This window comes from Eumetopias jubatus, unplaced genomic scaffold, assembly GCF_037043125.1.
Source record: "Eumetopias jubatus isolate StellerSeaLion01/CBP00866 unplaced genomic scaffold, mEumJub1_p1.0 scaffold_12, whole genome shotgun sequence".
Lineage (NCBI taxonomy): Eukaryota > Metazoa > Chordata > Mammalia > Carnivora > Otariidae > Eumetopias > Eumetopias jubatus.
The window spans coordinates 90551554-90623128 of record NW_028274818.1 but is presented as its reverse complement, the minus strand read 5'-3'; the positions used below and the strand labels follow the sequence as shown (position 1 = coordinate 90623128).

Sequence of the window (71575 nt, the reverse complement as noted above, 5' to 3'; positions counted from 1 at the left end):
GGCATGCACTTGACATGCACCAGTCCCCAGGCTTGATAAACTCTGTGCTGTTCTTTATGAATGTTGCCCTCACCCCCACCCCCACTCCTGCTGTGGGAGCTGCAACCAGCCTGCCTTGTGAATGAGAGCAGTGATTTGGCTTCACTGAATGGGGCTTTTGGGAAGGAGTTTCTATCCAAGAATCCCTGAAATGGCAATTGCCAAAGCAGCAGCCAGGTAGAAGGATGTAGAGTCCCAAGGGCTGGAAAAAGAGCATTACATACAACAAATCTAAAGGAGCCAGTGGTGAGAACTGAGGTCAGGGTTGCAGAACAGGTTAAGAGTTGAAACCAGGGACAAGGAAGGGAGAAGAAAGCAAAGCCTGGGTAAAGAAATCAGAAAAGAAGCAGAAGGAGAAGTGGAGGAGGGAAAGGGGAAGGACGCAGGGAGGAGGAGGAAAAGAACAAGAAAAACAAGAATAGGAGGGAGGGAAGAAAATCAGCAAGGGTGGGATCATTTTTTTTCAAGTAGGGTCCATGCCCAATGTGGGGCCCAATGCAGGGCCTGAACCCACAACCCCGAAATCAAGACCTGAGCTGAGATCAAGAGTCGGACACTCAACCAACTGAGCCACCCAGGCACCCCAAGGGTATGACCATACACATATGCAGTGTAGAGTGTACAGCATTCATAGCCGGCTCATATTACCCATGGGGGCCACTGCACACAACTCCCCCCCCCCACCAAGAGCCACCTTCAGTGGCATCATTGTGGTGGCTTGAACTCAGCCACGGAGAGAGTATTTACACCAGGGAAATCGGCAAACAGAGCTTTTTAATTTTTTTAGCAAGCTGACTGTCAAACATTTCCCAGCACACCACTGGTTTTATCCCAGGTGATCAGCTGGTCTTAACCATCAAAATTTTGAGTTGTCTTTTTTGGTAGGCAGGTTCATTGTGCTTTGGTAGAACAGGTTTGCTCACATGGCCATGAGGAGAGAGCACTGAATGAATACACGCATGAATGAATTTTCCTGAAGGGATTCCCGATAGGAACTCCTAAAGGAGAGGCATTATAAGCAATTTTGGTAATTGCAGCTTTTCAGGTGGCAAATGAGAGAGGCATCTCCTACAGACTGCAGTCAAGAACTCAAGCATCATTATTCAATCATAGACATCTCTCTGTGAAGCACTGTAAATAGACATTTCCAGGGGATTTGGCAATAAGCCAAGTTTTTGCAACATCCTTCCCCTTCCAGCAAGGAGAGTGGGCAAATTCATGATGTGCATATCTCTACCAAAAGAAACTCATGAACAAACATGGATGGAACTGCCCCAGCAGATGAAGGCTGTCCTGTTGCTCCAGGATCCAATATACAAGCAGGACACCGGCACATCTCAGACCTTGGCTGTCTCTCCACCAAAACCATCTCGGCTGGCTCAGTCAAGGCATGTGTTACTAATCTTTAACATCTTTAACAGGAAGTGTTAGTTTGGTACGTGCCTACACCAAGGTGGGATTACAAGTCAGCTATGAGAGCTAACAACATACTTTCTGACTCTTAACCTGCTGTATAACCATGTTGTCAGTCCAGGAGTGTTGAAATCAATGTAAACTGAAAAAATTCTAGGATATGCTTTAAAAAAAAGCCAACCAACCTGCATTGATTCTTCAACTCATTTTGAACTTTCCAGATCCATACTTGGAGAAGTCAATATATAACCTAGCTAAATATTTTTAACAGGTACTTTAGAAAGCTTGAGAAAATGTGACTGTGTCCTTTAAGAAGATCTATTATCAGAGTAGCAAGGTAATAAAACAGCTGCAGCTAGAACCTGCTTCTGTTGCAAGACCTGGCAACTAACAGGTGCTTGGTAAACACTTGGTGTTGAGTAGAGGCAGTGGAGTTAAAAGAAGAAAAGCATGGAGCTTACAGAAACATGCCTCTTTTCTTTTTCTAGCTTATGCCAAGCTGCTAAAAAAGAAAACTTCATTAGTAAGGAATCAGATGTCCTCCTTCTTGGAAAGAAGTCTCAGAGAAGGTAAAGCAAGCAGGATGCCAGAGGCACTAATAGTAATTTAAAAATTAGGAAGCAAAAGAATCCCTTCTCACCAATGAATGAAAGCAGGGCATCAGAGGCTTCTCGGGAAAGAGGAAGACAGTCTTCTGTAAGGACTGTTGACTTTATAGATGCTCTGAAGTTCAAACCACAGGAGCTGAGCTCGATCTTTCAGGATTTCAGGTTTTGAAACTTATCCTTCTTTTGAGTCCTAGCAGTACAATGAGGATTCGATGAAATTTGATGATGAGCAGCTGAACTGTATAAAGAAAAATGCTAAATCATATAAAGGTGTTCCTATTACTTAAAACTTTGCTTTAAAAAATATTTTAAGTGTTCATATTTATGTTTAGGTCATTATTATTCATTTTACTTAGAATTTTTTTAAGATTTTTTTAATTTACTTTTTGACAGAAAAGTGACAGCAAGAGAGGGAACACAAGTAGGGGGAGTGGGAGAGGGAGAAGCAGGCTTCCCGTGGAGCAGGGAGCCTGACGCAGGGCTCAATCCCAGGACCCTGGGATCATGACCTGAGCCAAAGGCAGATGCTTAACAACTGAGCCACCCAGGCACCCCTCATTTTACTTAGCATTTTTCTAGCAAATTGACCAGGTAGGGTTTGAGGTAGAGACCTAAGAGCTCCTGACCCACCTTCTTCTCTGAGAACAGCTTCTTCCCTTCTGGACCTCAGCCTGAGTGACTTTCCTAAGTGGCCCTGGTTCGCAGCATAGCTGACTGTGTCAGTGGAGATGTGGGCTCAGGCTGGGAAAAATCTCTCACTCTCTGGGGAATTTGGAGCTGGGATGCTAGGGATAGAGGTTAGGGAATATGGGAAGCTGTTTGCTGGACATGTAACTTGGGAGTAAGGGGTCAGCCAAGGATTGTAAAAGCAGACACAGCCAGTCTCTTGAAAAAAGTATGAAGCACATATACTGACCAAAAAAGAGGTGGGAATATGTGACCTGAGAACAAGACAAGAACTAGCTTTGTGGGTTCTAAGTGACTTGACAGATTCTGCTTGCAGCCTTCCTGGGTTCTAACTGATCACTTCTTTCTTATGTAAAATAGCCCAGTGTCCCTTCTAGTAAATTTTTTTTCAAAGATTTTTTTTTATTAGAGAGAGAGAGAGCACAAGCAGGGGGAGCAGCAGACAGAGGGAAAGGGAGAAGCAGCTCCCTGTTCAGCAGGGAGATGGATGCAGGGCTCGATCCCAGGACCCTGGGATCATGACCTGAGCCAAAGGCAGCCACTTAACCATCTGAGCCACCCAGGCACCCCTCTAGTAAATTTTTTTTTAACTTAAGCCCGTTGAAAGTGGATTTCTGTCACATGCCACCTAGAGAAGCTGAAGTGAAGTATTCTTTGACAAAGTATTGGCTCCTGGGGTAAGCCTCACTCATTGGTCTAGCAGGAGCCACTGGGTAGGTACAAAACAGTTTTGTCCCAGGGCCAGACAACTCTGGGATCCCAGTCTCAGATCTGCCGCAATCTGGCATGTGAGTTGGAGCACATTATAAAATGTCGCTGTGCCTCAGTTTCCTTCTACAGTAGTGCTTATCCCAAGGCCACCTCTCTATGTTTTTGTGATGTGCTATGTGAACCCTCTGTAGATACTGGTTTCTTTCCATTAAAGTGATAGTTCCTTCCACCTAGAAAATGTGGATGTCTGGTTCCTGGATTGACCCGATTCTTACTTAAGACCTCCAAGCCCTAAAAATAAAGATCTTTAAAAAAAAATACCTGGAGAATTCCATGCTCATCCAGTGTCCATTTCAAAAGATGGAGCAAGACTGGCTGGTAGCACTGGGTCTGCTAGCTGTCTTGGGGCGAGACAGGAGAACTGAGCAAATAACAAGATGGGACATGAGCTGGGGAATGGAGGATCTTTACAAGCTTATCAAATGTAATCCTTACAAATAATCATATTCCCATTCTACAGATGAGAAAGCTGAGTCCAGGGTATCTTAGTCACTTCCCCAGGTCCCACAGGTGACAACTGGGAGGGCTGGAACCATACCAAGGTCTGCCTGACACAAAGCTCTTCTCTTAACGGCTACACCAGCCTACAGTGAGAACACTCCTTCCTACCTTGACTTGTGTAGATTGTCTCAGAGAAGTAACAAGGTGCCACCCAGAATAAGCCGAATATACTGCCCATCCTTGACCTTTGTGGAAGTTCAGTCGCCCAGACCTAGTTTCTGTGTTTTTATGTGACTGGGAAATGAATTACTTTCTCTTATCCAGGCATGAAGTCCTGCTGGACCCTGACTGCCTGGTTCAATCCCATCTCCATCCCTTGCTGGGTGTGGGACCTTGGACAAGTCACTTCACCTCTCCATGATCAGACTCCTCCTCTGTAAAAGAGGTTTTGAAACAGCATCAATAGCAGAGGTGCACCAAACGACACGATCCATGAGATGCACTTAGTTTAATGTGTGGCAGATAGTGAGCACTCGAAAAATGTTCGTTATTAGAGTAGCATCTGCTTATTGGCCTCCCCCTGGCATACATGGCATTCTTCACTTCCAATTAGATTCACACCTTTATTCATTTATTTCCTCACCCCATAAACACTTATAATGACAGTATATGAGGGCCTGAGATGCACCTAAATCAACCTTTGTGTAAGGGAAAGTCCTGATGAAGAGGTGACTCAGAGAAATGAAGAAGTGAGGAGTGGTGCTGTTAGAGAACAATGTAGATTATAGCCAGGATGGAGGAGGAGTTACGACACATTCTAGGGAAGAAGTAGTTCATTTTTAAGACATAAATTCCGGGCACATTGCCCTTAGGATCAGAACAATCCAATGATTTTTCCATCTCCCTCAGGATAACAAAGTAGCTACAATGAATAGTCTACAAGACCCTACATGATCTGCCTCAACTCACTCCCCCTCTTTTTCCCCTCTCTCTTCCAGCCATACTAACCTTCTTACTGATCCTTGATATCACCTCAGGGCCCTTGTACCCACTGTCTCCTCCTCTAGATGTCCACATGGCTTGCTCCCTCAACTCCTTCAAGTCTAGGTTCAAATATCACCTCCTCAATGAAGTATTCCTTTGAAGGCCCCTCCCCTTTACTCTACTCCTGTCTTGCTTTCTCTCATTGTAGTTACCACCTCTGATACACACCATCCCCAATTAGAATGAAGCTCCATGAGGTCAAGGATTTTGTTTCTGTTCACTGTTATATTCTCAGTGCCAAGAAAGGATAGGGCTGGGCACTTGATAAATGTTCACTGAATGAAAGAATGTGGTGACTCCCAAAATAGCTAAAATAAAAGGGAAGTTGTCAAGAACCAGATCACATGGAGTCCTGTGTGCTAAGATAAGGATACTGAACCTAGGCCTAAATCTCTGGGGAGCCATGAAGGATGTCAGCAAGGAATGGTCTGACCAGATTCATAAAGAACAATCTCTCTGACTGAAATATGGAACCGAGACTAAGGGAGCCCAGAAAGAGTAGGAAGACCACTTCAGAGACTAAAGCTGTGACCCCCATCAGAATTTATGAAGGCCTACTGAAGACTGAGACTGGGGGGATGGAACAAAAGGAACAGAGTAACAAGCATCCAAAGTAAGAACCCGTAGGACACAGTGACTGGTTGACAAAGCAAATAACTAATAGGGGATATATGTCTTAAATGACTCCTTGGTTTCTGTCCTAAACAACTGGGCCAATAGCTGTACCATCAAGTTAAGGAATATGAGTGACAGTTTGCAGAGGAAGGAGTGAGTTCAGTTTTGTATATATTGAATACTACAAGCCAATGAAGATGCCCATGAGTATCAAGACAAAGATTTGATGTTCAATGAAGATCTGGGCTAGAACAAAGAGTCTTGTCACATAAATGGTAGTTGCAGGGAACACAGCTGAAATTGTAGGTCACAGACTTTTAATGGAAGTCTTGCTGTGGCATCCTGTAGTTGGGGATGTGAGAGATAGAAGGGAGTATTCCCACTGATAGGAATGTAGGTCAGAAACAGATTTTACTTTCTCACCAGGTAGAATTTGAATGAGCTATCCCAAGATAATCCCATAGGGTGATTGATCCTGTAAAATAATTAGGGATAGCACTATTGTTCACCTACATTATGGGTGAATTTGGTCTTGCGGGCTAGCCTAGGAACCTAACCACCTCCTGTTGTTTCCCTGGGAAAACGTATACCCTATTCACAAGTCAAGGGCTGCTGGTATTATAAGGTGTGACACCTTATCATTCCAGTTGTACCTCATGAATTCTTCTACCTAAAAGACAACTGTTTCTGAAAATGTGAGTCAAGCGCGTTTCTGACTCCCAAATAGGTTGTTGGTGCTGAGGAGCATCGGTCACCATAGTTCAAGCTCTGAGATAGAATGGATCCTTGAGGGGAAGAGTATGGAGAAAAGAGGAGAAATCCAAACACATCATAACAAGAACTTGGGGGGAACAAACATCTGAGAACGCACTATAAAACTTGGCAAATATGTTACACACTGTCCATGGAATTCAGAGTGCAGGATTTTGGTAAAATGACCAGCTGTACTAGTCAGGATTCTTTGAGCTGCAGCTAATAGACACTCAAACTGACTTAAGTAAAAATAATAATAATAAAATTCATTAATCAAGTCTTAAAAATTTTGAGGGAGTGCTACTGGCTCAAATGTCTGTAAGGTCAAGGGGTAGAGACTATAGCCTCAGGCACAACTGGATCCAGGGGCTCAGGTGATGGCTACCCAATTCAGTTTCATTTCCTCTCATCCTGTGACTCTGCTTTCTTGTATGCTGGCCACTTTATCAAGCAAGTTGACCCTTCATCAAAGCAAGATGGCTGACATCAGTTTTGGGTTTGGATTTTATCCTCCCAAACAACTGTGACGGAAAGAGGATGCTCTTTTTCAATTACTCCAACAAATGGAGTGATCAAAACTGATTGGATGAGCTTGGGTCATGTGTCACCACTAAACTAACATGACAGCCAGAATGAATGGAACTCCGATTAGCCACAGCTGGGTCACAGGCTACCTGGAGCACAATCAGGCTTTTAGTGTAAGAGAACGGAGCAATGCCCCAGGGAAAATAATGCATTCTGTCACCAGAAGGAGGAATAAATGCTGGCAGTGAGAACAGCAGATGTCTCAGGGGAACCTGGTTGGGAAAAACCTTCCTTAGGGGTTTCTTTTCCTCAGAAGACTCCTTTCAGAGCTGATACAAGCACGTTTACAGCCCTAGTGAGTTGGGGGAGGTGAAAAAGATCGTGCATAAAGTGTAGAGAGGATGAATGTTGACTGAGGTCATATCTCACACCTGTGAATGCATCAGCTGAGACCTCTCTGTTCCACCTACTTTCTGCTACAGCACCCAACCAGCTGATTTTAATACCCAGCCTTCCCCAATGTCCAGGGTCATTTGATCTCTGCTACTATTTGGCAGAATGATTGAGAAGGAGAAAAAGGAAATTAACCTCAGCAATTCTTGAGACTGAGGTGAGGACAGAAGCAAAGCGTACTTCTGAATATTTGGGGAGTGCTTCTACATAGACTTTGCCCCTCCCCTGCCCCTCATTGCAGAGTTTCATAATGGGTGTGGCCTTAGAGTATGACCCTTGGGTCACATTTGCTCTGGGGTGGACACAGCTCAGACACCAGTCAGGGAACCAGTACCAGCAGTTGGTTGAATAAAGCAGGTGCTGGAGCAGCAGTCCCCAATGGAGCTGTATAGGTCACAGGACAGGTGGAAGAGGAGAGAGGTAAAGTCCTAACTAATGACTAAGATACCAAGAGAAGGTAAACTGGAAGCATAAATCCACTGCATACAGCCACAGGGGCCCCAGGGTCCACAATCCACAAGTCCACTGTTTTAACAGCAGTGTTAAGGCTGGTGGGGAAAGTGTGAGAGCCATTTTCTAGAGGTAATTCAAGCTCAAAGACAACAGGAATTAAAGAGAGAGAATGCACAATGAAAGCCAAGTAGGTACACAGTTGGTCCGAATGGATTCATTTAGATAAAACATGGGACTCTGGAGTAGCTCCAAGGTCATGATGCTCGGACATTGCTCTATAAATCTTAAAGAGGTAGCCTTCTAAGTTCAACATCTGATATCAACCAATAATATGTTCAAAAGCCTTAAGTCCTACTCTTCTGGGGCCACATTTAGCCTGGTATTGAAATAGTGTTTTTCAATGAATTGTTTATTAAACTTCTTTCTTGACTTACGACCAGTCAACAAAGTGGGTTGTTGCTCCTAAAATACGGATCCAGCTTTTCTAAGGCCCACACCTTGGCTGGGCACTCCTTTAGGAAAGGTTTCTCTTTTAATGGATATTTTTCTGCTGAAATAGATCTTCGGGTCTTTCAGTCTATGTTCTTGTCATGCCTGAAGTATTTATGCCTTACTTCAGCCTTTCATTATAATCAGCTGCCCTTAGTTTGCTATTCCCTGCATGGGCTCTGCCTCAATCACATATGCATTAGAACAATTGCCCTTTTAGCTGTGAATTAAGTTATCTTTGGGGTGCCCTGTGTAAATGAGAACACTTCAAAATGCTAATTTATAATGAGCCAAAAGCTGACTGACAGAGTAATACTACTACTACTATGAGTGGACTGTTGAGAAGGCCAAATGGATGACCAAGAAAGAACATAGCTGGGAAAAAGAAGTGAGCCGACCAGAAGCTTGGAGAGAAAAGAAAAGGAACAAAGAGAAACACAGGCAGGTAATGGCTGCCAATGGGGGCTGGAGGTGATATTAGGCTGGAAGTGAAAGGGAGAAAGGTTAATTATTTTGTTACTGTCATGACAGCTGCATAACAAAAAAAGAATGTAAGACTTGGAAGTCTCTAGGAGAAAAATAGTGAATTGGATAGAGTAACTGACAGGATTAAGCACTTGAAAAAATGGTGTATATGAGAAAGGCAAGTAGTACAAATACAAAGGGAAAAAAGTGGGGGGCGCCTGGGTGGCTCAGTTGGTTAAGCATCTGACTCTTGGTTTCAGCTCAGGTCATGATCTCAGGGTTGTGAGATTGAGCTCCAGGTCAGGCTCCCCGGAGTGAGGCTTCCCCATTGGGCTCCTTGCTCAGCGGGAGTCTGCTTTAGATTCCTTCCCTCCCCTTTGGCCCCTCCCCCTGCTCACACTCACTCTCTCTCTCTAAAATAAACAAATGTTTAAAAAAAAAAGGGCAATAAGAAAATTAAAAGAAATAAAATCAGAGCCTACCTTTTGGCTCTTTGGTGAACAATATTTGTTAGTGATAGAATTATAAACAGTGCTATCATTATACCAGAAGGATGAGAGATAGGGAGTATAAGAGAGCTAAATCCTCAACCATTATTTCAGGATGTCAATAGGTAATATCTAACGTTGATACATCAAGGAATAGGTAAAGGAGCTCATTACTTAGAAAATAGCTGAAAAAGTTAAAAATGGAACAGGAAAGGAGGGTGGAGCTGGAGACTGTTGCTTCTCATTACAAGCCCTTCAGTGCTATTTAATTATTTTTAGTTAGCACAAGACTTAGTGTCAGAAGTTTTCCTGAGCATGTGCTCCGTGTTAAGTATTTTACACACATTCAAACCTCATGCAAACCTCACAAGAACAAATACTTCTCTGGTGCTTACTCTATGCCAGGTATTAAGCACTTTACATTTATTAACGAATTCAGTCTTTGCAACAACTTTATGAAGTGGTTAATCTTATTTTCCTCCTTTAACAGAGGAGGAAACTGATGCACAGAGGGCAAGAAACTTGCCTGAGATCACACAGCTGAGAGTGGCGGTGCTGGGATCTGGGCCCAGGGAACCTAGCCCCTAACCTCTGCATCCTGCGTGCCTTCTCACAAAGCCAAGGCACAGATATCTCAACTTTGGAGATGAGGGAATGTGGGGAAGACAAAGCCACTTTTCTAAGATCACACAGACAGTATGATGTGGGACCTGGTTTGACCATGAGTTAGATTAACCTTAACACCTATGCTTGGTCTCTCTGTGGCATTGTGCAAACCTGTGTTTAAACAAATGCTATTGTTCACCACTGCTATTCGACATGGTGCTGGAAGTTGTAGCCAGTACGAGAAGGTAAGAAAAGAAAATTAAAAATATACTAATCAAACAAGAAATAAAATGGTCTATATTTGCAGATGACATGATGCTCTACACAGAAAATCCCAAGGAGTACACACACACACACACATACACACACACACACACACAAACCCAACAACTAGAACTAATAAATAAGTTCAGTAAGGTCAGAGGATACAAGACAAACATACAAAAATCAATTGTATTTCTAGGTACTCACAATGAACACACGGAAACCAAAATTTTTAAAAAATAGTATCATTTACAATTGCTCAAAAAATGAAATAGGTATAAATCTAAATCTAAAAATAGTATGTACAGAAATTATATGCTGAAAACCATGAAATCAAAGACCTAAGTAAACAGAGGGACACACCATGTACATGAATTAGAAGACTCAGTATAAAATAAAGATGTCAGTTCTTCCCAAAGTAATACACAAGTTTGACATAATTCCTGTTTGGTCTTTTGTGTTGTCTGTTTTGCTAAATCTGGCAACACTACCATGGTGCCTGCCCTCATGGAGTTTATAATCTAGTTGAAGGAGTAGACAAAAAGTCTTCAAGCAACAAAATAATAAATAAAGGAACAACGGTTCTATGATACAGAATATAGGAGACTGTAGACAAGGATAGTCAGAGAATGACTTTCTGCCACAGTGACATGCGGAGTCATGAAGCGTATGGAGTCTATAAAGTAAGGATGATCAAAGGAAAAGAACATACAGAGCAAGAGCTCTAATGTGGGGGATGAGTTTGGAGTGTTCCAAGAATTAAAAGAAGGGCAGTGCAGCCAGAAAAAGTGAGCAAGACAGAAGAATGACTGAAGGAAGAAGTCTGGAGGGAAAAGTAGGAGTCAAATCCCACAGGACCCTGAAGAGACACAATAAGGTACTTCACACTTGGAAAACAATTGAGGAGGAATAAAGTGATCTGATTCACATTTTTGAAAGATCACTCTGTGGAGAATGCTTTGGAGAGGAGCAAGGATGAAGGCAAACAAACAAACAACACAAAAAAACTGGGTTGAACACCACTGTAAGAAATAATACAGGGAAGAGAAAATGGTGGTGGCTTTGGCTAGGGTGGTGGTAATTAAAGAGAAAGGTATGGGTGGATTTTGGAAGTAGAGTCAACAGGGCCTACTAATGGACTGGGGAAAAAAAGAGGACAAGGGAAAGCGGGGGAATCAATCACTTGACCAGTTGGGAGAACAATGCTGCTGTTTGCTAAGATGTTAAGATCACAGGAGACATGGGTAAGCAGAGGAGAGAACGTGGGAAATCAAGCTTTCAGTGTTGGATATATTAAGACTGAAACTGCTGATGGACAACCAAGTAAAAATGCCAAGGAAGCTCTCTGTCCAAAGGAGAGGTGTGGGATAGAGGTTGAAAAAGTCATCTTTAGTATATACATCAGTGGCTCTTGACACTGGGTACTCAATAATTTGCCCATAGAGCTTTTTAAATGTACTGGGGCCCACACCCTACCACCAAATATATACATATAACTTTACACCCATCTGATTAGTTTTATACGTAAAAGTCAGAAAATTACAAGCACTGAAAAGACATAGGGAACACAACCCTCAGAAATCACTGGTGGGAGGTGAAGTTTCCTCAATGAATCCAGAAAGCAAGGCAATGGCATCTAGAAATCTTTAAAAAATGTTCATGTCCAGGAATTTCACTGCTAGGTATAGTCTGTAGAGAAACGTCTCTTGCTTGTGTACAAGGAGACATATACAAGGATTTCCCTTTGGTAATAGGAAAAAAAAGGGAGGGACTACTTAAATGTCTATTATCAGGGAATAGATAAATAAAAATGGTATAGTCATACTACAGAATACTGTCCAGCAGTTAAAATCAATAAACTAGATCAATGTATACTATCGTAAATAGATCTCAAATATACAGAGTCAACTGAAAAAAGTCAAATTTGCACAATGATACATAAAGTATGACGTCACTGACTGAGAGACATGATTTTTAGAAGTATGGGTTCTGGAACTAGCGCAGAAAGGAGAGGGGATATATTTGGGACCAGAGCAATCTTCCATCTTTTGTTCAAACTCAACATTTTGTTTAAACTCTCCCCACTTCTTTCTGATACCATTCTTACCACTGCCTTCCTATTTTCTCTCCCAATACCTTCTCTCTCTCTCTCTCTTCCTCCCTTTCTGTCCCTCCCTCCCTCTCTCCTAGAATCCTCTAATCTAGGGTCAATGAGTAGGTTTCAGAGAAACTATAAACCCCCTGACAGTCTAAGTAAAATTTTGCATTTATGAGTATTTTTCCTGGGGAATGGGTCCATAGCTTTCAACAGATTCTCAGAGAGGTCAGCATCTCATAAGAAGATGAAAATTCAAGAGAGAAAAATTTTCGTAGAATACATGTAGCTCCAATACAGTTTCCTTGGTCTATCTTGCTCTGCGAGTAAGAATTATTTCTCATCAGAAGAAAAAAAATAAAAGAGAGAAAATGTAAAGTGATTTGTTCTGACCCTTTTTCCACTAGCCCTGTGCCCTGGGAGAAAGTGCCCTGCCTTCGGAAACATAAACATCTCTATCCTTCCTGCATGCCAGGCCTCCCATCCATCATTCCAGTCAGTCTCTGGGCAGCAGAGGCCAGCTTCCTTTGCTGCCATTCATGACCCTCTCCATCAGATGTCAGGGTCTGGCTCTGGCCAGCTTGTTGACAACTGCAAAGATTTTTCTAACCCAAACAGCCACTGCACCATCGGAGCTTTCCGGAGCTGGAGAAACTACAAGAGACCAGGAAGGGACAACCATTTTTGTAGAGGATGCTCCCACATAGTGCCCAAACCCACAGGTCAAGGCACAGCTACAGGGGCTCCGCAAGGTCTGGAGACCCTGGGATGTAAGTGGGCTCCTCTGTAACCCAGCATTGTGGAGTCCCATAGTTCTATGCTCTAAACTCATAAAGCAACAGGGAAAACAAGTGAGATGGGAACAATTAACACACACACCTGGGGTCAGCAGAGGGGCAGCCAGGCAGTTCTGTGGATCTTGGCTTGGCTTGTTCACATGTCCGGGTGTCAGCTGGCTGTCAGCTGATCTGGACTGCCTCTGCCGGGTGAATGGGCTGATTCAGGTCTGCACCAAGTGTCTCTCACTCTGAAGCACACTAGCCTAGGCATGGCAATCAGAAAGGTATGAGAGACAGCAAGCGCTGAGCCGATTTGAAGCCTTTGCTTACATCACATCTGCAAATACCCCATTGACTAAAGCAAGTCACAGGGCTGAGCCCAGAGTCAAGGGCAGCGCTGATCACCCTCCTCACAGTAGGGAGGCATTGCAAGCCAGGGAAGAGCCTGTATCTAGAGGTCAGGCTCTGCCTCTTACCAGGGATGTCTTTTAAATTCTCTGAGCAAATAATACACTACTTTCTCACCTATCTGGTTAATGAAATCTTTTTTCTTTTAATGTAATAATACAGTCCACAACAAGTTGGAGAAATAGGTACCTTAACATACTATTGGTGGGATGCTACCTTTTTAAAGGACAATTGTACCATATTTTTCATGGTAGATTGCAAAAAGGGCCTGAAATTCTTCTCCTCCCCTTTTTGATGTGATTTTGCAACTCCTCCCACCAAGAATGTGGGTTAGTCATATGACTTGCTTAGGCCAAAGGAATGATAGCAAATGTGACACACAGCAGTTTTAATAGCACTTGTACATTGGGAATTGCCAATTCCACTGTGCTTGGAAGCCACTATGCGATGAGCCCGAGCCAGCCTGCCTGCTATGGGATGAGAGGCCATGTGGAGGAAAATCAAGGTGCCTCAGTGGACTCATGTGGACAGATACAAGTCCAGCCAAGATCAGCCATACCTGGCCTAGAACAGAAAAACCACCCAGCAGAGCCTAGCCCAAATGACCAAATCCCAGAATTCCAGAATGGGCAGATAAAAGATGCTAATTCATTTCATCACATTCTCCTAAGGGTGCCTTCTGGAAGTAGAGTCACCATGAAGCTTCATTCAACTTTCATTTCATTCAAGTGTAGGATTGTTCTAAGCACTGACGACATATCAATGAAAAGAAGATAAAAAATGTTCCTGTCCTCATGAAGCTTGCATTCCAGGGTTAATAATAATGAAGTACAATATGTTGTCTGAGCAAGAGTAATAAGCACTCTGGGGAGCAATAATAATAACATATGTCACCATGTTCCAGGCACCATTTAAATGAGGGGGGGGGGGACTGAGAGGGGATGGGCTATTACACGAGAAAGCCAGAGAAGGTGACGTTTGAATAACGATCTGAAGGAGGTGAGGGAATGAGCCTCCTTGATATCTACAGGAAAAGTCTTCTGGGGAGAGGGAACGGCAAGGGCAAATGTGGGCTTGCAAAAGTAGGCTAGAGTCAGGGCAGAGGGCAAGATTCGAGGTCAGAGATGTGAAAGGTGTGAGGCGGTGGCGGACTGTGTGGGCTTGATAGGTGCTATCAGGCGTCTTTTGTTAACTCCTGTACACTTATCAAGTTTTTAACCAAGTGTGTGTGTCTTCCTTTCAAAACAATAATTTTAAAGAAGTATATAGAGCAAAAACAAATAGTGATCCTGAGCTGCACTCCCAGATTCCAATATTAATGGACCCTACATGCATTTTATCATAATCCTTGGCCATGCATTCTTAGAACTCCAAGAAGTCTGCAGGAGTTCTGTCATTTTTGGGCACAGGCTGCCCTCTGCTGTTAGCTTTTGGACTGGCACCCACAAGAATCACCTCAAGGAGCAGGATCACTGTCCCAGTGGAAAAAAAACAACCCATTCACAGAAGCCCCCCAGCTTCCTTGCCAGTAAGCTTGATTATGTCAGGAAGCCTTTGAAAGACAGGCTAGGACTAAACAAGAAAAAAATGCAGCCAAGAATACTATATCCAGCGAGGCTCTCATTGAAAATTGAAGGAGAGATAAAAAGCTTCCAGGACAAACAAAAACTAAAGGAATTTTCAAACACGAAACCAGCCCTCCAAGAAATATTGAAAGGGGTCCTCTAAGCAAAGAGAGAGCCTAAAAACAGCACAGATCAGAAAGGAACAGAGAAAATATACAGTAAAAGTCACCTTACAGGCAATACAATGGCACTATATTCATATCTTTCAATAGTTACCCTGAATGTAAATGGGCTAAATGCCCCAATCAAAAGACACAGGCTATCAGATTGGATTAAAAAACAAGACCCATTGATATGCTGTTTGCAAGAGACTCATTTTAGACCCAAAGACACCCCCAGATTGAAAGTGAGGGGGTGGAAAACCACTTACCATGCTCATGGACACCAAAAGAAGGCTGGGCTGGCAATCCTTATATCAGACAAATTAGATTTTAAAACAAAGACTGTAATAAGAGATGAAGAAGGTCACTATATCCTACTTAAAGGGTCTATCCAACAAGAAGATCTAACAATTGTAAATATCTATGCCCCTAACATGGGAGCAGCCAATTATATAAGACAATAAATAACAAAAGCAAAGAAACACATTGACAACAATACAATAATAGTGGGGGACTTTAACACCCCCCTCACTGAAATGGACAGATCATCTAAGCAAAAGATCAACAAGGAAATAAAGACTTTAAATGACACACTGGACCAAATGGACTTCACAGATATATTCAAATATTCCATCCCAAAGCAACGGAATACACATTCTTCTCTAGTGCCCATGGAACAGTCTCCAGAATTGATCACATCCTAGGTCACAAATCAGGTCTCAACTGGTACCAAAATACTGGGATCATTCCCTGCTTTGTTCAGACCACAATGCTTTGAAACTTGAACTCAAACACAAGAGGAAAGTTGGAAAGAACTCAAATACATGGAGGCTAAAGAGCATCCTACTAAAGAATGAATGGGTCAACCAGGCAATTAAAGAAGAATTAAAAAAATTCATGGAAACCAATGAAAATGAAAACACAACTGTTTAAAATCTTTGGGATACAGCAAAGGCAGTCCTGAGAGGAAAGTATATAGCCAATAAAAGCCTTTCTCAAGAAACAAGAAAGGTCTCAAATACACAACCTAACCCTACACTTAAAGGAGCTGGAGAAAGAACAGCAAATAAAGCCTAAACCCAGCAGGAGAAGAGAAATAATAAAGATTAGAGCAGAAATCAATGAAATAGAAACCAAAAGAATAGTAGAACAGATCAATGAAACTAGGAGCTGGTTCTTTGAAAGAATTAACAAGATTGATAAACCCCTGGCCAGACTTATCAAAAAGAAAAGAGAAATGACCCAAATCAACAAAATCATGAATGAAAGAGGAGAGATCACAACCAACACCAAAGAAATACAAACATTATAAGAACATATTATGAGCAACTCTATGCCAGCGAATTAGATAACCTGGGGAAATGGGTGCATTCCTAGAGATGTGTCAACTACCAAAATTGAACCAGGAAGAAATAGAAAACCTGAACAGACCTATAACCACTAAGGAAATTGAAGCAGTCATCAAAAATCTCGCAACAAACGCCCAGGGCCAGATGGCTTCCCAGGGGAATTCTATCAGACATTTAAAGAAGAATTAATACCTATTCTCCTGAAACTGTTCCAAAAAACAGAAATGGAAGGAAAACTTCCAAACTCATTTTATGAGGCCAGCATTACCTTGATCCCAAAACCAGACAAAGACCCCATCAAAAAGGAGAATTACAGACCAATATCCTTGATGAACATGGATGCAAAAATTCTGAGCAAAATACTAGCCAATAGGATCCAACAGTACATTAAAAGGATTATTCACCATGACCAAGTGGGATTTATCCCTGGGCTGCAAGGCTGGTTCAACATCCGCAAATCAATCAACGTGATACAATACATTAACAAAAGAAAGAACAAGAATCATATGATCCTCTCAATAGGTGCAGAAAAAGCATCTGACAAAGTACAGCATCCTTTCTTGAACAAAACTCTTCAGAGTATAGGGGTAGAGGGTACATACCTCAACATCATAAAAGCCATCTATGAAAAACCTACAGCGAATATCATTCTCCATGGGGAAAAGCTGAGCACTTTCCCCTTAAGGTCAGGAACGCGGCAGGGATGTCCTGCTATTCAACATAGTATTAGAAGTCCTAGCCACAACAATCATTTTTAGTATATGTGCTGCCGAAGCGAGCACTAGCCACAACAATCAGACAACAAAAGAAATCAAAGGCATCCAAATCGGCAAAGAAGAAGTCAAACTCTCACTCTTTGCAGATGATAGGATACTGTATGTGGAAAACCCAAAAGACTCCACCCCAAAACTGCTAGAACTCATACAGGAATTCACTAAAGTGGCAGGATATAAAATCAATGCACAGAAATCAGGGCATTCCTATACACCAACAACAAGACAGAAGAGAGACAAATCAAGGAGTCGATCCCATTTACAATTGCACCCAAAGCCATAAGATACCTAGGAATAAATTTAACCAGAGAGCCAAAGGATCTGTACTCAGAAAATTATAAAATACTCATGAAAGAAATTGAAGAAGACACAAAGAAATGGAAAAACGTTCCATGCTCATGGATTGGAAGAATAAACATTGTGAAGATGTCAATGCTACCTAGAGCAATCTACACATTCAATGCAATCCCCATCAAAATACCATCCACTTTTTTCAAAGAAATGGAACAAATAATCCTAAAATTTGTATGGAACCAGAAGAGACCCCGAATAGCCAGAGGAATGTTGAAAAAGAAAAGCAAAGCTGGCGGCATCACAATTCCAGACTTCCAGCTCTATTACCAAGCTGTCATCATCAAGACAGTATGGTACTGGCACAAAAACAGACACATACATCACTGGAACAGAATCGAGAGCCCAGAAATGGACCCTCAACTCTATGGTCAACTCATCTTTGACAAAGCAGGAAAGAATGTCCAATGGCAAAAAGACAGTCTCTTCAACAAATGGTGCTGGGAAAATTGGACAGCCACATGCAGAAGAATGAAACTGGACCATTTCCTTACACCACACACAAAAATAGACTCCAAATGGTTGAAAGACCTAAATGGGATACAGGGGTCCATCAAAATCCTAAAGGAGAACACAGGTAGCAACCTCTTCGACCTCAGCTGCAGCAACTTCTTCCTAGAAGCATCACCAAAGGCAAAGGAAGCAAGGGCAAATATGAACTATTGGTATTTCATCAAGATAAAAAGCTTTTGCATAGCAAAAGAAACAGTCCACAAAACCAAAAGACAACTGACAGAATGGGAGACAATATTTGCAAATGACATATCAGTTAAAGGGCTAGTATCCAAAATCTATAAAGAACTTACCAAACTCAACACCCAAAGAACAAATAATCCAATCAAGAAATGGGCAGAAGACATGAACAGACATTTTTCCAAAGACATCCAAATGGCCAACAGACACATGAAAAAGTGCTCCACAACGCTCAGCATCAGGGAAATCCAAATCAAAACCTCAATGAGATACCACCTCACACCAGTCAGAATGGCTAAAATTAACAAGTCAGGAAACGACAGATGTTGGTGGGGATGCGGAGAAAGGGGAACCCTCGTACACTCTTGATGGGAATGCAAGCTGGTGCAACCACTCTGGCAAACAGTATGGAGGTTCCTCAAACAGTTGAAATTAGAGCTACCATACGATCCAGCAATTGCACTACTGGGTATTTACCCCAAAGATACAAATGTAGTGATCCGAAGGGGTATGTGCACCCCAATGTTTATAGCAGCAATGTCCACAATAGCCAAACTGTGGAAAGAGCCAAGATGTCCATCGACAGATAAATGGATAGAGAAGATGTGGTATATATACACAATGGAATATTATGCAGCCTTCAAAAGGAATGAGATCTTGCCATTTGCAACAACGTGGATGGAACTGGAGGGTGTTATGCTGAGTGAAATAAGTCAATCAGAGAAAGACGTATCATATGACCTCACTAATATGAGGAATTCTTAATCTCGGGCAACAAACTGAGTGTTGTTGGAGTGGTGGGGGCTGGGAGGGATGGGGTGGCTGGGTGATAGACATTGGGGAGGGTATGTGCTATGATGAGCTCTGTGAATTGTGCAAGACTGTTGAATCACAGATCTGTACTTCTGAATCAAATAATGCAACATATGTTAAGAAAAAAGAAAAAGAAGAAGATAGCAGGAGGGGAAGAATGAAGGGGAGTAAATCAGAGGGGGAGACAAACCATGAGAGATGATGGACTCTGAAAAAGAAACTGAGGGTTCTAGAGGGGAGGGGGTGGGGGGATGGGTTAGCCTGGTGACGGGTATTAAAGAGGGCACATTCTGTGTGGAGCACTGGGTGTTATGCACAAACAATGAATCATGGAACACTACATCAAAAACAAATGATGTAATGTATGGTGATTAACATAACAATAAAAAATTTTTAAAAAAAGAAAGGCTAGGAGAAGACATCTCCCAATCTTTACACATTCATTTTCCATCCATATATTTCACTTATTAAAGGATTCAAAATGTACCCACTTGTTCATTGAATCCTCTGTAAACCCCCATGGGGCAAGCTATGTTTTTGCAGGTGAGAGAATGGAGACTGGGGGGCTGTGACACATGCACTCCGACTCATTAGCCCATGCATGGTTAAAACCAGGTTGAAAGTCAGGGCCTCCCAAATGCTCTTCCAGTCTGGCTGAAATCCAACACAAGGTAGGTGGCTTGCTCAAAGTCACAAAGGTGAATCAGAGGGACACCTGGGTGGCTCTGTTGGTTTAGCGTCTGGCTCTTGATTTCAGCTCAGGTCATGAGGTCAGGGTCGTGAGATGGTGCCCCACATAGGGCTCCATGCTCAGCGGGGAAGTGTGCTTAAGATTCTCTCTCGCTCTCCCTCTGCCCCGCCCCCTCACTCATGCACGCGTTCTCTCTCAAATAAGTAAATAAATCTTTGAAAGAAAAACAAACAAATGTGAAGCAGCAAATCCAGGATAAAAAGCTGTGAGTTGTTATCACCACAACCAAGACTCCCCCTTATGGTCCCTCCTGCCCTGCTCTACGTCCCCATCTAATTCTCTCCCCTCCCAACCTCCACTCAGGAAGGATCTATGGATAGCTGAGGGATGGATGGTGGACTCGAGGCCAAGGATGACACAAAGGAAACGGGGAATAGATAAACATGAGCCATTCTCATGGATACCAGATGGGACAGATGAGAGTGGGTGGGTTCATCAATGCTGAGGAACTGTGTTAAGCCCCCATCAAACACAGACACCAGTGGGAGAAAGAAAATGAGGAACTGACTGAGAGTAATTGGAACTGACTGAGAAAAGCTAGAATTAAAAGAATTTAGTTCAAATTGACTAAGATTACTTTCTCACCTTCCACACAGTGGGACTCAGAATAGAAACCAAGCTGGGGTATCAAAATCAAAGGAGGTGACGTGTTTGCACACTGGAGGGTTGTAGCCTGAGAAATGTGTGCCCACTAAAGATAAGAGAAACAGCACTGAAGTTGAACTCAGAAGACCTACATTCCAGTCCTGCCACTGAGATGGGGGTGGTTTAAGACAAATCCCTTAACCTTGTAGTTTTGGCTTCTTTGACATTCAAGATAGCTCTCGAGGGGCTCTACTGAGGATCCAGGAAGGGCTCTGCTGAGGATCCATGAAGCAGGGAATGTAACCCTGCCTGGAAACACGATACATTGTGACAAGCCACCAAATGGCAAATACAACCCCTCTCAAAAAAGAAAAAAAAAATCACATGACACCACTCTAAAGTAGGTGGTAACCAAAGGACTTTTTTGTTTACTAAAAGCAAGCTATTTGTATCCTTCTAAACTGGTCTCTGGCAAATGTGAAAGCAGTAGTGATAAATGGCTGTGGTTTACAAGTTTGGATACAAAAGCTAGGAGGGATCTAACTTGTCAGATCTGAGATAGAGGAAGAGGACAATTCTCAAGGAAGGTGAAGGAGGGGGTGGCTGGAGCCTGATGCTCTTGCAGCTGAGGCCAAAGAAAAATAACTTGGAGACACGCTGCGGAAAGCATCTTTTGAAGTTGTGTGTGTATGAAGTATCATGCAAAACTCTCTGTTGCTTCCCTACGAAATCTTCAGTAAGATCTGCATTGCTTACTAATGCTTAGGGAAGTGCAATTTCTCTTTCAGGGGATGTAAAGAAACCTCAAGTCCTGCTTTAACTGTATCACAAGGTGAAAACTGAAGTGATCCATAAGAAGAAGCCAATATATAGACTGTGGGGACATCCTTGGCCTCAGGAAGTTCCAAAACTACAGAAAAAGGTACATCTTTATTGCAGAAATCATTAAAATTTAATCTAATAAATATGCTAAAGGCTATTCTAGAAATACACACAAAGTATTATATTACACACTGGAGGGATTAACTAGCTCTACCTGAGAAATCGAGGAACATTTCACAAGGTAAAATGTTAGTTGGACAGATGGAGAAGCAAAGAGGAAACCATCCTGTTAGAGCTAAGAGAATCTGCCTCGAAATGGTCATGTCTCTCTTGACTGCTCTGGATAACACAGAAAAAGAGGGCAGAATCTTAGGAAAGTGTATTGACTGAAATGAATGAATAGGCAATAAATTAGAGCACTAAAAAAGAAAATACAGATGAAAAAAGAAATCATGATCCGCATCATAACTGTAAGACTAGATTAACAACATGAAGAAAATTTTAACACGAAAAGGTTTATGTTGATAATAACAAAGTTACAACCCACATGAAGATTTAAACATCATAAATGTTTATTTACCAGGGGCACCTGGGTGGCACAGTTGGTTGAGCGTCCGAATCTTGATTTCGGCTCAGGTCATAATCTCAGGGTCGTGAGATTAAGCCCTGTCAGGCTCTGCACTCAGCGGGGCGTCTGCCTGAGATTCTCTCTCTCCCTCTCTCTGCCCTTCTCCCCCCAAATAAATTAATTTTTAAAAAACAAGCTTTGATTCTTTTGATTGGGAGAATGGTATTTAGACACCATGATATAGGCACTAGGTATGTTCATTGTTAGTTACTGGGGTGTCATTACTTCAGAGATAGAGACAAACAGACATATACACAATACATCTATTTCTAGCATTTATCTACCAATATTTAAAACCATGACTTCACACTGATAGATCCAATCCCAATCCAACACCACTGGGTTTATTCTAGCCTTTCCTTCTTCCACATTTTCCCCCTTTTCTAGCAGTGAGAAACTTCTCTCTCATTATCTCTGGATCCATTTCTTTATTAAGATACACATAAAATAGTTTCAGAACTGTTAATATTTTAAAAACCAGAGATTTTGGGGTACGTGGGTGGCTCAGTCGGTTAAGTATCTGACTCTTGATTTCGGCTCAGGTCATGATCTCAGGGTCATGGGATAGAGCCCCACATGGGGCTACGTGCTGGGTGTGGAGCCTGCTTAAGATTCTTTCTCTCCCTCTTCTTCTGCCCCTCCCCCCCAGCTCATGTGCTCGTTCATGCTCTCTCTCTCAAAAATAAGTAAATAAATAATTTTTTAAAAACATATTTTGAGGAGTTCTGTTTCTGAAACATAAAAAGATTGTTTTTTTTTATTTAATAAAAAGAGAGGAAAAGGAGAGCCCAAAATACACACTGAAGAAAGGTCCCACAGGTATAAAAACAGATTTTTCCAGCAGACTGACAAGAAACCCCAAGTTCACAGATGAGAACTCTCATCCCTGTTCAAGCCGAAAGAGAATCTCACATTCAAATGCTGGTTTAGCAGATCCTAAAATTTTCAGTTCAAAATTATTTTGCCTCACGAATTTGAAACTACTGATCACATTGGGTCTTCCAGGGGTTTCCAGATTTATCTTTCCTACCTCCTAACTTTTCTCTCATAATATCTTTTCTTTCCTTTTTGTTGTCTTTTTATGCAGCATGCTGGGACAAACCATCACAAATGTTATGTTCAATGGTGTCTTTTCAATGATTTAATGTATCTTGAATTTTTTATAGCAGTGTGCTCTTTTTAAGATCTTTAATGGTTGCTTCTCATGTCAGCCTGTAAAATGTTTTTTGAATGTTATTTCTTGTCTAATGACTATTAAAATATAAGTTTTGCTTATCTTAAGGTCTTTCTTTTCCATATTTCTTATTTTCCCATTTCCTTGTGTCTTGATTTTTCAGTTTACTCAAATTGCTCCCAACCTCTTAATAATGTTATTTCCCAAATATCTGGTGATTCCGAAGGTGTGTTTATCTTTCAGCTGACACAAAGAATAACCTAAAGCTCCAAGAAATTCTAAGAAATAAAGAATGTAAAACCAGTTACCCATAGAAGAAAAAAATATTCCTATCATCAGACTTTTTAACATTGAATATCAGAAGGCAGAAAAGCAATGTCTGTGAACTTCCAAAAGAAAATTATTTGGAATCTAGACTTCAAGCTCTAGTCCAGCCTAAGAAGAAAACCAGTGCCATGAAAGAAATAGCACCAATTTCATGAAAGACGAAAAAAAAAACCTAAAAAAAATTAGTTGAAGAAGCAAAAGAAAACATTAAAATCATTTAATTGATAGTTTCAGAAATATTCTATAAGAGTGGTGCCTGGGTGGCTCAGTCGGTTAAGTGACCGACTCTTGATTTTGGCTCAGGGGGTAATCTCAGCATAGTGAGAGGGAGCCCAGAGTCCAAGTCCAGCTCTATGCTCAACAGGGAGTCTGCAGTGCCCCTCTGCCATTCCCCCACACTCTCTCTCTCTCTCAAATAATAAATAAATCTTTAAAAAATATATACTCAACAAGAAATCACTTACGTTAAAAAGTCACGTTAAAAAAAATTAGTAATTTAGGGGCGCCTGGGTGGCTCAGTCGTTAAGCATCTCCCTTCGGCTCAGGTCGTGGTCCCAGGGTCCTGGGATCGAGCCCTGCATCGGGCTCCCTGCTCAGCAGGAAGCCTGCTTCTCCCTCTCCCTCTCCCCCTGCTTGTGTTCCCTCTCTTGCTGTGTCTCTCTCTGTCAAATAAATAAAATCTTTTTAAAAAATTAGTAATTTAATTACTTAGAAATTTTAAAAGACAGGACGCCTGGGTGTCTCAGTCAGTTAAGCATCTGCCTTCGGCTCAGGTCATGATCCCAGGGCCCTGGGATCAAGTCCGATGTTGGGCTCCCTGCTCAGCAGGGAGCCTGCTTATCCCTCTGCCTGCAGCTTCCCCTGTTTATGCTCTTTCTCTCTCTCTCTCTGACAAATAAATAAACTTAAAAAAAAAAAGAAATTTTAAAAACGGGGGCACCTGGCTGGCTCATTCAGAAGAGCATGGAGCTCTTGATGTCAGGGCCATGAGTTCAAAGCCCCACACATAGAGAGGACTTAAAAATAAATTAATTAACTTTAAAAAAAAAGATTTTAAAAACCATGCTTGCTATCATTTAGGATATCTCAATATAAGGACAGCATAACATCACGGAGTGAAGTCTGAATTTATGATCTCAGAGATCAAGCTGAGAGACTCCCAGAATGAATCACAAAAGGACCAAACAATTGAAAGTCTGAGGTAAACCCAGTTCAGAGAAATAGAGAATAAATATAGAGATTCCACCATTGGTCTATCAGTAGCTCGAGAAGGAAGGAACAGAGAGAACAGAGGGGATAAAATAAGAAAGGAAATAATGTGAGAAAATGTTCTGCCAGGTGGAAAAATATAAATCTATGAATAGCCAAACTATGCACAAAATGTGACAAAGTTATTTTTTCAGACATTTAAGAATTCAGAAAACTGACCTCTTATAAAGCGGGGTGGGGGGGAGGGTAGCAGTGGGGAGGGGCAGAAGGAGAGAAAGAATCTGAAACCGACTCCATGCTGAGCATGGAGGCCAATGTGGGGCTCAATCTCACAACCCTGAGATCACAACCTGAGCCAAAATCAAGAGTCAGACGCTTAACCGACTGAGCACCCAGGTGCCCCTCTCATACCCTCATTCTTAAAAAACAATAAATGGGCTCTAAGATAGAATGGATCTAACCTAAGAGTACAAGAAGGAGAAACTCCTGGCCATCTGTGCAGCACCTAGTTTATACCCAAGCTGGGCGTCCTAAGGGTTCTGGGGCAGATGTCTTTACATATAAAGAAAGCGGAGTTAGGAATCTGTCAGAAATACGATCAATCTTAGAGAAGTCACAAAGACATGCTTCTTGGGCTGTGGGCAGGGGAGGAGGTGGGGAAGGAAATTAGAAATTCCAGGACCAAAAAAAAAGCCATATAAGCAAGTCAGGATCAAATTTGAAGCCAACTAAAGTGTGAAGCAATTCTGAGCAACTGATTCTATGGATTCGAAGCGTCGGTTGCACCCTGATACCCTGGAACACTAAGCTGCGGGCCTGCGGTTTCACAACATAAGATCGTGTTTTCTCTTCTATTTGTCCTATCATACTACTTGGCTCTGCAATGAAAGATATTTATATTATAATATTATAAGTGGTGTTTAGTCATTTTCAATTTCTGTGCTAAACCTATTGGCAAAATGTAAATGTTATCAACATTGTGATGCACAGAATTTGGGAGGCAGACGAAGTAAAAAAATGTAAGAGCACTACATTTGCACAGCTTTGATCGTACCAAGAGATACTGTCTAAAGATAACAGAAGAAGAAATTAAATTTTAAAGATCATATTTATAGGAATGATCGCTACAAGAACTACAAATAAAAAGGTAGCTAGTTAGATTTGGGGGTGGGATTTTAAATAAGATCATTCCTTAACTTTCAAAATCGAGTATCAATAAATACTGCCTGTGTATGATAAATAAAAAAGTAAAAGTATAAAATTATTAAGTTAAGAAAGCAACAACCAGAATACTTAAAAAGGGAAATGGTTAAAAAATAGATTATTCTGGGAAGTGGAATGAGAGGTGGAAGTTATGCCTTTCTGTATTGCTCAGCTTTTTTTCTCATATTTGTGTTCTAATTTAGTAATGATTTTTTAATGTGTTAAAATATTAGGGCAACCACTGAAAAACAGAGTAAGATCTATAATTTCCAAACCCAATATGGAAAAAATGAACCAAAGAAACTCAATCAATGTAACAATATGCAGGAGAATTGGCTGGGGGTGGGGGGGTGGCAGGCAAAGCACAAGGAATTACAATAAACAGAAAATATAAAACCGGGGGACACCTGGGTGGCTCAGTTGGTTAAGCGACTGCCTTCAGCTCAGGTCATGATCCTGGAGTCCCGGGATCGAGTCCCGCATTGGGCTCCCTGCGAGTCTGCTTCTCCCTCTGACCCTCCCCTCTCGTGTGTGCTCTCTCTCACTCATTCTCTCTCCCTCAAATAAATAAATAAATAAATAATCTTAAAAAAAAAGAAAATATAAAACCGGATGGAAAAAATGGAAGCAAAACTCTTAAAAGGTAAATTGATCAAAAGGTAAATCTATTGCACTAAAGGAGAGAAATATATTAATTTAAGAAATAAATTTACAAAGCATTTGGATATATTATGTATGCCATGTTAATAGCAATAAAAATTGGGAATTCAGGGAGGCCCTTAGGAGAAGAGGGAACAGGGGGTTGTATATTCTTGGGGCCACAGGAGTGAGGTGAGCAGAAATAACTGAGTCCAGCCAAGTAGACCAGGGAGTCTCCCTTGACTGAACGGGGCCAGCCCATGTCTGACCACTCCATTAGAGAGTGTTACAGGCTGAATTGTGTCCTCTCCCAAACCACATGTTCAAGCTCTAGCCCCCAGAACCTCAGAATTTGGCTGTAGTTGGAGATGGGGGCCTTTAAAGGGGTAAATAAGTTAAAATGAGGTCATTAAGGTAACCCTAATCCAATATGGCTGGTGTCCTTGTAAGAAAAGGAAGACCATGTGAAGATGCAGGGAGACAGGACTCTCAGAAGAACCACCTCTGCCAGCACCTTGATCTCACACTCCAGAACCGTGAAAACATAAATATCTGTTGTTTAAGCCCCTCAGTCTATGGTAGTTTGTTAGGCAGCCCTAGCAACCTGATACAGAGGGCCTCCTCTTCTTGTTAATGATACTACCATTACAGAAGTCACATGCCAATGAAGTGGAGAGATTAAACAGTGATTATAGGCAGAATTGTATATGGGTCTAGCAGATTCCACTTCAGCAGAGGGTCTGGGGCATAGTTTGAGAGGTTTTTGTGCTGTTAGCAAAGGATAGGAGTGGGAGATGGGCTTGGAATTGGGCTGAGGTTGTAGCCCTGTTTATCTTTCACTGACATGGTCATAACTTAGGTAGAAAATGTTGGTAAAGCCGAGTTGCCTAATTCTGTTACCTGATGGCCACTGATCAGTGGCAGGCAACACCAGCACAAGTAAAAATCTGGGCTCAGTCTCCTGATGTGTTTGTGAATTGGCTTTCTAGCAGTCAGACAGTTCTCTTATTTGCTTTTCTTATCCCTTGCTGTCACCAGGAAAGACTGGGCCTGATTTTAAAATTCGGACAATGGAAGGGAGTCAACAAACTACATCAGTAATCTCCAATTAAAAGACAAAGACTCAAAGTAAGGAAAGGCTAATCAATGGACCAGAATAGAGTCCAGCAAGACTTACACATATTCAATTCACTCATTTTCAACAAAGGTGCCAAGTCAATGCAAAAGAAAGAGAATTTTTAACAAATGATGCTGGAACAAATGAATAGCCATACAGGAAAAAAATATAAAAGAATCTCCACCTCTGCCTCACTGCATATGCAAAAATGAATTTGAAATGGACCATATGCCAAAATGCAAAAGACACAAAGCCCCACCTTTTTTTTTTTTTAAAGATTTTATCTATTTATTTGACAGAGAAAGACACAGCAAGAGAGGGAACACAAGCAGGGGGAGTGGGAGAAGGAGAAGCAGGCTTCCCACAGAGCGGGGAGCCCGATGTGGGGCTCAATCCCAGGACCCTGGGATCATGACCTGAGCCGAAGGCAGATGCTTAACTACTGAGCCACCCAGGCACCCCAAACCCCCAACTTTTTAAAGGGTGAAATACTTGAACAGAAACTTCACATGCCAATATGCACGTGAAAAGTGGCCACTGTCATTAGGGAAAAGGAAAAGACAGAGGCTCTTTAAGTCCTGCTACCCAGCTATGGGCTGTCCATTCCTAAAACAAAAATATCTCCCTTAAAAAACTGGGGAAAATAAAAGAGATGGAAAGCAAGCACGCTCATTCATCACTAAGAATGCTAACTGGCACAGTTTTTTGGAGAGCAATTAGGCAGAATTTAACATCATTTTTACCTGCAAAGTAAAATGCATGCTTTGACCCAGTGCTATAGATTGTAGGGATAATCTAAAGAAAACTCCTCCAACACCCCACACACAAAGGCACATTTACAAAAGTGTTTGCTGCAGATTTTTATGGAAGAGTGAAAATTTGGAAACTCCCTAAAATGCCCACTAGTATGGGGAGCGGTTGAGTAATTCACAGTGCCTCCACTGTTCATATGATGGATGCAATCATTAAAATAACAAGGTAGACCTGTATTTACTGACATGGAGAGATCTCTGAGATATATAGACCTACTGCTAAGTGAAAAAAAAGAAGTCACCAAACAATGTAAATGGTTCTATTTACATCATTAGAGACTTACACAAAGGTGAATGTTTTTGTAAGTAAAGGCAAAGGTAAATTTTGGGAAGGATATACATGGGAACCTAAGAGTGTTTGCCTCTGTGCACATAAGGTGTAGGGATACTCGCCATCACTTTTTACTTGGTATGAATTGTTTATAACTGGGATGAGTTTACCTGTTCTCCATGTAATTAAAAAAAATAATAAAAGCTGCTTTTTAAAGTACTGAATATTAATTATCAATGAAACTAACATGTATAGTGTTTTGCCCCAAATTCTGCTAAAAACCTTACATACATTATCTACTAATCCTGCAAAATGGGCACTTGTGCTCATTACATAAAGAAGTGGAAACTTAGAAGGTTTTAAGGGCACTCAGTGGTACCTTAAAATCATCTGAGGAGCATTTCTGTTTTGTTTTGTTTTTAATTCTGGTGGTTGGACCTCATCTCGGATCCACAGGACCAGAATCTCTGTAGGAGGGGCCCAAGCATCTGCAGTTTGCAAAAGCTCCAAGAGGTGATTCTAATGTGCAGCCAGTGTGGAGAGCCAATGGTTGACATCATTCTCACTGCTAGGTCACATTGCTAGCAAATGATACAGCATGGTAACACTGCCCCTTCCAACACAGAAAATTGTAGGTATAGATAGAGGTAGACGTAGGCAGTATAGGCATAGCTACACCATAGGCGCAGGTCTAGGTGTAGGTGTAGATGATGAGATGTAGGCATACATATACGTATTGAATATATCTATTTTTTCAATTATGGATGAAGAGCACCTCGAGTATAAAATGGACTGTGCATTGTCCTCTGTTCCTGCTTCTTCCGGTTCGCCCATCCTCTGTGTCTGCCTTCTGCAGTGGTCACCAAAACTCCTGAGGGGTGATACATGAAATATTTAACAATCAGACAGCACAGGCACTGACCCATCAGAATGGACCTTGGACTTAAAACTAGAGCAGGATTCAGGCTTTCACCGTTCGGTCACTGGCTCCTGAAGAGGTGAAAGTTTTCCCCAGGGAAAGCAGCTGTGGAATGCCACTCGGCAGGCTCAAAACAGTAGCTGTTTACGAACCGGTACGGAAATAGTTCCCCATTTTAACAACCACTCCAGTAGTGCCAGCATCTAGCTGTGCACAGAACGAGGTCTGAATGGTGGTGGTGATGCTGGTGGTGGTGGTGAGTGTTTTTCAAAGGTTGTTCTGAGACGGTCTGCCTGCCAGGCAACTATTTCAACTACTTCCACCCAAAGACTTGCTTCTTGAGCATTGGAAAGAAAAGAACGAGGCTGGCAAGCAGTCTGTGATCCACACCGGGCTGCCCCCACCAGCTGTTGTGTGCCTGGCAGCCCCCTGCTCCCAGCCCCTCTCATTCCCAGCTCCAAGGGGGTCTGTCACTTTGCTGATTATTGCCATGTTTCCCTCCTGAAGTGGCAGCTCCAGTTGTGTTTCCCAGATAATTTCCAAGATGCTAATTACCACCTGCTGATTTCCTGTAAACACTGTACTTTACACATGTGATTAATCAGAAAGCTGTGGACTGTTCTGAAGGAGCGTGTGTGCCTGCGTGTGTGTGCGCACCCGTTTCATTACTGTGGTGAATTTAAATCACAGGCGATGTTTGCTCACAAAGCCGTATTAGCAAAACGGCAGGGAAAACAAAATTACAAAACACCATAAACTGCAAGTTCACAGACTGTGTAAACAACAATTCGAGTCAGTCCGACAACTCGCTGAGTCAGTTCTGGAATGGAGCAGCAGGCACGGAGCATCTCCAAAGGAGATTTGGAATCATAGGTGCTTGTGTTTCTCGGGGAAACCAAAACTGAAAACATTTTCAAATCCTCGGTCTTCCACTGACTACTCATAAGATCTGTACAAAGTACCTGAACCTTCAAGCTGCCCTTCCCTCATCTGTCAATCAAATGGAGGTAACTTCTAAGTCATCCGAGATAACACAGAAAATACTTATTTTGCATATTAGTCAGAATTGTTTGGGTTGTTAGTGACAGAAATTAAATTCAAAGTGGCTTAAGCAAAGCAAGACATGGAGTGGCTCAAAAAATAAAGACCAGGGGCTCTGACTTCAGGTGCTGTTGGATCTAGATGCTCAAATAATGACTTCGGAACTCTATGACACCCTCCCCATTTGGGGCCCTGCTTTCCTCTGTGTGGGCCTCTTTCTCAAGCAGACTCTATTTATGGCAAACTGCTACACTAACCAACAGCTCCACACATATATCTTATCTTCCCAACAACCACAGAGAACTGGTATGGACAGCACCTCCCTTGGAAAATGACCCAATAGCCCATTCTCAGATCACACAGTTTGGGTGTGGTCAAGTGCGTACTTAATTAGACCCTACTCAAACTCCAGAGACAGGCACAGAACCAGACACATACATGAAGACACAGCTGGACCTCTGGCCTCAAAACCAAACAAGACAGCTTGAAGGACAGCCAGTCCCACTTGACAGTATTTGTAAAGGGAAAAATCAGGGGTTCCGACATCAGGATCTGAGTTCCAGGATTGATACTCAGTCTTCCATCTCCTGGAAGGCTGTCATTCAGAATAGGATAGAGAGTCTCCAAGATAAACAAAAACTAAAGGAATTCGTGAACACTAAACCAGCCCTTCAAGAAATATTAAAGGGGACCCTTTGAGCAGAGCGAGACACCAAAAGTAACAAATACCAGAAAGGAACGGAGACAATCTACAGGAAGAGCGATTTTACAGGTAATACAATGGCACTAATTTCAAATCTTTCTATAATTACTCTGAATATAAATGGAGTAAATGCTCCAGTCAAAAGACATAGGGTATCAGAATGGATAAAAAACAAGACCCATCAATATGCTGCTTACAAGAGACTCATTTTAGACCCAAAGACAACTCCAGATTGAAAGTGAAGGGGTGGAGAACCATTTATCACACTAATAAACATTAAAAGAAAGCTGGAGTAGCCATCCTTGTATCAGACAAACTAGATTTTCTTTTTATTCTATTTTTTTAGAGATTTTATTTATTTGAGAGAGAGATAATAGGGGGAGGGGCAGAGGGATAAGCAGACTCCCCACTGAGCAGGGAGCCCGATGTGGGGCTTGATCCCACAACCCTGGGCTCATGACCTGAGCTGAAGGCAGACACTTAACCAACTGAGCCACCGAGGCACCCCAAACTAGATTTTAAACTAAAGGAAGAGATGAAGGACACTATATCCAATATATGACAATTCTATGACTGATTTTTCCCATTTTATTCTTAATATTTTGAGTAAAAGGATTATGTCTTATACTTATCCCACTAGTGCCTAGCATGGTGCCTCATAGATATACAGAAAAAAATTGTTGACTACTAAATATTCATATATAGTTGAAATTTTTTCATTATTGTATTTCTCAGTGGAGTGAAAGGAACTGGAACATTTTAACAGTTGTTATTCTGTCAGCTATCTGACCATCATTAATTAACCAGTGGGAGAGGTGATTTTTAATTTGTGAAAAGGAAAACTATTTCACCTAGTTATGGCTTGGTTAATAAATCACATTTGAAAATACTGTGTCCACAATAGGCACACCAATATACTCAACCTTTTCATCTCCACTTTTCAATTTTTAAAGAAATGGATAAAATTTTCAGGGCATTAAAGAAATGAGAAATAACTGGCATTACTAGGAAATTCTCTAGCTCGGATTTTTTTTTAACTTAGCATAGGCACAGATAGCACTTCCTGGATCTAGTTAATGTATAGTTAATGTTTACTTTTGTAGTAACCTTACTTTTGGCCAGTGGGATTTAAAGCAAGCTATAACCCCTGTGGTTGCTGGCCAAAGGGCTTGTGGATCAGCACCATGGACAGAGGAATGGCGTGGAAAAGGTCACTCTAAGGCAGGTTGTACAACGATCAGATATTTCAGATATACTACCAAGGAAAGGCTGTGTGAATATTCCTCTGGGGATCATTTGAAGACAGTGGGTCTGGATTTGTGTCAACTCAGAGGACAGAGTCTTAAGGAAATAACCACGCCTCCAAGACGTCTCCAAGTAGTATGATCTGCTTCATACTTTGGATTTATTGACTTTATTGATTCACTATTTTTTCCACAATCTGATCTTCTTTTCTCAAGTCACCAACATTTTCACCCAAAAATAAATGTAAACACCTAATTAGAAAACGTGAAGGACATCTGTTCTTTTTACTATCCAGCATCTATGACCCTTTCTTCTTTGCAAACCACCTTTCAAAAAAATAACTGTTTTTAAAAGATGGTATTAAGGAATTCTTGATGCTAACAGGAAGCATTTGATGGTCTTGAAGTTATGTTTAAAACAAGAGTCCCTGTCTTTTAGCAATACATTCTGATGGTTACAGATGAATAATGTGATGTCTGGGATTTGCTTCAAAATATCCAGCATTGGGGAGTGGGTAGAGATACAGGGAGGATAAAATTGGCCCTGAGTTGCTAATTGTTAAAACTGGAAGATGAGAACATGAGAGTTAATTCTACTTCTTTGTATTTGATGGGGCACCTGGGTGGCTCAGTCGGTTAAGCCTCGGACTCTTGATCTCAGCTCAGATCTTCATCTCACGGTGGTGAATTCAAGCCTCACATTGGGCTCCACACCGACAATAGAGCCTACTTAAAAAAAAAAAAAAATACTGGTGTGTGTTACTGAGAGGCCACCAAACAAAAACAAAACAAAACACAACAAACTACTCCTAAAGATCTTATGATCCTACATCTGAGAGATAATGAACATGTCCCAGTACCCTCTGCTCCAAGAGGAACTTGAGGAGGTTAGGCTATAACTTTCCCATGCAGGTGAGATTTTGTCTTTTGGAAGTCCATGTGATGGAATAGGAAGTTCAGATGTCTACGGATGATCACTTTCTTGAGAAGCGAGATGTTTCAGGAAAGCAGTTTCTAAGAAATGAAACTTTTCATGCACCACCTGACAAGAAGTGGCTGGGGCAACCTAGAATTGCAGGAACTGAGGCTGAGTGTGGGAGGTGCTTGTGATGGTGGGCCCAAAGTCAATAGACTAAAGCTCTTAATCAGAACAAAAACAAAACAAAAAGACACTGTTTAAATATAAATGAGCTAGATAAGTAGAGGAAACCAAGATATAATGCCAAGCACATTAGGATGGAGAGGAGCTAAAATATGAAGAGGGTGGAGAGGTACAAAAGAAAGACACACCTAAATATTTGGGGGGGGGGCATTAAGAACTTTTCATTGCAACAGCCATGTCAGAAGCAAATAAGGAGCCAAAAGAGAGACTGAGGGATAAAATGAGAAAAGGAATGTAAAAGTGCTTCAAAATCTGTGAAACTGTGCACACATGGCAAGAACTGCTCAGAAGCCATGGGCAGCAGATGGGGTTGAGTGCCTACTCTGTGAAGTACGGCTCTAAGCACACGGCACATGTGGCTTAAAAAAAAAAAAAAAAAAAAGTCCTGCTTCATTTAGCTAGTATTCTGGTGGGGGAAACAAATAAATGTATTTGCCAAGTGTGTGAATTCCACCTGGCTGTTTAATTTAGGCAGAAAATGTGGCCTCCAGCTTGCTGCAGTCCCCACCATTCCCTACTGTCTCATACTCTGCCTACTTCACTCATTTATGTTACCTGCCTGAGCTCTGCAGGCTTGTGAGTTTGTGACCTGTACTCTCCAATGTCCCTGAGCTGCTTGTGACACCTGCCTCTCCTAAAACCACCAAATGGCCCAATGAGCACATAAAAGACCCTTTTCTTATCTGAATCTGAATCCTGAGTTGCCATTAACCTGAGGTTACCCTGGGTGGTTACATCACCTCACTGAGATCTCAATGTTCTCAACTGTAAAGTGGAGGCAACCATATTTGCTTTATAGGACTTCTGTGAGGACTAGACATTGCCTAACCAGCTCTTACTCCTCCTTGGGATCTCATCCTTAGCAATACTTCTTAAAGAAACCTACCCAGACCTCCTGACTAGGTCAAATCCCTCTAATATAGGTAGATCCTCCCACCACGTTCCTCTTCTGGGGAGTACCTGTGGCAGTTACAATTGTACCTTAGCTTATTTGATTATTTGATTAATGCCTACCCCTCCCAGCAGACTTGGAAGTGCAACAAGTGGCATGGATCCCGCTTTTGCTCACCACCTATCATCATGCCTGGCACAAAATAGATGCTCCAAAAATACTAAAGAGAAAGAAAAGTAAACGGTGCAAAGACAACCCCTGGCATACACTGGGTGCCCCATAGATTCTCTCTGACCCACCCTCACCTAATGCCTGTCACATAAATGATACTCCTAGCTTCTGGGCTGCTAGAATTTGTAGATTGAGTTTTAACTAAGACTTCTGCTGAGAAAAAAAAAGTCACTAAGCTTTCTTTTCTAATAGGCCACCTACTCCTAGAACGGGGATTTTGTTTTGCCCACTGATGTATGCTAAGTGCCTAAAACACTGCCTGGCACCTCATCAATAAAGGGATGGGTGGGCGGGCAAGCAGCGCTCTGAGTTTCACAGAAGTTGGGAGGCAAGGACAGCTCCTCCAAGCAACCACAGTGGCGGGTGGGGAGGGAGGAGCGGGGACTCTGGGCCCAGACCCCCTTGGTTCACGTTCAGCCACATCAACTTCCCCAGAGCTAGGGCTGTAGGACCCCCCAGACGACGGGGCGTCCCCTTGCCCGCCCTGGGGTACGGGATGGAGCCAAACACAAGTGCTCCCACGGAGGAGGGTAGGGAACAGCTGGGACGCCCTCGCGCCGCCTCTGGGGACCTGGACCGGGCTGCCCCAGGTGCTCCCACATCGGGGGTCAGACGAGGCGCCCCCGCGCCGCCCCTGGGGGACGGAACGGGGCCACCCAGATGCCCCCGCGCCACCCTTGGGGGCCTAGGTGGGACCGCCCCAGGTGCTCCCCCGCAGGGGGAACCGACAGGGCACACCCGCGCCGCCCCAGGTGCTCTCACCTGAGGGACGGATGGGGCGGCCCCGCGCCCTCCTAGGGGACAGGACGGGGTCGCCCAGGTGCTCCCGCAGGAGAACAGCGGGGCCCGAGCCCCTCAGCGAGGGCAGCAATCCGCAACAGTCGCCACCGTCAGAGGATGCCCCGGAGATTTCCGTACCCTCTGCGACAGACCCCTCCGCCAGGCAAAGGAGTCCCCGCTCCCTCTCCCTTTTCCGCTGCAGAAAGGCCTTTGCGCCGCCTCCCCAGTAGTGTCCTTCACCTCAGAGACGTCTCCCCGCCTCCCAGACTCCACGGCTGAGGGAAGCCTCCCACTCTCCTTTTCCACACTGTTCCATCTTCTCCCTCAAAATGTCTGCTCGGCCTCCGACTGTGTCCCTCCGCCCCGCGAAGTTCTCCGCGCCCCACCTCACTCCTAAAGTCCCTCAGCGGCGAGTCGCTGCGCTGCGCGTCTCGCGAGAGTCCACCACGCAGCCCTCTTCCCCAGTCCCTCGCCCGCGAGGAAGCCTCCGCGGACCTCGCGGCGCGCAGTCGCGGGCGGCGCATGCGTGGCCGAGGCTCCCAGCGCCCCCCGCGCAGTCCGCGGACGGAGCGGAACAGGCCGCGCGCGCAGGGCCAACAGCCGCCTTGTGCGAGGTCCCGCTGGGTCCCCGCGGCTTCTCTCCTCTCAGGGGCGGAACCACCTCGCGGCCTTTCCTCGACGTGCGGAGGTTTCCTGAGGACGGCCGGGACCGCTTTGGGCCCAGAAGAGCCCGGCGCTGGCCTCGGACACCGCCGGCCCCACAGGCCACTCGCAGCGGCCTGGGCGCGCCGCCCGGGCCGAGCCTTGCACCCCGAACCCCGAATCCCCGGCCGGGCGGGGCCTGCACATCCGGCCCCACCCACCCGGGGCCTCGCCTCCCCGGAGCCCAGCCCCCTCCCGGCCCGCCGTCCGCCCCCGCCCACCCCTCCTTCCGTGCCCCGTGATTTTCTCCCGGTCCCCTCTTGCTCTTTCGGACATTGCACTAAAAGAGCTGCACCCTGGAAAACCACATCTTGTTTGGAGAAAAGGCCGGTTTGGAACCTTAGGGTACAAATTCTCCTTTTCAAGCGCCTAGGATAGATTCGATTAATGAGTCCGGAGTACCCTGTTCCTGCTGACACTGCCGTTTTTCACTTCCCTGCCTTCCCACACTTCCAAAATCATTAAGCAGGGAGCTCTCGGAGGTTTATGAGTCTACTTTGAGCTAGAGGTGAGTTTGACGCCGGGGTTGGAGCATGGCTGTGTCCCTGGACCCTCTGATCGACGCTCCGCTGGAGCGGGAGGAATGCTTAATAATGAAGATGGAAAAGGACCCCGAGTGGGCAGCGGAACCCACTCTGGAAGGATCGGAGAGCGCTGAGTCCGAGACCTTTCGCAAATGCTTCAGGCATTTCTGTTACGAGGATGTGACTGGACCCCATGAAGCTTTCAGTAAACTCTGGGAACTTTGCTGCCGGTGGCTGAAGCCAGAAATGCGTTCCAAGGAGCAGATCCTTGAACTGCTGGTGATTGAACAGTTTCTCACCATTTTACCGAAGAAGATTCAGGCGTGGGCACGGAAGCAGTGTCCGGAAAGTGGAGAGGAGGCGGTGGCCCTGGTAATACATTTGGAGAAAGAGACTGGACGACTAAGACAGCAGGTGAGAGGATTTTCCAAATTGTTGTATTTAGAAAGAAGGAGATGGGTAAGGGGGGGGGGGGGCGGGAAGCGGGGGGCATGCCTTGCACATAGGGCTTATTATGGAGGGAGAAATGGTACTAACGAGAGACCTTTAAAGTGAATCAACTTAAAAGAGGATCGGAATTTAATATTAAATAGGAAAAAAAACTTGCTTGAAATAGTATTTTGCAAATGAAGTTAAACATTATGCATCCAGGTATTTGTTCACATCTTTGGCATAATGCTTCCCAAAAATTATATGAGAGAACAATGCATTATGCTTTGCAGGGTTGGACTCTTGCAGCCTGATTCTAAAGAGGACTATTTTTGCAAAGAAAGAAAGCACAAACTTCATCAGTTATCCCAGGGCCCTCTCTAGTCCTTTAGTATTTGAATGTGTGTCTTCTTAGGTGCCCTCGATGCCATCATCCTTGTCACTCTTCTCTAGTTTAACCACCAAATCTTCGTCCATCGGTGGCATTTCGTGGTCTTCTAGTTGTTTTCAACAGCCCTTTCATTAACCTTATGAAATCCTGCAAGATTTGCAAGATGTGCAGTTTCACCTTGCACGGGATTTGTATTCATATAAAGACCTGACTATCAGTAGGCTGCTGTGTTGGTCAGGGATAGACACTACATGTGGAAATTAATTTTATGTTTTCAGCTCACTAATGAATTAATTTTGCTGCTTTCTGAACCTAATAGATGTGAGGACTCAGCATCTATTCTAATACTAAGGAGGCTGTGTATTTTACTCCTGATAGATTTTCTCCCCTCTGTGTACTAATAAAGAGCACTCTCCTGTTCCCTTATCCCTAGACTTCTGGACAATACTGTTCACCCAGTGCCCTTGGAGACTCCACTGGGCATGGAGTGAAATTTTCATTCCTTCTCACATCTCCTATCCTTCTTTGATATCTTTCTGGGGGAAGTTTGGTCTTCATCGGGCCCTGTTTTCCTCCCTCTTTCCATTATGGCATTGGCTTTATTTCCCAGGTTAGCAGTCCTGTGCACTCAGAGAAGCAGGTCCCACTGGGAGCAGCATGGGAGGTAACGGACTTTCAGCCAGAGCAGGTGGAGACTCAACCCAGGGTGGTGTCTTTGGAGGAAGCTGGAAGCCTCCACTCAGGACGTGAGGAGCAGCTGAACCGAAAGAGAGAGCATCGGCCCTTACCCAAGATTGGTAAGAAGAACTCAGAGCATTCCCAGTGCAGAGACCATTGCACATGTATTTTGTAACCCTAACTCCATGACTTGCTCACAGTAATATCCCCTCAATACGTATTTGAAAATAAATGGAATATTGGGGGAGCAAGGGTTCATTTGCTTCAAGAGTTGTGAGTATGTGCAGCATAAGTAAAAGGCATCTGGGAACATGGACTCTGGGAAAACTTAGTTTGCCCAGACTGGCCTCAAGGTCATGCCGTGAAATTTAAGAATCTCCCATTCCATAACCAGCTTGTGTTTTTTCAGTCCTGCCGTGTGTGTATGTGTCTGTTCTTGGCTGACTATAAACAACTTTAAAAACGGTTTGGAAAGAGAAACAAGATATTTACTTTTTTTTTTTTAAGATTTTATTTATTGAGAGAAAGAGAGAGAAAACACGGAGAGTGAGAGGGAGAAGCAAACTCCTCGTTAAGCAGGGAGCCCAATGCGGGGCTCCATCCCAGGACCCTGGGATCATGACCTGAGCCAAAGGCAGACGCTCAACCAACTGAGCCACCCAGGCACCCCAAGATATTTACTTTATTTATTTTTTTAAAGATTTTATTTATTTATTTATTTATTTATTTGACAGAGAGAGACACAGCGAGAGAGGGAACACAAGCAGGGGGAGCGAGAGAGGGAGAAGCAGGCTTCCCGCTGAGCAGGGAGCCCGATATGGGGCTCAATCCCAGGACCCTGGGGTCATGACCTGAGCCAAAGGCAGACACTTAATGACTGAGCCACCCAGGTGCCCCAAGATATTTACTTTTAAAAATTGGCTCACAAGTGAGCCATCACAGAAGTAGCATATGAAATTGGTAAACAATAAGATTTCATAGAGGAGGGAGCACAGGCTTCCTAGCTGCCCTGGACATTAGTAAGTCATGTAAGAGGAAGTCGAACACCCTGTCTTTCCCCATCCACTGTGATCTCTGCATCCCCGCAGTCTGGTGTCAGGCTGAGAGAGAGGGATGGGATGATCACTGGACCTACAGCAGAAGGCTTGCGTTTACATCTACCTGTCTCTGTACCTCTGTCTGTCTGTCCTTAGGCAAATAATATGAAAAGGAGCATTAACGCACAGAGGTTAAGCGATTAGGCCTTAGAGGCAGACAACCCGTAGACAAAACCTAGCTCTGCCATCCATTATCTATGTGGCCTTGGTTAGGTTACTTCTCAAACTTTCCATTCTGTCATTTGTAAAAGGAAAATAATAAGGTTGTTAGTGTTGGTTAAAGGAGGCAGCGTAAAGGGACTAGCACATACGGTGGTCAATAAATGTTAGTTCCCTTTCTCCCATAATGGCACAATTATTTTTAAACTTCAAATCTCAGACAGATTTTACACAACCCCTCACCAAGTGGCAGGATTCACTACTATGTACCCAACCTCCTTATCTTTCCTGAAATTCATATTGTGATAGAATTCATTGCAAATATTAATGTTTTCTGGACTTCAAAGTTCCCCTGGATCATATGCTCTCAGTTACTTTGGCTGATAAGCTTAGTCCAATAAATGTATGGTGTTTCTGGATTTTGCCATCCAGGGTGACAAGGAATTCACAACGTGGAAAAGTGTGTTCTGTTGAGGTGCTCAGCAGGACAGTGCCACTGTGGTGTGCCTTTCCCCCTGCTTAGGGGCACACTGCTTCCATAACAGCTCGCTGAGAAACAGACACTGAACAGTATCTGTGCTTTTCACCACTTTTTGTAAACGTGAAAATCCTTTTTTTGGATTTCTTTTAGTTAGCAAAAATAGGTACTAATATATGCCTTTTGTAAAAACAAAGTGGCGTAACAGGAACTTTCGAAAAGCAGGGGATATCTGTAGTATGTTTCCACGGAAGTGATTCAGGTTGCTTCTTTAGAAAGTAGTGGAACAACCTCTTGAATTCTTGATCACAGTAATATTCATTCTGGAAGTTTTCCCTAGATGGCAAGTTCCAGAGTAGAAGTTCAACCACAGACTGTGCCTTATATACATGGATATATCTTCCTCCTACCTTTTGAGGTAGTGTACTGTGTATTTGCCTTTCATGTCCAGGACTATGTATCTACATGTGCTAACTTTTTTAGCATGTTAAAGCGCTGATGAACTCATACTAGGGATTGCAAACTGATAACTTACATGCCAAGTCAGACTTGTGTCTTACCTACAAAGGGTTTTTGGTTTGGGAGTTTTATTCATTTGTTCGTTTTTAGTTCTCAAGGTTTAAGATTTTTGAGATTTTATGCAAAAGTCCAGATTTCTGGCTTCTCCTGAAAATATCAGAAGCTCTAATGATAGCAGGCCCATTGTCTCCCAATGAAGCATTAAGTGGAAGTGGGCATTGGCAATATACCCTTTCAGTGGTGTATGTGCTCTCCAGTTCCCCCATTCCTTACCTGGCCCCCTTCATGATGCACTTTGCCTGCTAACTCCCTGCAAGCATTCATGTTTGTGAGCCCTGCATCAAGGTACCATGGTTTCAGGCATTGTTCTGAAATCATTGATGAAATGATCAATTTATATTTGCTGGGTTTTTTTTAATACATGCTCATTTCTTAAAAGGAGAAGGTGCATGAATTAAAGAGCCAGAGCCCAGAACCCTGATTGTTTCTTTCTCTTCTTACAGCTCGGCCTTCTCCCTGGGTTCCTGCCCCTGCTAATGAATGGAACAGCGTGAATCAGGAAATAACCACCACACGACTACCTATTGTGTCTCAGGTACATTGTAAATCTTCTCTCTGCCTTCCTAGGGTATTCAGTCCCAAGGATTTCCTGTGCCTTCACTGTTCTCAAACTTTTATACTCCCTCCAAGAGACTGTTCCCCGCTGACTCCTTTTGCAGGGAAGACTGGACCCAGCCGTCTGACTAATGAGACTCCTTGCTGAATCACCTCTCTTATGATTCTTTATAATATCTTCCTCATTTGGCACATCATACACACTTGGCTCCCTAATTTTAATTCTTCTTTGGGGCCCTTCTGTGTTTCCTCCATGATCATTCATCCTTTGAAGACCCATGTGGTTATCTTGGTAGTCATTGCTGTTAGTGTTGTTACAGGGACCAGTGAAAGATGTCCACATGGCGAGAGGTTTTTCCTACAAAAAGAGCGTACATCAGATTCCCGCTCACAGAGACCTGTACCGGGATATTAGGAAAGAGAGTGTTGGGAACATGGTCTCCCTGGGTAAGGATTCTTTCCCTTTTCACATAAAAGATTTGGGGATTTTTGATATCTTTATTTCTACTGATGATACAATAGTTCTAAGTGTCAACACCTAAAGGACCTCGTGGGTTGTCTGTCGTTTCTGTGGCCAGCTCACCAGACCTAGTAATCACTTGTCCATGCTCTCTTCCTCACTCCTTCGTCTCTTCCAGTTTAAAATATATATGTGTTCTTCTAACTTACGGATGAAAACATTGGTGAGGTGTTATATACGACTGTCATGGTCATACCACTTAAATATAAGCTTACACGTATGTACCTACTAGACTAAAAGCTCCATGAAGTCACAAGGTCTTTGTATGATTTGTTCTTATTTAACTGCAGTAACCCAACACTTTGCACACAGCTGGACCCATGGGTGGGTGGCCAGCAAATAATTGTTGGATGGATGGAAATCCTACAGATGGAAGGAAAAAGGTAATTTCAATACAATAACCTTGGTAGTGTGTTGTGAATGACTTAAATAGCAGAGATTCACGGGCACACATAACCACTGATGTATCACTTTACAAGCAAACTTCTGAAAGATTTGTCACCTACATTAGTAGTGGGCATAAGCACGGTTCATTCATACATAAGTTAAAAGTCGAAGACTAATTTTTAATAAAATTACAGGCCTAAAATATGTACAAACCCACACTAGATAGGCTATAAACATGTGGTAATAGGGTAGCCACTAGTCACACAGGGCAATTTAAATTTATACAATTAAATAAAGTTAAAAATTCAGTTCCAGGCGCCTGGGTGGCATTAAGCATCTGCCTTCGGCTCAGGTCATGATCCCAGGCTCCTGGGATCAAGCCCCGCATCGGGCTCCCTGCTCAGTGGGAAGCCTGCGTCTCCCGCTCCCCCTGCTTGTGTTCCCTCTCTCGCTTTGTCTCTCTCTGTCAAGTAAACAAACAAAATCTTAAAAAAAAAAAAATTCAGTTCCTCGGTGACTGTAGCCACCATCAGGATATTTGATAGCTATATTGGACAGCACAATTATAGAACATTGCTGTCATCCCAGAAAGTTCTGTTGGACAACACTACATATAGATAGTAAAGTATAGAGATTATAAAATGGGCCATGCCAGACTCAGCGAATGAAGATACACCAACAATTATTTATAATTAGAAAGCAGTTAAAGCAACTGAAATCAGTGACCAATGTAGAGTGGCACTGATGACACGGTGGTAGCAAGGCGGTCGTCCCAGAGCAGTGGGCATCCCAGCCATCTGCCTAGGTTTGCACATGCAGGTGCTTCCTAGTGCGACCTCAGCTCACATGGCGTCCGGACCCAAGAGTGTGCTGCATGAGAGTCCTGAGTCAAGTGTGCCACTAGTAGGATGGGGATCATCCCTGGAAAATTCAGATTTAGCCCAGCACCTTCATACGTACAGTCAACCCTTGAACAAGACGGTTTGAACTGCATAGGTCCACTTCTACATGGATTTTTTTTCAGTAAATACATACAGAAATGTGAATATATTTTCTCTTCCTTATGATTTTCTTACTTTTCTTTTCTTTAACTTATTTTATTATGGGCATACAGTATGTGATATATATAACACACAAAATACATGTTAATCGACTATGTTGTTGGTAAGGCTTCCGGTCAACAGTAGGCTATTAGTAGTTAAGTTTTGAGAGAGTCAGAAGTTATACACGGATCTTCAACTGTGCAGGGTTGGTTCCCCTGAGCCCCGCTTCATTCAAGAGTCGACTGTGATGACATGTAGAAAGACCCAGGTCCAGAGACACCTGCCCCAATCCTTTATCATAGGTTGTAAACTAATGGCTTATGGGCTGAATCTAGCCTATACACATACATTGGCCTTGCACAGCATTTTAATTTACTGTTAGTTTGTAAATCTGGATATCCTGTATCTCTTGAAAAATCAAATGTCAGACACCATGGGCCCACCTCCTCACATAGCAGTGATTGGCTAGAGCTGAACGCAGGAGCTCATGCTGAACTGCCGTGTTTCTCACTCATTTGCACTGCCTGCCTGGTCCTTATAGGTATTCAAGCTTTCATTAACCCTACACTTACCTCTCTCATGTAAAAATAAAGAGCAAATCTCTATCCCCAGTGTTCTTTCAGAAAGGTTTTGATGTGATGTTCCTTCTCTCAACAATTCTGTGAAGTTTCTATGTATGTGTTATCTAGAGAAGAAAACTAAATTTTATTACATACCTGTTGGGCATTGGATACTTTACAGACAATCATTTATTTAATATTCCTGGCATTTCTGTGAATGGAGGCCAGCATTCCTTAGGCAACCAAAGCTCAGAGATTAAGAAACTTCCCCCTGGTCCAAAAGTAAAGCAGGGTTTAGTGGGTCAGAGTTCACATGTAAGACATGTTGATCTCCACAGCGCTGTGAGGCAACAGACTCCGTGTGCTTCCCTGTCCTTCCATCTCTTTCCTATTAACCTTGCCACATGTATCCCCAAATTCTTGACGTATCTCTCCTAGCCCCAGTGTGCATGCGCACATGTGTTGGGGTGGGGGTGGGAATATGCGGGGAGCAAATACAAGCACACTTGGTTCTATAAGTAACAAATACTGGTTACAGCAGGTGCTGAACCCAATACAACATTAGACACTTGAGAGGGAATCAAAGGTAATAGAATGTATCTTACCCTTAAAGGTCTTCCCTTTAGAACTAGCCAGAGAAAGAAATGGTATATACCGGAGAACTAACATAACGTAAGTTTAGTAGATGATGGTGCCAAAGACGAGAGGTGTAAGGATAACTGTAACTATACCATAGGTAGTAAGAATGCCCGTGCTGTGCTCTGTCATGGTTGAGGAAGGCTCTAGAAGAGGGGGGGATTGGACAAGACCTTTCAAGGATAGGTGTGAACAAGTGTCTGGGAGGGCAGCAGATGAGGGCATGCAGCTCTGACCTCTGGTTTTGCATGAAATGTGTTTCTCTTCCCGTAGGAAGTACCGTGTCTGTGTCTAACAAGATTGCCCGGTTGGAGCAAAGAAAGGAGCCATGGACCTTAGGTTTACACTCTTCTAACAAAAGGAATATTATTCTACGAAGCAACCACGTCAAGGAGAAGCCGGTTGGTGCCACTCAGATCCCGGCGCGCAGTGTGGGGAGAATGTGGGGTGAGCAGCAGCACTGGGGTTTAGAAGATGAAAAGATAGCAGGCGTGCATTGGAGCTATGAGGAAACGAAGACTTTCCTCGCCATTCTCAAGGAGTCTCGCTTTTATGAGACGCTGCAGGCTTGTCCCCGAAACAGCCAGGTGTACGGGGCTGTGGCCGAGTGGCTGCGCGAGTGTGGCTTCCTCCGAACGCCAGAACAGTGTCGGACCAAGTTCAAAAGCCTCCAGAAGAGCTATCGGAAGGTGAGAAATGGCCACGTGCTGGAACCCTGTGCCTTCTTTGAGGACATGGACGCTCTGTTGAACCCTGCAGCCCATGCTTCATCTGCTGATAAGCCAAAGGAAATTCTCTCTCTCCCCAGACTAAAGAGAGTTGATATCAGTGCTAAAGAACAGATCAGTTTGGTGGAGGAAGAAGACGCCGCAGAAGAATCTGATGGTGATGAAATGGGCATTGAATTTATCCAGAAGTCTGAGATTCGTGGTGCCCCTGTCTTGTTTCAGAACCTGAGTGGTAAGAATTGTGCTCTTTTCTTCGGATATGAAAATGGATGATATGGGCTTGTGGTAAAAGGACTGAGTAGACCAGAGGCCGCCAAACCTGGGGAGTGCTGTCGTGAGCGCCTTGCCACTAACCACTGAACGTACTCTCGGGTGTTTGCTGCTGCCCCTGGTGCAGTCTGAGTAATGGCCGTGAAGGTTCTTTCTCAGGCTAGAGCACAGCATGGATTTGAATATTTGCAGCCTGTGGAAGGAAGGTAAATAGAGTCAGAGGACTCTGGAGAGCCCATATCTGAGGATTGGTATAAAGCAGCCCGTTGTGTCGGATTGTAATAAGGCAAAGATACATTGTTATACTATCTAGGATAACTAGTAAAAGAATATATAACTTAGGAAAGTAAAATATCGTAGGGGCACCTGGGTGGCTCGGATCATTAAGCGTCCGCCTTCGACTCAGGTCACCATCTCCAGGTCCTGGGATGGAGTCCCACATTGGACTCCCAGCTCAGCAGGGAGTCTGCTTCTTCTCCCTCTGTCTCTCCCCCTGCTTGTACTCTGTCTCTTTCTCTCTTAAACAAATAAATCTTTTTTAAAAAATTGTAATTGTATAAGAAGACAAGAAAGGAGAGAAAAAGGAACACAAAGTAGATGAGTCCAATGGAAAACACAGTAAGATGGTAGACATACGTCCAAATATGTCATTAGTTACAAACTTAAAAGACTAAGATTATCAGTCATTTAAAAAAACAAATGTTGCTTACAAGAGATGCATGTTTAAGTATATGACACAGAGACCTTGAAATTAAAAGGTAGAAAAAGATACAGTGCATACGATATAAACGAAAGCTTGTGTTGAAATTAGGGATGTGCAGAACTAACCTGGCAGTTAACAACTGGGTGACAATAGACACATCCTGTAAGTACTTTGAGCTTCATTTTTCTCATCAGTAAAATGTGACTGAGGATTCCAGGATCATTAGTGTTAAATGAGGTAATAGATAAAAATTGGGGAAGGCATTCTGCAGATGTTAAACACAAACATCTCAGTTCTTCATAATATGCATGTAAAAGATAGGCCAGGCAAAATGAGAGACTATTCTGGTGAAATGCAGTGAGACATTGCCAGGTGTTACTAGGAAAGTTTCTCCACGCCACCTTATGAAAAGATGGCAAGTTCTAGGGGCTCCTGGGTGGCTCCATCAGTTAGTGTCTGCCTTTGGCTCAGGTCATGATCTCAGGGTCCTGGGATTGATCCCCACATTGGGCTCCTTGCTCAGTGGGGAGCCTGCTTCTCCCTCTACCTCTGCCCCCTACTTGTGCTTCCTCCCTTTCTCTCTCAAAAAAAAAAAATCTTTTTTAAAAAAGATGGTAAGTTCTTAGAGTGGAGAAATAAATCAGGCTAGGAGAGCTGGGGTGCACTCATGACTACATCTATTCAAAAGAGACAGCTCAGGAAAACACGGGGAAGATGCATCATGCATGTACAGGTGTTGGAAATCCATAGACAGGAGGGCAGTCCCAGGTGTGCGAATGCAGGGCTAGCCCTGGAGGAGAGCACGGGGTAAGACTGAGCATAGAAGTGACTTCTTCCTACTTACAAAACACACAAAAAGCATAGTTTAACAAACTGTATGCAGACATGTCCTGAAAAGTTTGATTCTGCCATAGAAGCAGAACATCTGTTCATCTTGCAAGTCATTTCATCTTTCACAGTAGAGGACTCAGTGACCTCAAAAATGACTCTGGTTGTAGTTCTGCTCTTTAAGGAAGACTGGTTAAAAAAAGTGTCCTAGTCTGTTTTAACCATTTTGGGTTTTTTGTTTGTTTTGTTTTTTTTAAAGATTTTATTAATTTATTTGACACAGAGCACAAGTAGGCAGAGCGGCAGGGAGAGGGAGAAGCAGGCTCTCCACTGAGCAGGGAACCCAATGCGGGGCTCAATCCCAGGACCCTGAGATCATGACCTGAGCCAAAGGCGGATAACTTTAACCGACTGAGGCACCCAGGTGTCCCTAGTTTTAACCATTTTTAAAAGACCGCCGAATCCTTGGTTAATCGCCAAAGCAATGGCAGATCTGAGGGACTACATTCTTACTCTACCAAATAAACTGTGAGATCAGTTTAACAATTTCAGTTTAAAAATCCTATCAGGATGTTAACTTAAATTCATTTGAGAGTTCATATCCGTACAACTTGAATTTTTCTATCCAGAAACATAGTGTCTCTCCATTTCTTCTAGTTTATTTATGTCTTTCAGTAAATTATAGATTTTTTTTATATAGACCCTCTCATTTTTTGCACATCTTCTCCCCTGGCATGTCATAGTTCCTGTTGCCACAATGAAGGGGATCTGTTTTCTTTTACCCCTTATGTTTCGAGGCTACAGACGTTTTTTCTTATGTCTTTGTATTTTTTCCTTCCGTGGCAGGTGTGCACTGGGGGTACGAGGAAACCAAGACTTTTCTTGATATCCTCCGTGAGACTCGGTTTTATGAAGCTCTCCAAGCCTGTCATCGGAAGAGCAAGCTGTATGGGGCCGTGGCGGAACAACTTCGGGAGTGTGGCTTCCTACGGACACCGGAACAGTGCCGGACCAAGTTCAAAAGCCTCCAGAAGAGCTACCGCAAAGTGAAAAACGGTCACGTGCTGGAATCGTGCGCGTTCTACAAGGAGATGGATGCCCTGATAAACGCTCGGGCCTCCACTCCTTCCACCAACACTCCAGAAGTCCCATCACCTTCAGGGCAAGAAGGAGAGGATGTTGAGATTGAACCCCAGGAACCGACAGGCTGGGAACCTGAGGAGGCCTCACAAGAGGCGATGATAGAAGATTCTGGCAGCGAGAGAATGAGTGAGGAGGAAATTGTGCAAGAGTCGGAATTCCAGGGGCCTCAGGGTCTACTGCAAAGCGGTAAGTGGTAAGAACCATTGAGGGGGAAGTGTGATTTACTGAAGAATCAGTAACTCTGGGCATATTGCTCATGAGTCTGTTCATTAAACAGGCATTTGAGGGGCCTGTGCCGTGTGAGGAACGGGGGATCTAGCAATGAGTAAATCAAAGCATCTTTCTTGTGCACTTCATTCAAGGAGGGACCTGGCATTCTAGTGATGCAGTCTTTGAGACCTCAGCCTCGGATTTTGTCTGTATGGGTCAGTGTTTCATAGCACCTGCAAATTCCGTGGGGAAGAAGAACTTGCAATTATACATGAGAAAAAAGTCAGAGGAAGGAGGTGTGTCCATAGGCTCAAGACACAAACATCTCAGTCCTTCATGATGTGCATGAGGAAAAGGACAGGCAGGGGCAAAATGAGAGAGAGACTTGCCTCTGGTTCTCTGCCCCACCTGCTCGTTTCCCACGGACTGCCGGCACCCTTGTGGGCATCTGTCCGCATGGCAGCCCAGACTTAAAATTTTTAAAACTAAAATCACTGTCTTCTTTCCCGCACCTTGGCTCTTCCCTGTGTCCTCCCACATCCAGACTTAAAACTTCAGAGGCACTTTTGATGCTTTCTCTCTCATTATTTACATCCAAGCAGAGAACGCTTTTTTCCCAACTGTTGTAGAACTTCCATCTGTCCCCTTTTTAGTTACCACAGCCGCTACCTGTGGTGAGAACAGTTCAGCCTTTCTCTGTCTCTTACCTAGACTTTTGTAAAAGTCTCCAAACCAGGTTTCCCCATCAGTCTTGTATTACGGCTCCACAGCCGCCCTCGGTCTGAGCTCATCTTATCTTCCTGTCCTTACCTCTTACTGTTTTCCTTCCAGCACTCTGCTCACTCAAAATAAAACACTAGAGAAGGGGCGTACATATGCTTCCTGCTAGTGTTTATATGGGAAATTAGTTTGAAGTCTGAAATCATTAAGTCCTCTATAACCCACGTTTTGATTCCAGGAAACAAAATCTTTTGGTACCATCCCTTGTGAACCTCATTTTTTAAGTTGAGCTGCAGACCTGACACTAAATTGTCAGACTCTATCTGAGCCAACCACGAGGCTGTGATTTCCTACAAATCCCAGGATGATGTTGGACCTAATAAGAACGCTTCAGAAGAACTTCTAAATGAAATATGGCATTGTTGGGGCTTTCACTTAACTTAATGGACTGATTGACGGCTGCTGTCCTCTCCCAACCCATGCCAAGCCGCCGCACTTGGGATCGGAGGGCGGAGGGATATCAGCAATTTCAACTCAGTGTATGCAAGGACAGGGATGTGGAAACTGGCAAGTAGAAACAAGGCAGCATAGCAAAATGCTTAAGAACAAGGGTTTGGAGACCAAACAAACCTGGATGAAATAATACAGTGTCGAGAATTGGATTCAAAATAATCTGGGTAGAGGGAGCAGAAAGTGGGTAGGAATAGAGGTGAAACTAGATTGGCCACGAGGAGATCATCACTAATGCGGGCTGAGTGGTTCGTGGAAATTCATTTTATATACTGTTGTAGTCTCTGCTTTTCTGTATGTTTGAATTTTCCATAATAAAAAGTTCACATAAAACCATGCAGTTAATAAGTGACCAGGATGGAATCAGAACCAGAGCTCTGTGATTCCAAAGCCTGTCGGTCCAAAAGACCTCCTGGAAAAGCTGGTATCCAGGATGCCTCTTGCAGTGGGCATGGGACATAGATGAGAGAGTGAGGGAAAGGTAATTCCAGTGTGGGGAGTGGTGAGAGTTAAGTTGAATCCAGGTATGTGTGTGAGACAGCTGGAAAAAACAGGGCCAAGGACATTTGAGGAGAAGAAATAGCCTTGGGTAGGATATAATCAGATATTGATGAACATGGAAGTCCATTGAGGAATTGGAACCTGATCACTAGAATCTGCTCTGAACATTGGTATGGTGTGTTTAAGCGCAGATGTGAAATTTTGAAAGCAGGGTGAGTGGGAATAGAACTTCAGGGAGAAAGCTAAGTTCGTCCCCCATTACTCAGGATCTGTATGGGGAATGACGGCTTGGATTTCAGTGCCATTCAGAAAACATTCTGAAGGCCTACTTTGTACTAGGTATTACTGGCTGTTCATAGAGCTGAATGAAAATAAGGCATAATGAATCAGAGATGGGTAACAGGACCTGAGAGGTCAGAGAAGTACGCAGGCATCCTAACACAGATGAGTCGGCTGTGTTGTTTATGTTAATACATAATACAGGACTGGTTTGGAATTTTTATCATCTGTTTTTTTCCTTTCAGATTTTGAAATTGGAGGTAGTATCAAGGAGGATACAACACAGATAATATATAAGGACTTGGAGCAGCATAGGGCATTAATAGAAAAGTCTAAAAGGGTCATTTCCCAGAACGCTGATCCAGGTAAATACCATAAAAGGGAATGCATCTCAGGAAGACAATGGGAAACCCTTCAAGGCTTCAGACAGGGAAAGTTGATGTCTCAGCCGAGAGATTTAGGGAAAGCTGTAGTGCATCCGAGGCCTTTCATGGGGAAGAGACCCTACCGACTGCTCAAATACGGAGAAAGCTTTGGAAGGAATGCTCGTCTTATGTGCCGGATGACCCACCAGAAGGAAAATCCTTATAAATGCAGTGTCTGTGGGAAGTGCTTTGGTAGAAGCAGGAGCCTAATCAGACATCAAAGAATCCACACCGGAGAAAAACCTTTTAAATGTCTTGACTGTGGGAAAAGCTTTAATGACTCCTCCAACTTTGGTGCCCACCAGAGAATCCACACCGGGGAGAAACCCTACAGGTGTGGGGAATGTGGAAAATGCTTTAGTCAGAGCTCGAGTCTTATCATACATCAGAGAACCCACACTGGAGAGAAGCCCTATCAGTGTGGGGAGTGCGGGAAGAGCTTTACCAACAGCTCCCATTTCAGCGCCCACCGCAGGGTGCACACTGGCGAGAACCCCTACAAATGTGTGGACTGTGAAAAGAGTTTCAGTAACTGTACAAGATTCCGAGAGCATCGGAGGATACATACTGGAGAGAAGCCCTATGGCTGTGCCCAGTGTGGCAAACGTTTCAGTAAGAGTTCTGTCCTCACCAAACATCGGGAAGTTCATTCGAGAGAAAAGCTTCTGCCACATCCACCCTCCATGTATTCCCCGGAGAACCCACCTAAGGGAAAGACTGATGAATTCAGGAAAACTTTTTGACGTTGACCTCTTCTCCTCCTATGTGCCCCATTAGCCATTTTTTCCCCACCGTCACCCTTGGAAGCGGTCTTTTCTTAGCTATGAAGTGTTAATTCCCAAGACAAGCTTGAGAATATAAATCAGCTAAGAGTCCACCTCGTGTTCTCACCTCCGCCTCTAACTTTACCAGTCTGTTCCTCTCAACTTCTCCCTTAGCAAAGTGGAGAAGACTGTCCTGTCTGGGTTCCTTCAGTATGTCGAGGCCTCTGCTGTGGGACTGCCAAGTCCAGCAACGTTCAAGGTCCCTCCATGTAGCTGAGAGTTGTTTTCAAGCAGACCTGACATGCTGAAAGTTTCCTCTTGTCCACCACGTGGGAGCCCGGATGCAACTTGATCCCAGATTTCTTGTTGGAGTAGAACTTTCAGGAGTCTGATCAGGATCAGGACAACACCACGTGCATCTTGGTTTTGAAGTTACTTGGGAGATTGAGATTCTACAGCTTCCTTTAGAAGTCTGTTGCACTATACGCTTTTGTGTCACATCAATCCCCACAACTAGGGTGAGTCCCCGTATTGTCCCTGAAGCCACATTACTAACGCCTCGCCCTCCATAGAGATGAGAAGAAAATGACCGTGACCATGCCAACCTTTTCTGGACCTGAAGACGACCCCCTTGTCTGCTGCTTCTCCAGCCCCTGAGTAATCCAGTTCCTCTTACCATTTCTTGAAAGTCCTACACTTACCTCTTAGGTGTTCTGGGTGCTCTCGTCTGACTCTCCTGAGCTACCAGGCCCTCCCCAGATTAAATAGGATGCATGCCCGTGGTGTGTCTCATTAAAAGAAAGTAGAATCTTAGACATGTTCTACCCTACCACTGCTCTAGTTCTTACCTAGAATATGACTGGCATGTTGGCGTATTTTATGCCTCCCAACCCCACACTTCAGTATAATGTTATATATTAATAGTTTTCTCAAACTTTAAGGGGGTAGGGAAGAAGTGTGGTAGAAACCGGAAACCTTCACTATTTCTAAGACCAGTCGGACTCCTTAGGCCTGCTCTAGATCAGATAGCTGCTCATTCAGACCACCACCTCCAGGGCTGTTTGTTAAATACAATCAGCCTTTTCTGAGGCTTCTAGTCCCTGTTGATAGGATTACCCACCTAACTGTAGAGCCCAGAGTAATTTATAGAACTCTATAGCTTACTGAGTGAAAGTGGAAAGATTTACAGAAATTACAGAAACTTCCAATCTAGAACACTATTGTCGTTTTCCTCATTTATGTATTTGTCCGAAAAACCTCTTTGATAATCCCCTAGCACTAACCCAACAGGTATTGAAGGAAGAGTCAAAATGGGGAGGGGAGAGGCAGGGAGGTAGTTAATTCATTCCTGGAAGTTACAGATGAAACCACAGAATCTGGTCTTCCAAGGCTGGTTGCTCCAGGATGAGGCCAGTGACATTTATGCCCTTACTATGTAAGTAATGGGGGGCGGCTTTGCTTTGGGGAGGGGAAGTCCCAAGTTTGGTGGAAGGACAGCCAGAGTCAGGGCTGTGCAGAGATTCTTTTGATCTGATCTCTCCTCTCCTTTGTCAGATGTTACCGTATTTGAAGACATCTGGAGATCATATTTTTCCTTTGAGGATGTTTGAATCTTTCGAAGCCGGTTCAGCAGAGTTCCGAGGAGGGCAGGCAGTGTAGAAAGAAATCCCAAAATAGGGTGTGGCCTGCTGGAAGGCAGGTGACTCAGGTACACATTGATACATGTTTCCGATTTACATTCGTTGGAGATGTTACAACTGTTCCCACCTCAGTAGGTTGATTTCCTACGTGTGCTCTGAATCCTAGGCTTCTAATGGTTAAGTGCAGTGTCATGTCGTTTGTGTGCCTAGCACAGTGAGATGCGTGCAGTGCCTGTGGGCGTGTGCTTGTATCGTGTCGATGTTCTGGAATTCCAGCCCTAGAGAAGATGCCCATGAATAGAAATCACCACTTAGTAAGACATACACAGGATTGATAATTATATGGAAGCATGATTCAGGAAAGTAGATGATTTATTCCTAAGTATGTATTAAGTACTGTTCCGTGTAAGACCGTGCTCCAGGCACATTGAGGGCGTGCGAAGACAGACTCGGTGGCCTGGCTCGGGGAACTGGCGGTGTGACAGAGGAGGCACTGCAGCAAAGGTAATTAATGCTAGTTCCCTTCTCGGCACTTGCAAAAGGTCAGTGACTCCACCATGAGAAAATCACGTTCTTCTGAATTGCCTCAAACTGTGTACCTCTGCTCTCCGACGTCCCCAGTGGCAGGAAAAGTACAGGACCCATTCCATCTCAGGTGGAACAGACTGAGTCTGTGTGAGTTTCATTCGTCTGGAGCCGCACAAAGGTGGAGCCCGGGTTCCCCTGCCTGCGTTCCTAGTGGTAAACAGGCTGTCTGGACGTGGGCTAAGTTGCCTTCATGAACTCTGTCTCTGTGCTGAAGAAATAGAAGGTCCTGCCCACCATCTTAGACCAAGATGACTTGCATCTTGTCTTTTCTCAACTGGAGCATGAAAGTCAGAATGAATAATGTGTCTTTTATATCACATAGCATTGCCTTTATGAAGATCCATAGGAAAAGGTTTTTCTCTGGGTCTCAGTACCAGGGAAAGCTCTGATCCTAAATAGGAAAAAAAAAAAGGATTACAAACACTGTGATTTTTATAACATTGCTTTTCTGTCTTTGTTCTGGCTGCTGGAAAGCTCAACAAAACATACCAAGCCACCTCAACCAACTACCTAAAACCTCTATTTGTTTAATCCTATCTGATTTCTTTGAAATTTACCCCAAATCCTATTTTTTAAAAGCAGTGTAAATAACCGGACATTTTATTCTCTGACATCTTACCCAGGGCACTTTGGAAACTGGCTTGTATTCCCTGCCTACACTTGCTTTGTTACCCCACAAATACCTCCAGTTTCTACCGGTGATTTTATTACACATACAACCTGACTTGTTCATAAATCTTTAAAGAAGGAAACTTCACACATTCGCTTAAACCGCTCAGGGCGGCCTGCCCTGGGGGAGCAAGCATTAGACCAGAAGCCAAAAGGGACACATTTCAGTCTTGTCGCTATCACTTACTGAGTGTTGTTTGACAAACCTCAGCCTCTCTGGGCTGGTGTTCCTTATCCGGAGAGACGTTGAACTTGATTGCTGAGAACGCTCTTGCTCTAATGTTTAGTGAGACTGCGGCGGGGTGTAGGTCAGGAAGATGATGCATATGTATGCATCTATAATGCATGTAAGACTAGGTAGCCAGCCTGGCTTGCCCCGGCAGGTGGCATCCAGGCCACACTGAACCTACTTCATACTTTAGGAAGAGGGAGGCCGTGAGCAGCCCGGGAGCTTGTGCAGTGATGAGAAAAGACACACGTTCGCCAGCAGGCAGCCCCTGGGGCTCCTTGGTAGCCGACGGCAGGTAGCTGCAGTGAAGAAAGCCTGGATGTGAGGTCTGATGCCCGGTGATGAACGGGACTCCGCTAGGAAGGAGCTGGGGAAGCCCCAGACTCAAGGCATGTGTGAGCAGCTTGTGTGGCTGTTAGCTTTGGCCTCTGAGTTCATTCCAGGTATAAATGTATGTCTCTTCATTGTTTTGTATTCACGTTCACTTAGATGTCTTCTTGAAAACTTGTCTGTGAAATAAATATCAAAAATAAATGACTCCTGTGGTTTTTGCCATAATTTGAAGGTGTTCCATTAAAGAAAAAGAGAACTTATGCAAGAGGTCATAAAAGCAGATCCCAGTAGCTCTGTAAAGAGAGTCTCAGTATGATCTCAGCTCCCTGCTCTCCCCACACCTCCCAGGAGCCTTCGTGCGTCCCCAGCTGTCTGCCTGTAGCCCTTGGAGAGCTGTTTCTGCCACCGTGCCCAGCAAGGTCTCTGACTCTAGGGTGGAGTTCACCCTGGATGCACGGAGCTCATGTGTTCTGGGTGAGGCCCCTACCTATAGCCTTTCCTTGTGGTTTGAACCAGTCTCAACAATGTCCCCAAAGAGACAGTGTGGCTTTGGATTTACTGTTTTAGTTCAGAGCCCCATTTCACCCTTGTTCCCCTAACAGTGTCAACTCCACGGGTCAGAGAGTCAGTGGAGGTTTGGGCCACTTGGCAAGGATGTATTTCCAGCTAAACTGGCAGGCGCCGTAGGAAGACCTACTGGGTGGGTTCAGAGAGCTGCCCACCTGAAGGTGGGGGAGACTGCACGTCTCTCTCACCCAGGCTTTACAGGCCTCTGCTCTGTGCAACTGGCTGCAGTGGTACCCAGCGTCCTCAAGAATCACAACTGCCCAGAGTCCGTGTCGGAGAGCCGCCGGAAATGTTCCAGGTTTTTTGTGAGTTTTAAATGGCCACAGCCTTTGGGGAAGAAGTGCGACGTTCTATCAGTGTTGTCCCAGATTACCTGGCCTCCATTCCCTCACCGACATTTCAGTCTGTGAACTGACTCATGTCTGGGAATTGGATGAGAGACTTTAAACCTCTAAGGGAAAAACAAATGTTTAAGGGCTACAAATTTTCAATTCCTATAAGCCAGTTACATCGATTAGACTTTAAGGGAGGAGAAAGAATGTTTTCGTGTTTAAGAACTAAAAGGAATGCAGCTGGGGGACGGGAAACATTTCTTGGATCCTCCATCTGTTCCTCTGAAAGATTAGAAGGGTCAAAGTGCCTGTCTGTATTACTTTCCTGGGGCTGCTATACAAATTACCCCAAACTGGGTGACTTAACAGAAATTTATTCCCCCACTGTTCTGAGGCCACCAGTTAGGGTTGGAAATTAGGGTGTCAGCAAGACCACACTCCCTCCAAGGCTGTAGGGGAAAACCCTTTCTAGCTCCTAGCTCTTGGGGACTCTTGGTCCCGGCACGTGGCTCCGTGACTCCAGTCTGCCCCACCCTTCTCCACAGGCCGCCTTTTCTGCGTCTCTTTTTGTCCTTCTCTGTCTCTTCTAAGGACTCCCATTGGATTTCGGGCCCACCCTAACCCAGCATGATCTCACCTTGATTGCTCCTTACCTTAAGTACATTGCCAAGACCTTATTTCCACCTATGGTCACATTCTGAGGTTCCGGGTGGACATGGATGTGGGAGGACACTATTCAACCCACTGTGCTGCTTCAGAGGGTCATTGTGGGGAGTAAACGAGACTATGCAGTCTGCATAGTGCCGAGCACATAACATAGTCCGCATTAGCTGTGCACGCATGTGTATATAACTATTTTGTTATTTACTAGATTTACCAAAACCTTATTTCATTACTTATTTAGCCAAATGAAACAGTAACCTTTAACACTTTTCACTCTTTGTAAGTGTTCTAATTTGCATGGTTTTTTTTCATATTTCCTCCCTTTGTATTTTTCCTCTTTTTTTTAGGTTTATTACTGTTATTATTATTTATTTCCTTTCCTCCAAAAATTGCTCTGGCTGTTTGGGCATGTCACATGTCCGCTTTCTCACCAGGCAGCCTTGAAACATACTGGTGATTTTCTCTAGTGAGCATTTTCCTCTTTAAGGAAGGACTGAAAAATCCTTCCTTATTTGTGATATTTGTATCTTGCATCCAAAGACCACTGTCTCTCCAGACCCATGTTATGCCATGTTATCAATTTCCTCGGGAGATCCTTGCCCCTCTGGCCTGCCCCCATCCCCACCCTCACCCCAAGCGGAGTGCCCTGAGTGGGCTGGTCCATATCCTAGGTAGTACTGGGCACTACCCCAAACCCTGGACTCTTGCATTGGGCTTTTCAGCAGGACCATGCAGACTGTGATCTGAGCTCCCGGCAGAGGTCCAAGATGGGTCTGGCTGAGTGGGAGATGGGCTCTGGGGTGGCCTGCATCCTAAGTACCTACCTTAGCACTGGACTCTAGGCCAGGGCCCAGCTAACTAGACTCTGGGACGTTAAGGCCCAACCTGGACTTTTGCTTCCTCCCCAGCAGTGCTCATTTCTGAAGCAAAAAGCAAGTCCACGCCAAAGGAAACACTGGACTATTTATTGCAAGGCTAGATTGGCAGCTCAGGAAGCAAGGAAACAGCCCAGCAGGCCCTTCTGTAACAGAAGAGTCCGGGGCCAGGAGAAGAAGAAAGGGGGTGGAGGAAATGAACTCATATGTAAACAGCCACCTCTTCCAACTGCTCTTTTGCTCCTGGGAACTTCCTGGTCAAGAAAAACCCCTCTGTTGTGTGGTGCCGGGCCGGGCAGGGCTGGCAACGCGCTCCCCAGGCTGAGGTCTCTGATGAGCATGAAGGAATTCGGAGAACCTAGAGCATCCTCAAAACTTGGCAGCGGTGTGTCATCTGGGAGGCCAGGCAACCGGGGGGAGGAGGGGTGGGAAGCAGGTGGGCGGCTGCTCTGGGCCTCTGCCCCAGCAGGAAATGCAGGAGGTGGCCTGTCTGTAACCTGGGTGGGTCCTCAGAAGCCACCTGGGCCACAGGAAAGCCTCCAGCTCGGTGTCACTGTCCCTTTAGTATTAGGCGGGTTTTCCCATCTCCAATGAAGAGCCTACAGAAAAGATGGCCCTGTGAGATCTCCGAGCCTCTGAGGGGAGAGACCCAGCCCTTCACCGAAGGTCTCCAGGCCCAGAATTCTCCAGAGAGACGCTTTCCTGAGCCTTTCCAGCCTCAATAGTCAAATCCCCTTGGGGAAAGGGAGAAACTCCTTCCTGCTTGTGTTCCAACTCTTTCCCTGAAGATGCTCATCTCTGCCATTCCCAAAGCAACAGACAGAGAATTATCAGGCTAAGCCAGGACTGTGGATGAGCAATGATGGCAGACACTTCACACCAAGCCAACCCAGCGACGGTGCTCTCCCAGACTGTGGGAGGAAGGTCCAACTTGTACCAGATCCAGGCCCTAATCCCCATATGACCAGAAGCAGAAAAGACAGGACCCTACAGACCTTGGAGGTTCAGAAGACGAGAGTTCAGGAAGATGCAGTCACGTAGATATGCTCCTTCTGCTAATACCGCACAATGCCAGGGAGCACTGGTTACACTGTAGTTCATGTGAATGGCACGTGCTAGCAGGCATGCTCTCGGGGGCACCATGTACATGGTTTTCTCTGTGGATGGGGTCCCCTGGAGTTGTACAATACCCCTGTGAGGAACCACTCCTCCCCCACCCTTGGTACACATGGTTGTGCAGGGAAGGCTGACCTTGCCCCGACTCCAGACACAGCCAATAAGCATGCCTGACCCCCATGGCTCCAGTGATAGATTCAGAGAAGGACATGACCCAACCTGGGCCAATCCAAACCAGTGAACATCAGACCCTGGACTTTTGCTAGAGCCCTTGTTCTAGTTCCTCTGGAGTTTTTAAGCTGCTGGGATATAAGCCTAGAGTTCCTGGTGAGCATCTTGCCCTCTCCTGGAGAGCCTTTCAGAACATGAGGCCTGCTCAGAGGAGAGCAGAACCCATGGGAAACACCAAGGCCTAAAGACATTGCTTGAGCACCCACCTAAAGCCAGTGCTACCCATGAACTTTTCACTTAATGTGAGCCAGTAAATTCCCCCTTGTGACATAAACTGTGTTGAGATGGATTTCTGTCCCTTACAACCAAAGGTCCCAGAGACATAATCTTTGCCTCTGAAGAAGCCTCCCTCTTCCCTTCTTCAACCCAAGTGAGATGTTAGCCTTGGGCACTCTGGGAACCATCACCAGGGGCCGATCAGAGGGGCCAGTGACCCAGGGTCACACTCCTACCTGATGAGCACTCCCACAAGCAGGCTGGCCAGGAGCGGGCCCAGCCAGTAGATCCAGTGGAAGTCCCAGTGATTGGCCACCACGGCAGGTCCAAACGCCCGGGCGGGATTCATGCAAGCTCCAGACACGGCACCCCTGAGAACACCCAGCCACGTGGTCACCAGGATCCCAGCCAGACCCCCATTCACGTCAAGATCATTTCCCCAACTAGGCCACCACCCAGAAGCCCTCTTGAAGCCAGCATATCATGGGGCTCTAGGGGGATCCCAAAGAAGGCACAGGGGAAGAGGCTTATTAGCACCAGGAGGTGAAAGCTTGTCTGTCACCCCCTCCACACCCTTCTAGAAGAATGGCCAGCAGAAAGTGTTCAGTGATCACAGGCAGAGAAGATGGATCTAGGTTCTTGCAACATTGAAAACTCAGTCATCAGCTATGTGAATTTTGGAGTCAAGATGACCTGGATTCAAAACCCAGCCTGGCTATTTCTAAATGTGTGGCCTTTATTGAACCCCTCCGTGTTTTGGTTGAGGTCAAAGGACCCACCTCATAGGCTGTCATCAGGAGTGAATGAGATCATGCAGTTAGGACCCGTGGCTCACGTGTAATTCATGACAAGTGTTTCACCTAGCTAACCCAGTTGAGGCCATTGTTGTGCCACAAGCTTGGGGCCCAGAGTCTCCTACAGAGGGGGGAGGCTGTTCTCCAGGAGCACCTCTCTACTTCTGGTGTCTGTATCCTTGCCCCATTCCCACAAGCTGGGGTCCTGCAGGTCTCGCCAGATCCCACGCCCAGCAGCCAAAGTCTAAAGTTCAAGTCAATTGGCTTGCAAGTGAACTAATAGCCGCTAGGGAGCAGCAAAACACCGCCGCAGCTTTACACGCATTGCCCCCAGCTCCCCAGACTCTGCCTCCCAACAGAAGGATGGCGGAGGGGTGCGTGGCCGAGCCAGCAAAGGCTAGACTCTGTTCTGTGTCCAGGAGGAAGGAAGGAGGTGGACATTAGGAAGAGGCTCCCTTGTCCCCTTTACCGGGAGATTTGAGCTCTTGTCCCACATTTGTCCCTTAATTTGCCACTGTCCACTGTGTCCTCTCTGAGCTCAGTTTCCTCATATATAAAATGGGAGAAGTAATCCCTGACCCAACCTTGTCTCCTTAACCACTTCCCGAGCCCCCTGAGGGGCTCAGCCTAGATGAATCGGTGGGTATGGAAGCTCCGTGTGAGTCTGAGGAGAAAGCCTGGCTGCCCACTGGCTGAACAAACAAGCCGACAGAAATGTTTTATTGACGCTACAGAAAATGGAAAACCTCGCATGAGAAGGTAGGTTTCTGACTTCCCTGGAGTGACATTGGAAGGGTCACCAGAGGCCCACATTCCCTCACAGCAACAGGTTCCTGCCTCCTCAGACACCCCAGTCCCCACCACTCCCTGTTGTCTGCGAATGTCTGCCCACTTCCTCTGTTTGAATCACCTCCGTGGCCCTTGTTAGCAACCAAGTCTGTGACCCTCAAGGAAGCTCTGCAGACCTGACCTCCTCCAGGGCCAAAGGTTGGTCCACGACTCACCCCGCCAGGATGTCCACGGTGACGGCAAAGCCAATGGAGAATGGAGCCAGAGGGCCCTGCGTCCTCTCGTTGATGGCGCCCATGCATACGGCCAGTGCCAGCAGTGTCGTCAGGATGAGCTCCGCCATCACTGCCCCCGCCACCTGCCCCGGCTCCTGGACTGTCACAAAGGCCGCCCCCGACGCGTTCCAGAACTTGTCTTCGGGACTCACTGCCTGTGGAGAGGAGCTGGGCACCTCTGACTCCCTGCTACCCTCACCACACTTCACCAGCCCAGCCCCCATGGGGATTACCCACCTTGGCCAAGGCGGCCCCGATCAGCCCCCCGCACAGCTGGGAGATCCAGTAGGGAAGGAGCAGCACCAGGTTGAGGCCTCCGATCAGCATGGCTGCCAGGGACACCGCAGGGTTGAAGTGTCCACCACTGTCACCGCAAAAGCAGAAGGAAGCCTTGAGACCAAGGTCTGGGCCGGCCCCCGAGAGAATATGCCAGTCGGCCCGCAAGCCTGGCCTTGCAGCACCAGAGTGAGTCCAGGACCTTGCCAGAGTAGAAAACAGGCACCAGATCTCACCCATTTTCCCTGAGGCGCCAGGTGGTGGGGTGAGGGATGTGGGGAAGAGCCAAGGAGGAGAGGGCAGCCCCCTTCCTGCCCTACACCCTGACCCCACTGTGCCCAGAGAAAGAACATGGTGGGTGACCATCCCTCAGCTCCTTCCAGACTCACTCAGAGCTCCAGCCCTTGAAAGATGCAGCCACCAGTCAGAATGAGACCCCCAACTCCAGATTAGTAGACAGAGAGAGGTATCCTGGCCTCCCCTTAAAAAGAGCTCCCGAAAGCTGAACTCCGCTTTTCCCCAGACTGGAGTAAAACCCCCTCCCAATGTCAACCACACAGTGACCAAGCGCTTGGTACGGGCTAAGCTCTCTCCATCACGTAGTTCCTACGCTGCCTGCCTGGGGCTTGCCTCCTGGCTCTGCCACTTACTGATCATGCAACCTTGGACAAGTCATGTGGCCTTTCGCGGTTACACCGGGAAAATGGGGATAATAATAGCAACTACCCCCAAGGGGTTGTTGTGAGGATTCACTGAGTTCCTATGTAGAAAGTGCTTAGAACAATGCCTGGCACTTGGCTAGCATTGAATATGTGTGGGCTTGAGAAAAAAATACTATTAAAAAAAAACCTCTCTTCTTCCCCTGTTATTTGGGGTTTGGAGAGGGACTTACCCAAAGCCACAGAGCCCATAAGCTACAGAGGCAGGATTCGAACTTGGGCAGTCTGACTCCCTAGCGCACACTCCTATCTACAGTGCTCTTTGGAAGCCCGAGTAGGCGCCCAGGGTTCCCGCCGATAGCCTTGCTCCCCGTCCCCAGCTGCCCAAGTTAGCCCAGACTGATGGCTGGGAGCTGGTCTCACCTGATATTCCCCAGTGTGGCGATGATGAGGCCCAGGGCCAGTCCGTGTGCCAAGGCCGGCTGCAGCAGCCCCGTGTCCGTCCCACTCTCGATGACCGACAGGCAGCCGATGAAGATGAAGAGGGCAGAGCCCAGCAGTTCCACCAGACAGGGCTGCAGGAACCGCTCATACCAGGACCCACGACACCTGCCCCCCATGCTTGGCGCCTTCGCCTTGCCACTGCCAAATTCAGGGTCACACATAGACACAGCTGCCTGTGGTAGGAAAAAGGGAGAGTGGGCACGGGTGGGAGGAGAGCCCAGAAAGAAGCCCCCAGCGCCGCAGTCTTGAATCGATTCTCAGCAGCCCCTTGCACGGCCAGGTGACAGAGGCAGCAGTGGGCTCACCTCTGCAGACATCAGGGCCAAAGTGACCTGGAGCCTGCTCGTGCCTGAGCTGGCTGGGAAACCCGCACCTGTGCTACTGGACCCTCTTATCTCCGGGACCCGGGCTGCTGATCCTGCTTCAGGCTCTGGCTCTTTTAAAGGGCTACAGAGGCTCCCCGAGGGTGCCAAGAAAGCAATAAAGCGGAGGTGGGAGGTGGCCCTGGGGCCCAGAAGAGGAAACATATTTTTTTATCTTAACTGGGCAGGGCAGGGGACGGTCAAGGATTGCTGAGCTTTCTGCCAATGAGCAAAAGGCACAGGCTTAGCCGCATCACCTAGAGAGCGCTCCAAGCCTTCCCCAGCAGGGCCCAGCACCCCCAGCCTCCTGCAGTCACCATCAGGGTCCACCAGCATGTGGGCAGGAGGAGGGCCCCAGTGGGTTGGGACCGCGTGCGTGGGGAATAATGGCAAGCTCATCTTCAGTGATTTTTTCCATGGATTCCCTCAGACATCTCCTCCTATCTCAACAACTGCACTCACTCACCCTCAAAGCCTGATCCAGGACTGAGTGTGGATGGATGACCATCCCCTGACGGTCAGAGGCAGCCGAGGCGACACCATGCGCCATGGGATAGCCTGTGGGCTTTGGAAACAGGCTGCCTGGATCTCAGTCCCAATTCTGCCATCAGCTGGTTGTGGAACCTTTCTACTGTGGATGGTGTAACAGTACCAGCGACGTGGGGTCGTTGTGTGGTTTGAATGAGTTAATATAACAAAGAGCTTACGACAGTGCCCGGCACGCGATCAACACAACACCAGCATCTACTAATTAAGAATATAGATTTATGTTTATATATTTATATTTATTGAGCAATTTCTACATGCCTTCTACCTGCCAGGCGCTGGGCTAAGTCCCTTCTATGTAGTATCTCATTTAAACATCACAGCAACCCTGTGAGGTGGGTACTATTATTATAGCATATTATACATGGGGAAGTGGAAATTCAGGAAAGTTATGTTTCCCAGGGTCACTTCGGTTTTGTGATTGCAAAACTGGTGGGCTAAGTCACAAAGGACAAATACTGCATGATTGCACTTACACGAGGTCCCTGGAGCAGTAAGATTCATAGAGATAGAAAGTAGATGGTGGTTGACAGGGGTGGGGGGGGCAGAGGGGAATGGGGAGTTGTTTTTTAATGGATGCAGATTTTCAGTTTGGGAAGATGAAAAAATTCCAAATGGATGGTTGCACAACAGTATGAATGTACTTAATGACACTGAACTATATACTTAAAAGTGGTTGAAATGGTAAATTTTATGTTGTGTGTATTTAACCACAATTGGGAGAAAAAAAAACAACTTGTGGGTTAAGCCACTGCAGTCTACCACCTTTCTAAGATGAATGGATGCATGGATGGATGGATGGATGGATGGATGGATGGATGGATGGATGGATGGGTGAATGGGTGGATGGGTGGGTGGATGGGTGGATGGGTGGATGGATGAGTGGATGGTGGATGGGTGGATGATGGATGGAAAGAAAGAGGGAAGGAAGCAAGGAGGGAGAGAAGGAGAAAAGGAAGGGAAGGACCAAGGGAAGGATGGGGGAGGGTTGGAGGAAGGAAAGAAGAGGAGAAAGATGGGTTTCTTTATTCGTCCATTCAACAAATATTTAAATACCTACCATGAACTAGTTCTAAGAGCTAACTGGAAATGTAGCAATGAATAAGACAGGCAAAGATTCTTTCAGTGCTCATAACTATTATCTGAGTGTTTTTCTGTACAGATAGAGACGCATAGAGAAATAGGTCAGCGATAAAAGAATTTAATGAAAATGCCTACATATCCAACACTGTGCTAAGCTCCCCGCATCTATTCACAACAACCCTATGATTTCTTCTCCCTATCTTCAGATGATAAAATCAAGGCACAGAGAAGTTGAAGAAATTGCCCAAGGTTGTATAGATAAAAAGTATTTGTTTCATGACAGAGAAGATGCATCAAGGGTATGACAGTTTGCTGAAAGCTCTTTTTAGCTGGAGGCTCCAGAATGCAGCCCCTCTTTTGAATATCTGCACATTTCGGAAAGTTTAGGGTTGATTGTCTTAAGACCTGTACCCTCCCTCCTCTGTACCCGCTGCACACTGTACATGATGTCTCTTACACCCTTCCTCCCGTGTCCCTGCAAATGGCAACACGAGACAACTGTCCGATCTTCTGCTTCCCCCATCTTCTTCACGCTTTGCCCCAGTCCTGCCAAAAGCTGCTTCCAGAACATTTCTCTCCTGGTTTCACCCAGGCCTCCATCAGTTCTTGCTTAGTCTCTTGAAAAAAAAAAATCAAATTGTCATGATACACCGGCCAGGGGCTAGGCCCCGCACTGGACACCTCACGTGTACTCCGTCGATTAACATTTACAATCATCTAGTATCTTCCCCATTTCACAGGAGGCAGGAACTCCTCCTCATCACCTAGCTCCTCATCACCCTAGCTTCACCCAATTTTAATCTGTTCCTCCCATACTGGGGACCAGGAGGGCACAGTTGGGCACTTTGGTCCAGGTGGGCGGGTCAGGCTTCTCTCCCTTCGCCTGCTGGCTTTTCTCTCAGCCTCAGTGTTTTCTTCTGGAAAAGTGAGCTAATATGAGACAGTGCACTGAGCACAGGGCCCAATTCAGAGCAGGTGCCCATCAATAATCCCTATTATTATGGTCTGTCAGAGTACCTATTCATCAGAGTAGGCTAACCCATGCAACAAAGAACCCAACGTTTTGATGGCTTCACATAATACAAATTGTTTCATTGCTGACATAATAGTTCGTAGCAGGACCTTTATGACATGGTGACTCGGGGTTTCAGGCCACTGCCACCTTGGGGACTCACCATCTAGGCCACCAGCCAGCAGATGGGGAAAGAGAGGACATGGGGGGTTGTTCGGGATGCTTTTATGAGCTAGGCCTAAAGTGGCAAATAGCACTTTCATCCATATTTGATTGACTAGAACTCAGTCCTGTGGCTTCCCCCGACCACAAAGGAGTCTGAGAGGGGCGTCGGGGTGGCTCAGTCGGTTAAGGATCTGCCTTCGGCTCAGGTCATGGTCCTAGGGTCCTGGAATCAAGCCCCGCAATGGACTCCCTGCTCAGCAAGAAGACTGCTTCTCCCTCTCCCACTCCCCCTGCTTGTGTTCCCTCTGTCGCTGTATCTCTCTCTGTCAAATAAATAAATAAAACCTAAAAAAAAAAAGAAAAAGAAAAGGAGTCTGGGAAACGTAGTCTAACTGTGTGCCCAGGAGGCAAAAGAAAGGCGTTTCATGAGCACTGGAAATTTCTGCCACAAGGCAGTTGTTGTTGCTCCCCATACTGTCCACCTAATCACGTCCCTCCCTTCATCAAACCCGTCAGCCCTTCCTGTGGGTTTCAGGGCAAAACCAAACTCCCAGAGCCAGCCACAGAAGCTGTGAGTCCTGATGTGGGAAACAAAGGCAGAAGAGAAATTATTAAATTTCCTGACTATCTACAGCCCACTGACAAGTCCTTAAAACAGGCAGAGTGACATTCCTCTAGGAACTCCCTCGATGTTGATACTTTGCTCAGGGCAAAAGGCAATCCTAGCCTGACCCCCAGGACTCTGTAAGCCTACTTTAACACACAAAAATTCCTTTGGAAACTTCCTTTATCTCTACCCCCAAGATACATGTTGGCAATCATCCCCCAAGCATATGACCCACCGATATACATCTGAAGGGTCTCATGACTCGAGTTTTTACCAAACACTAATAAATGACATTTTCCCAACAATAGCTAGCCCCCTCAAGATCCTGGAAACCTTGTTTCCAAAATACCTGGGAGGCTTGCACTATCCCTAACCCCCTCCCAACTTGAAAGTATATAATGGGCTACTCCTCATGACCCCGGTGTAGCTCTTTCTGCCCACGGGTCCTGTCCCCTGCTTTAATAAAACCACCTTTTTGCACCAAAGATGTCTCAGGAATTCTTTCCTGGCTGTTGGCTTCGGACCCTATCTTTCCTACAACAAGTCCAACCCCTGACTCATCTCCTGCCACATGAATCCTAAACAGTGTGTCAGATGAGCCAGGCCCCGGCACCCCTCCTTGCGCATGCTGTTCCCCATATTCGGAGTCCTGTTTTGCCCCCTGGGCCAGCTTCTACTCTGCACTCAAATCTCAGGCATCCACCCTCCCTGACCCCTGGGCCAACCAGATGTCAGTCCCTGAGACATGCCCTCCCTCGCCAGAGCCAGGCCTGGTCTCAGTAGCTCCAAAACCAGTGGCTCTCCAGGGGAAAACTGAATGTCATTCGGCAAAACAATATGTTTCTACAACTCAAGATTTCTTGCCTGGCCTGATGTCTCCATACACAATGCCCTGGTCTCCCCAAACCATTAAAATAACTGGTGGGCTAGGAAGATAGTGTCTTCTTAAGAACTTGTTTGGCTTGGCCAACTTTTCAGTCTTCCAATCCCGGGTCTGGTTGACATGACCGAGGCCTCTAATTTTTATCCCTGTTTAGATCCCTGTTTAGTTCAAGATGTCTCTGCAACTGTAGGTACCTGTCTGCCATCCACCACCAGGTCCAGATGGAGTATAAAAGCAGGTCTATTTTATCCCGTCACACTGCCCTTCCTTCCTTTCTCACTTTGATAGCTGCATTGTGGTGCAAGAATATGATGCTGGCTCCATGGCAGCTATCTTAAGACCATGAGGTACAACTTGCCAGAAGGGTGCATCTTTGATGATATCACCAAGCCCCCAGAGTAAGTCCAAAATCAACTACTTCATTCAGGCTTTCTTGTTAAATAAACCTGCACTTCCCAGATTGTGTGGCAGGGCACCCCGGAGAGTGGCACTGAACTCACAGAGGGACTACAGGGTATTATAAAATTTCAAGGGAAATATAGTGATGCTCAATATCTGTCAGACACCATGTGAATGACTAGCTCAAGGTTGTTCAAAGTTGTAGTATTAAATAGCCCTACATTCCTTCCAATAACCTCATGTCTTTGCAAAGCTGGTTTTATGGGGGCTGCCATTGTAAAAAGTAAGTACCACATAAAAATCAATGTGGAAGAGGAAAGGTAGGTGGTAGTGTCCAATCCAATTTCAAGGTCTGGGAAATTGTGCGGTGCCCAGAGGTACACACATCCCACCTGTAGCATTTAAGAATGGAAGTTATTTAAGTACTCAATTCAACTGAGTTATTTATAGTCATTTGAGAATGAAATAAAAAATAGAAGTAAAATGGTTTTCCTTTCAATATATGTGTATTATTTTTTTTCAAATGGCTACTAAGTTGTTTGGACATAAATACGATGTTTTTTGGACCTATTTATTTAATAAATAGGACTATTAGGTCTTCCTTTTGGCCCAGGAACGGGTGTGAACCAAAAAAATTTAGGAGCCTCTGAAATAAACAATGTATGTCCTGTTTCAGGAACTGGGAGTCGAGTTTCATATCACTTGTAGCAGAGAATATTTCCAGCTGATACACTCCCTCCCAAAATCCTGACCAAACTAGGCTTTCAACTTAATAATTTCTTCCTGAAACTGACCACTATTTGTAATGCAGATGTTTCATAATTCAGGCTGATCCTGAGATGGACAGTCACAGAAACTTAGAGCAGAACCTCTCAGCCTCTTCTGAAGCAGTGACTTTCTTTCTCTCAAAATCACTGCGCTGCTATTTGCAGCATATGGTTACTTGGAGCTCAGGGCAACTTACTTGTTGCAAAGGAGTCTAGTCTGCTCCCCTTTCTCTCTGCTGAGCGGTGGGTTTCATTGGAACCTGAGCCTGTTCTTTCCCCATAGCAGCCACCAGAACCCTATTTTCTCCCCTGCAGCATCAACTTCAAATATTGATGTCTTTTTTAAAGATTTTATTTATTTATTTGCGAGAGAGAGCAAACAGGGAGACAGAGAGGGAGAAGGAGACATCCCGCTGAGCAGGGAACCCAACTTGGGGCTCAATCCCATGACCTGGAGATTATGACCTGAGCTGAAACCAAGAGTTGAGTCTTAACTGACTGAGCCACCCAGATGCCCCCAGATGTTGATGTCTTTTGAATCACTGGTAACCAGACATGGACATGTCGGTTACTTAAAACCCTTTATAACCAGGAGGGCATTGGACTAAGCAGCCTACTAAGTCTCATCGGTAAGCATTCATTTGTCACCATCCGTTTATGTCAAACAACAATTTAAATGGTAGAATAACGGCCACCATTTACTAAGGACCTCCTGTGACCTGGCACCGAGAGCTTAATCCACACGCACGATCTCATCTTTTTTTGCTTCCACTGTTATCCTTCTGTCTGCTATCCAAATTAAATAACTCTACAGGAGAGGAAAGCCAAATGGCTAGCAAACATGAAAAGACAATCACTCTAATAGCCAAAAAGAAAAAAAAAACACAATTCAACTGAAAATAATAAGAACAATAAAAAGAACAGGAATTTTTAAAAACTGATTAACAACCAAAGCTGACCGGGCCGGGGTGGGGGAGGGGATAGACCAGCTCTCGCATTGCTGGTAGAAATGTGAATGGCTACAGTATTTTGTAACACAGTCTTGCAATATTTACCAAATATTTAAATTCACAGACCCAGCAAGCCTCATATTTGAAAATCGATCCTATAAAAGAAAAGCTTCAATAAATAGGAGTATATGTACAGGGATATTGATTTCACCCTTGTTTATTGTAGAAAACTCTGGGAACTCCCTGAAAGATCATAATTATGAAAACTGTTGAACTAAGTAGGAAATATCTTCCCCACAACACATGTCTCTTTTCAGTGTCTGGAACATTCCATAGTCCTACATACCCTCAAGCCTTTGGATGGTCTGTTTCCTTTACCCACAACTGCTTCCTAAATCTGGCAAAATCTTACTCATCCTTCAAGTCTGAAAAAAGAGATGATAATGTTTGTAAAGGGAGTAAGAAAGTCTCATGGAAAATGTAAATCATGTAGGCTGGCTAACAATTAGATGAATGTCACGAAGTGGAAGAAACCAAAGACAAAAGAGCACACGTCATACAGTGTGAAGTTCAAAAGTAAGCAAAGGACGGGGCACATGGAGATTTCCAGGGTGCTGCGCATCTTCTGTCTCTTGATCTGGATGCTCCCAACAGGGTGAGTTCACCTTAGGCAATTCACTGAGCTGTCACAGTGTGTGTGCTTTTCTGCATGTATATTACACTTCAATAAAAAGCTACAAATAAACCAGTCTGTGTTTAGGAAGTTACCTTCTGGACAAAACCAGGAGGAAATCTGCAGGTCAATCTGCGGTCCCTAGAAGAGAGCACCGAATTCAGTCTCTAAGTCGTAGGCTGCCACATTTTATGCCTATAAAATATAAGAATATGCCCATTTAGAAATCGTCTTTTTTAAAAAATCAGAAGGCTCCACTACGCCCTTTATTATTCCAGTAATTGAAATTATGGTCAATAACAACAAAGGTTAGGGGTCAACGAGCCCTATCCCAGACGTCATAGGGAGCATTTAGCAAACATGACCCTGCTGACTCCTCACTCTTCATGGCAATCTTGTGAGGCTGGTCCTGTCCTCATTTGGTGGACGAGGAAATCAAAGTTTAAAGACCTGGCAACTCACTGAAGGTCTTAAGTAACTGGGCTCAGAATCAGTTTGCTAACTGGAGCGCCTATGCTTTTCATCTCAGGACACCTGGGTGGCTCAGTCGTTAAATGTCTGCCTTCGGCTCAGGTCATGATCCCAGGGCCCTGGGATGGAGCCCCGCATCGGGCTCCCTGCTCGGCGGGGAGTCTGCTTCTCCCTCTCCCTCTGCTCCCCACACTTGCTTTCTCTCTCGCTCACTCTCTCTCTTGCTCTATCTCAAATAAATAAATAAATATTTTTTTAAAAGAGGTAAACTATCTCAAAACAGAAACCAGAAGTATCTTTTGGATTTTTAAAAATTATTCCTTCAACAGCTTTACTGAGGTATAGCTGATGGACAATAAATTACACATATTTAAAGTAGTATACAGTTGATGTTTTGATGTATGTATCTACCCATGAGACCATCATCACAATGAACATATGTATTATCCCTCAAAGTTCCCTTGTGACCCTGTTCTTGTCTCTAGGCAATCACAAATCTGTTTTCTGCCACTATAAATAAGTATGGGTTTTCCAGAATTTTCCACAGGTGTAATCAACCAGTATATGCTCTTTTTCATCTGGCTTCTTTCCCTGGCTGCATTTATTTTAGATTCATTCACATTCTAGCATGTACGAAGCCCTCTTCCTCTGGTTGCTGTGGAATGTTCCATTGTACAGTTATACCACAACGTCCTTACCCACTCACCTGCGGATGGACGTGGTCCAGTTTTGGGATGCTGCCAATAAAGCTGCTACGAACATTTTTGTAACAAGTCTTTCAGTGACGTGTGCTTTCATTTCTCTTGAGTGAATTCCTAAGAGAGGAATAGTGGGTGTGAGTTTAACTTTTAAGAAACTGCCAAGCTGTTTTCTGGAATGGATGTACATTCCCACCTACAGCATATGAGCCTTCCAGTGCCTCCTTATTCTCACCTTATTCTCACTCATTTGTTGAACATTTTTTTATGTGCCTATTTGCCACCAACATATCTTTGTTGAAATGTCAGTTCGAATCCTGAAAGCCCATATTTTAAAATTTTGGTTCTTTTATTGTTATTTAGTTTTGGGAATACTCTGGATACAAATCCTCTTTCTACTTTACATACAGCAATATTTTCTCCTGGTCTGAGGCTTGTCTTAAGCATTAAAAATTTACCGTTTTAACCATTTGTAAGTGTACATTTCAGTGGTATTAAGTGCATTCACATTATTGTGCAGCCATCATGACTAGCCATCTATAGAATTTTTTCATCTTCTCAGACCAAAACTCTTTACCCAATAAACAATAACGCCATGCTCCCTGCTCCCCCAGCCCCTGAAAAGAAGCATTCCACCTTCTGTCTCTATGAATGTGACTACCCCAGGTACCTTATATAAGTGGAATCATATAGTATCTGCCTTTTCATGTCTGACTTATCTCACTTAGCATGATGTCCTCAAGGTGCATCTATGTTTTAGCAGGTGTTAGAAC

At 44.7% G+C, this 71575-nt stretch overlaps 2 protein-coding genes across 3 annotated transcripts; one reads left to right on the top strand and one right to left on the bottom strand.

Annotated features, from left to right (window-relative positions):
- The first annotated feature begins 36557 nt into the window (after window positions 1-36557).
- Window positions 36558-55093, top strand: ZKSCAN2 (zinc finger with KRAB and SCAN domains 2). Its single transcript, XM_028110245.1, has 7 exons — window positions 36558-37251; window positions 38268-38454; window positions 41092-41183; window positions 41524-41650; window positions 44623-45309; window positions 47725-48207; window positions 50487-55093. Exons 1-7 carry the CDS (start codon window positions 36847-36849, stop codon window positions 51407-51409), a joined length of 2904 nt encoding a protein of 967 aa, XP_027966046.1. The 5' UTR covers window positions 36558-36846; the 3' UTR covers window positions 51410-55093.
- A 2783-nt stretch (window positions 55094-57876) lies between these two features.
- Window positions 57877-62503, bottom strand: AQP8 (aquaporin 8). 2 transcript variants are annotated; one of them, XM_028110321.2, is made up of 6 exons: window positions 62492-62503; window positions 62106-62359; window positions 60985-61111; window positions 60688-60902; window positions 59126-59260; window positions 57877-57925 (listed from the first exon to the last, which is right to left on the bottom strand). In XM_028110321.2, the coding sequence occupies exons 1-6, from the start codon at window positions 62501-62503 to the stop codon at window positions 57877-57879; spliced, it is 792 nt and encodes a 263-aa protein (XP_027966122.1). The 2 variants fall into 2 exon arrangements, with proteins under 2 accessions (XP_027966122.1, XP_087873218.1); XM_088017092.1 differs by lacking the exon at window positions 57877-57925 and adding an exon at window positions 58045-58133 and having other exon boundaries at window positions 59127-59260.
- Window positions 62504-71575: the final 9072 nt, after the last annotated feature.

Bases quoted from the DNA above. Each gene is read 5' to 3' on its own strand.
- ZKSCAN2 (XM_028110245.1), top strand. From the start codon at position 36,847: ATGGCTGTGTCCCTGGACCCTCTGATCGACGCTCCGCTGGAGCGGGAG. The intron at 37,252-38,267 runs GTGAGAGGATTT...TTTATTTCCCAG, and splicing joins CTGGACGACTAAGACAGCAG to GTTAGCAGTCCTGTGCACTC. The intron at 38,455-41,091 runs GTAAGAAGAACT...CTCTTCTTACAG, and splicing joins TCGGCCCTTACCCAAGATTG to CTCGGCCTTCTCCCTGGGTT.
- AQP8 (XM_088017092.1), bottom strand. The intron at 61,112-62,105 runs GTGAGACCAGCT...TTGCGGTGACAG, and splicing joins GCCACACTGGGGAATATCAG to TGGTGGACACTTCAACCCTG. The intron at 60,903-60,984 runs GTGGGTAATCCC...TCCTCTCCACAG, and splicing joins TCGGGGCCGCCTTGGCCAAG to GCAGTGAGTCCCGAAGACAA.